Source organism: Apus apus, chromosome Z (genome assembly GCF_020740795.1).
Source record: "Apus apus isolate bApuApu2 chromosome Z, bApuApu2.pri.cur, whole genome shotgun sequence".
NCBI classification, from domain to species: domain Eukaryota; kingdom Metazoa; phylum Chordata; class Aves; order Apodiformes; family Apodidae; genus Apus; species Apus apus.
In genome coordinates, this window is record NC_067312.1 from 40,734,741 (window position 1) to 40,806,829 (window position 72,089).

At 39.8% G+C, this 72,089-nt stretch overlaps 1 protein-coding gene across 1 annotated transcript; it reads left to right on the forward strand.

Moving 5' to 3' along the window:
* The first annotated feature begins 4,822 nt into the window (after positions 1–4,822).
* On the forward strand, positions 4,823–45,838 carry SLC28A3 (solute carrier family 28 member 3). Its single transcript, XM_051642834.1, has 18 exons — positions 4,823–4,879; positions 12,691–12,792; positions 16,311–16,393; positions 19,987–20,078; positions 21,508–21,697; positions 23,637–23,781; positions 25,440–25,553; positions 27,009–27,086; positions 33,300–33,380; positions 34,199–34,279; positions 35,305–35,430; positions 36,551–36,681; positions 37,455–37,623; positions 39,277–39,474; positions 41,938–42,019; positions 42,848–42,946; positions 44,618–44,741; positions 45,736–45,838. The coding sequence occupies exons 1-18, from the start codon at positions 4,823–4,825 to the stop codon at positions 45,836–45,838; spliced, it is 2,055 nt and encodes a 684-aa protein (XP_051498794.1).
* The last annotated feature ends 26,251 nt before the right edge of the window (positions 45,839–72,089 follow it).

The window sequence follows — 72,089 nt, forward strand, 5'->3', positions numbered from 1 at the left end:
ATAGGCGATATTCATGTCCTAGGCAATAACCGGCAGTGCTGTTGCAAAGATTTCCAACCATACCAAAGGTAAAATTTAGCAAGCAGAATTAAACAACCAAACAACCAACCAATCAAAACCCCCCAAACAAACAAATAGAAACTAACACAAAACCAAAAACAACAAACCACAAAGCAACCAAGTGACAAAACATAAACTCACTGAGCAAAGGAAACATGGTATGCTAACATTTCAGCTCATTTTCACATGTGGTGACTTCTACAGATTGATGCCAGTAACATTTCTGTGCAGAAAGAGTTAGAAGAAACAGTCCACGTGACAACTAACAAATAAGGTTTTTTTCCTCAGTTAGATTAAGTGAATTATATCCAAATACCATCTATTCATGAAGATATTTTAGATTAATAAAGCAATTTTTAATTAAGAAGAAATTAGAGGACTGTCTTGCAAGTCTAACTGCATTTCTCTTCCGGTTTATGTTCACACAGAAGTTCCCACCTGCAGATGGCAAAGTCCTTCTGAAGCATAATCATTGAACCTAGATAAGATTTCTACCCTAATTAAGAAATTTTCCTAACAGTATTGTTTGAAATAATTCTTCCTATTAACTTTAATGTATAATTTTCTTCTTTTATTTTGATTGTTTGCTTATTTGCTCTCATTCTGTATTCACATAAATGTGCTACAGAAGCATCTATGTAATGTTTTTTTTCTTTTTTACTTAGCCTCTGTCACATTATTAAGATACCAAATTTTTTTCTGTTTCTCGCAATGCCTACTCCCTTTGGCATGGTCTCTTTGAACTCTCCTGTCTCATGTCTGAGAATCAACAGCTGTAGGATTCCTGCTCTTTAGCCTTACATGAGTATTTGTCACAAAGTAAAGCATAATAGCCCTCAAAGGCCCTTGACTTTCCTCCAAGCAGTCTTTCCTCCTTAAATAATTTAATTTGCTAAACGTGAGCAACTTTAGTACAATGGGAACCATGAAAAAGTTACATTTCTATTGTCACAGAAAACCAAGGAAGCAAATGACTGTCTCAGCAGTCAGTCTGCACAAATATTCAGACAGACTTCAAAAGTATCTCAGAGGGAGAACTGGGAGCCAGGGTAGCAGCTGCAGATTTACTGGGCAAGAGGCTGTGACTAGTATAGACCAAAGATTGAACTCACAGCAGAACGTGGGGGAGAAGGCAGCAGCACTGGCCTACTCAGCCACCTCGTAAGTATGGGACTAATATATTTTCATAAAGTCTATCTGCCAACAAGTTAAAATTATTCTGAAAATGCTGATGATTTTCCTCCACCATTTATATATATAGCAAACAAGTTCTCCAACATAGTTACGTAACAGATAGACTGGATACCATGCCTCAGATGTTAGATGCTATTAATGCTCCAGTCTTTGTTATACCAAATACCCCTCTCCCACCATTAGCTTAATTAATTTTCTAAGAATGAAAGACCAGTTGCTGAGAATTTTTTTTGGGGAAAAAAAAAGTTTTCCTTGGGTAAAAATTAGTCCCAGTCAGATTTTTTTTTTAAAGTGCATGTTGAGGGATAATTTTAGACACATAAATTGGTGTTTCTTTCCCAGAAGACAGTAATTTCTTCCCTTTGTTGTTTTTTCTAATGATATTGTGGAGTTCTAGTGTTTATCTTTTACATTGGTAACCTAACAAAAACATTTCTAAAAGTTTAACGGGCCATAGTGCAAACACGTGCAGCTTGGAGATGACAGTTTTTACAAATAAAGTCTTTTTGGTCCAAGTTTTTTCAAAGCTGGAAAGGATGACCCTTCTCACTCAGATAAATCAGTACAGGAGTAAGAAGGACTGGATAAATAAATGTTAAGTTCTATAGCAAAAAGTAAAGCAACTAATCTTCTACTTGCCAACCAGTTCTGAAATATAACCAGTTTTCTGTCACGCAGTAATATGGAGTAGTCATAAAAACACAAGTCTGTCTACAGTTTGACTCTTCCTACAACTATTATGTTTGGCTTTTTTCCTCATTTTTTTGCCATGGAGAATTAGTCAGCTTTGGCAAAAGTTTGCGTAAAAGCCCATGATTGCCAAAGTAGCAGCATCTCTGGAAAATCTACCTGCATTAGGTTGGAATTGAAGTTGCACTCTAAACTGCTTACCTCATGGGCTAACCTCTCTTTGTTTGGAATCACAATTTACCCAGGGCACATAAGAGACATTTTTCAAGTTTTTATTATCTCAAAGTTTTTTAAATTTTTACCCAAATATTCTAGAAACCACAAATAAGTAGAATTAGCAGAATTATAAATACTGAACATGATCAATTAAGTATGCAAAAAACTGAAATTTTGAATACTTGTATAAGTCCTAACTATGTTGCTGCAACCTGCAGTTTAGCAATGAAAAAAACAGAATTACATTACTATATTTAGATACCTCTTTAGATATTCTTGCTTATCTTCTCTATGTGTTCTTAAGAATCATATTGCTATGTATTTGACTCCTGTGTATACAATAAGCAGTACTATTAGTCTTTTTATAGCACCTGAATACTTCTTTCTGGCCTAGCCAGACTGCAAGACCATTTCAGAGCAGATTGAGTATTTCTGTATTGTTAATTGAAGCGCAAAAATGCTCTGCATGCTCTTCCTCATGCCTAGGATTTAATGGCAAAGTTACCTAGCACTGATGTGGGAAGGATTTATTTTGCTAACCTCCTCACAACTTATCTTGGTTATAGCCTTGAGCGCTAGGTAGAAAACACTGACTAATTAGACTCACTATATTAACATTTAATCAGCATACTAGTGTATTGTTATCATACTAAAACACCCACCCATAGGCTAGAGGGACCCCTACAAACAAAAAGCCCCCTACTCTTTCAGCACATGTAGTTAAATTTTCAAGCACTGTCACTTTAAATGGAAGAGAAGAACTAGTTAACCAATCATGTGTGCAAGTGATAGAACACAAACAAAGTAATGTTACATGTTTCTGTGTATAAAAGTAGCATCTGGCATTTTGGGAAGCCGAGCTAGCTTTGTGGAATACCACCCTGCTCCCTTTCCTGTGCAGATCTGCCTGTAAGACACACATTTATATGAACCCATATTATTTTATGCTACATTTTTTGATATGAACAAGCATAAAGCTAGGCAGGCAGGCGGGAAGGAAGGAAGGAAGGAAGGAAGGAAGGAAGGAAGGAAGGAAGGAAGGAAGGAAGGAAGGAAGGAAGGAAGGAAGGAAGGAAGGAAGGAAGGAAGGAAGGAAGGAAGGAAGGAAGGAAGGAAGGACATAATATTTTGCTTTTCCACAGCATGAGACAAAATGCATGACATTTTTAACCCGTGTATAAAATTAGGAATTTAGGCAACTAATAAGTACAGAAATACACATTACTTTTTTCAAAGAAACAGAATACTCTCTCATTTTTTTTTGTCCTTAAAGACAAAAATAACATTGTGAGATGTGCTCACCTGATTTGTGTTAAAATGGAAAATGTGTTCACCTGATTCGTGTTAAAATGGAAAATCACAGGGTGAAGAATAATCTTTTATGAAACAATGTCAGAGTCATAGAATGAAGAATAATCCTTTGTATAGAGTATCTTTGCTTGTGCTGCCTGCTTTTGTATAGTGTAACAAAACTTGTATCTTCTGCTTGCATTGCATATTGCTCTTGTATTGTGTATCTTCTGCTTGCATTGCATGAGATTTTTGTATTATGTAGCAGACATTGGGCAAACATCTTAAAGTTATTTTTTAGGATAGACCGGCTTTGTTGTAAAACAATGAGAATAGTATAAAACAGATTCGTGGAAATAATTAACATAAGACAACCCTTTTCTTGAAATAGTAATGCATATGTATTAGTCAAAAAGGATAAAAACTGAGATGAAACTGTTTGGGGCAAGTCTTGGTGGAGCGGAGACTCCCGGTGCGCCCAGCGCTGTTTGCTTGCTTCCGTTCGCTTAATAAATTACTAATTTGGATAAAGATCCCACTTGGGAACAAGTCATTTATCACAACATTAATTCAAATCCTATTTGACATTAGTGTCTGTAATAGTGTAATATTTTCAGTGAACTTACAGAGAAAAAACTGTAAATACCAAGTCCATAGGCAACCAAAAACATTGGTAAGAGACCCAACTGATAGTTCTAAGAATAAACTTTGCCAGACTGTCAATAACAAGCCAGAAAACCTGCATCAGAGAACTCTTCAGTTAAAGGTGAATTATGTGAGGACAGTTATTAAAATGAACCTATGCCATAAGATTTGGTGTGCCAACTGAATATGCATACCCAGTATTTGCCTAGGTTTGGGAGCTGTTCCTTTCCCTAGTTTTCTCTTGCTAGATGATGCCGTTAACCACTATGAAAATAGAGCCATGCTATCATTGCAGAAACAATTACTTGAGAATAGCTGTAAAAAAGACAAAAGGTATGTTAACCTCTCAAAGATTTGGGTGGGGAAGACTCTCCCCCAGGCAAATGAGGAAAGCAGGAAGTCACAGAAGTGCGCACATTTTTCTTTGGGATCACCCAGAGATATGTGGGCCTCTTGGGGCCCGCAGCAATCCTTCCTCCTGTCTAGCCTCCAGAAACAGTGGATGCAGTTTCCCACGCTAGCCAAAAGGGGCTGTGCTAGGGGAGTGCGAAGGTGGAGCTATGTGTGAGCAAGAGTAACTTGAGAGTGCCTCCAGAAGCTCCAGACTTCAAGTGACTAGACTACTGGCAGGCCTTGTGGATGGATTGACCAGGTGCTGGCTGCTGTTGCTCTGTGCTGCAAGTAGCTTTCAATGTTCACCCAAAACTTTCCTGCGCACGATAGGCACATGGAGCTAAAGGAGACCACCCGTGATCACTCAGGAGTGCACAATATGGCCTTTCAGGTAAGCGTCGTTTCCTTTGCTTTGCGGGGAAGAGGCAGGGCTTAAAAGCAATGAACAATGCTTACTTCATTCCCTGAACAAAGACAAAAGCAGTTTCTGCACTCTGCCTTCAGATATTTTACAACACCCCATGTGCTTTGCATTGATATCCTGCCAAAGTACAAGGCCCTTGTACAAAAAGCTGGAGGACAATCGCCACATTCAGGACAAGGCTCTGCCTGTTGCTTGGTATACTGATCTATTTGAAAACTCGCCTGACTCAGTAATTTCTGTTAAGCTGATGGATCTTTCACATACCTCATCCACCTCTCCCATAGGCTGTGTCAGTTGCTGCTTTTTCCTGGGGATAAGTAATTCACTGTTTTGTTGAAGTCAACATTATGTAGCAGACATATATATCTTGTTGGAGCAATGAATATTAACATTATCAGAAAAATAATAATGTAATCACAGTAGGGTATATCTTCTGTCTTCCACGCTTAAAATAAGTGCAATTGTCTTGTTCTGCTCCCAAAAAGAGCACAGAGAGGAGGTAGGGAGCCAACCCAGGAGGTTCTGCAGGTTATCGACATCATGTCAACAGCAATTAAAAAAAACAAATGCAGATTTCAAAAGCGAAAATACCAGAAAACCTGTTAACCAGTTAGTTCATGTTTTTCAGCATCCAGCTTCCCTACACTTTCATAGAAATTAGAGCAGGAACAAACAGAAATTTGAAAACCGACAGCCAAGCCCATTCACTGTACTAGTGATAGAAGGTAGAACTGGCTGGGGAGAGAAGTGTTCCTTGTTGTTCTCTGCTGTGTTAGCTCCTTACACTGCCCCTGAGCTCAGCTAGCAGGAAAGGTAGCAGATACTGGGTGTGAATATCAGCCAGCAATAATTCAGATAGCACAGAACGGTCATTGTAGGTGCTAAACACGTGGAGTAACAGCAATGACATCCAGCCGTTCTGTATATTTATTCACTGGGCTGTAGAAACAGAGAAACAATAGACTGGTAATCTGCGGGTCAGAGAGTATTTGTGGAATGAAGGGTCAAGTCCCAATTTAAGTCAGTAATTCACAGTAAGTGGGACAGCTCCAAGAGGAGATAGAGAGATAACTCTTTCAAAGCATGATAGCCCACTGGTTAGGGCATTCTCTTGGGTAATCAGCACACCCTCAACACATCTGTGCTTCAGAACAGATCATCAAGCAGTTTGAACTTGGGTCTCAGTTCAAGTGAATGAGATAAGAGAGGGCTTCATCCTGGGTAGATTTTTCACACATAGTATGTGCCGAAGACAGTGCAATCAGATTCCAAAGTCTGTGCCCACAAATTCATTAAGGAGAAAAGTCCCTTCCTAGCTGCAGTAGATTGATGGCCAGTGCTCTTGACTGAATTGAGCTGAAAAATAATTTCTCATGAACTGTCTTTGTGAAGCACAGTACAGTAACTCGGCATAATCTGCTTTAGGCAGCTAATTCACCTGGACTGTGTGCAGGGAACCCAGATGCTTCTTTTCCATTGCAGACATCTGGAAGAGCCTGCAAGTCCTCTCTGATTTAAATTATTCAAATGCCAAATCACAGAGACTGTCCAACAATGAAACTGAAGTCTGAGTCAAGTTTTCTGGTTACTTTTATTTCCTGGACTGTTCACATTTACATTTACACTGTCAATTTTCTATTTACATAGAAAAATGAATCACGTCACACTAGAAACCACTGAGAATAAAACAATCTCGTATTTGTTCCTGTTTTCTTGTATTTGAGCTTTTCTTGCACAAAGAGTGAATGCTTTTCTTTCTCCAAGATACAGTGTATTCTAGTATTAAGCAATGAGCATCATCCCTAAACCACAAAATATAAAAGGGTTCTGGAAAGGGATGAATTTAACCCATTTTCAGTATCAGTGTGGGATTGCACTCCGTAGGTACCTTCAGACGTACCAGAGCCATGTAATGGTTAATACACAAAGGGTTTAAAAAAAACAAGACAGGGACAAAGTAAACATGGGTTAGGTAGTTCGTTTTGTAAAGTAAATAAATTAAGAAAGCAAGTCTCATGTACTACAAAGCAGTTCAAGGCTAACAAGTGATGGATGAAGGATCAAATCAGAGCTTTATTATGTCAAGAATGAGAGGTATTGTGCCTTCTGTTGTGAAGGGACTGTAATGGGATGAAGAGGTAATACAGAGTAATCTGCCAGTGGTCAAAGGGGGATAACTATTTGAGCTCTTCTTAATATCACATTGACTGTTGATACACACACATCCTTCTGTACTATTATAGCATTTTCATTGCATCACAGAAGCTTTAGTAAACCCTCAGAAATCAGTTAACCAGTGTTAACTTTCAGAGAGGGCTTGCATCTACACAGCATGAAGTTCTATTAACACCATCAATGGCAATAAAAAAATCCACGATCCTGCAAAATATCACCTACTTCTTTTGTTTACTGCACAGATTCCACTTCAGCTGTTTATAGGCATAGTGTCAAAAACTGCAGGTCCTACTATGATAATGGCAGTACCTTGGAAAAATAAGCAACTTTTAAACCACATTAACAGCTAAAAAGAGTCTTAAAACAGAAAACAAACCCCGAATGTAGAACTCTATCTGTATCTCTAATTCTCTCTCTCTAGTATTAGAGGCATCTCAGTTACTGAGAGCTGTTTGGGTGTATCTCAAGGAGCAAGCTTCTTGTGTTGGGTTTTAGAAATATAGCTCTATCCACACTCCCACTCTTCCCAGTCATGCTCGTACCTTTCAGTGCAACATAACCTTAATAAAACCCCAGTACAGTTGTTAAGATCTACATACTGAAGTTACCTGCTTTGGGTGCTACCTCATAGCTAGAATCAACAGACTGCTGCACTGTTTATGCCAAGACATTCATGTTTTTAATATTTCTTCCTGCTTAAATATGTTTTGCAATTTCAGGAACCTAAATAATTGTCCTCATAGTCTCATTCAGAAGATTGTCCATGCAAAATATCTACATGCCAATCTAATAAATTCTGTATCTACCATTATGTTATCCAGAATGTGTAGAAACACTACTCTGTTTCTTGCATTCAGTATTGTTCAGTTCACTTCTCTCTGATGGCACCAGCTGGAGGATCACCAGTCGCCCACAGCATTTCTTGCTCAAAAAGCCTGCAAAACTAGCAGTAACCCTAAAACTGAGATTGGATTTACCTACCTTGTGCTTATCCCTCATTTAAGAAGCAAAGGTTTTAACTGATCAATTCTGATTATTCGGATCTGTGCTAATGATGACGTTAAACAAGTCACACTTATTCCTCAAGGAATGGAATTATATAAGCTGGCTTATATAATGGAATGGTAGATGGGACTAAGTAACTCCCTGGATTTTAAAAGGAACTCAGAGATAAACATAAAATAAATACTATGCAGAGGAAAATAACATCTAATAAATATTTATTCCTCACTGGCCTTCTATTGACAGTGTTATGACACAGTAAGTAGGCAGTACCTGTTTCTGTGGCAGAGCACATGCGCAAAGCAAGCAAGCAAGCTTATAACAAATCCTAAAAAGTACCATTTAGTCCTGTGTTTATCGCCATTCTCCACAGTTTCCTACTCTTTCCTGGTTTGCTAATTAAGACTATAGAGATTATGAGTTTACATTTCATGGGCATCTTTTAATTTCCCATGTAAATCATGAAGGCATTGCACTGCATAACTCCATCAGATCCAGGGAGAAAATTATGCAGTCCTTTTCCAACTTTGAAAACTTGCTTTCCGAAGATATACTGTTAAAAAAAAAGAAGAAGAAAAAAAAAAAAAAAAGAAAAAGTTAACTGCGACTCTATCTCTTACAGGAAATGGTGAAAGCTAGCTCTACCTTTAGGCTCCTTCCTTATAAATACTGAGTATTCTTGTCCTTGTCATCCTCATTGTATTCCTGCTTGCTATCAACAGATGTTTTGAATGCCATCATTCCAAGGGTCATTTGCATCTTCTTATCTTCTTAGGACTGTGAAGATCTTTTTTTCCTGCTTTTTCTGGAATTTGCTTTCTACCTCTGATATATTTTACTTGCTCTGAGAGCAAATGGATTTCCTCTTTCTTTCTTTGTGGTCACCTTGTGCCAGTCTATCATTTGAACTTCTTTATCCTGCATTTCAGGATAGGATCCAGCTATCCTACCCAAGACTGACCACTTAAGCTTTTAAAGAAAATACTAATGTACTCAAGAGGTGGGTGAGCCTATTTTACAAGCCGTTTCAAAACACCTCATGAAGATTTAGCCAGGTTAATTTAAATCTCACAGTACATGTTTCTTATCTGCTGTGTCCACAACACTTTTACTGTAGTTTAACACATGGGTAATGAACATTCCTCCCTTCTGCCCAATACACTGAATTTTACAATTTTACAGGAATTTATGAATTAGAGAAAAAAATCTTACTTAATATTTAAAATGCATTTTAACTTCTTCAGAATGATGACACTGGCTAGCAAAAGGTAGTGCACTGGGGAAGTCTTAGATGAATGGTCTTTAATTACTTTAATTAAATCTGATGGCTGCACTTCAGCTGACTGAATGCAATCCAAAATCCAATGCAATCCAACTTGGTAATTTAAAACGTTTGCTTTTGAGGCATGTGTTTTTCACTGAATTCCTTAAGTACCCAGATTCTAATCTCGAAACTGAACCGCTGAACTGACCCACCCTTAAACCATGAACAGTTTAAACAACTGCCTGAATGGTCTCATAGCAAGTCTGTTTTCATCACTAACTGGAAGAGGGCGAGACAGGAAGGGGGACGAGTGAAGTAATTTAGTCTAGAATGTGTACTGTTCTTAACAGTACAACCCTCCCTTGAAAGGCAGTCAGGAGATAGGAGGGAAAGTCAAATAATAGTTATGAAACTGCCTAACACTTCTCATACTGTTGTAGTGCAATAGGGGGATCTGTTGCCTGGTGTTCAAAAGGCAGTCCTGACAGACACAAGAGAGAGAAAATATGCATGTATAAGGCTACATCATCATGTTAAGTCATGCTTTTGGCTATGGTTCCATACTCGGTGTGCCTGTGCCAGTTCTTCCAGTGGTCTCTGATGGTCTTGTGAGGGTCTTCTGGGGAGTATCCCCTGCCCCTGATTATGAGGTATTGGTTCAACTCAGCACATGACCATGCACTTGTCTTATAGCCAAGTGCACAGTCCATTAGCCAAGGACAATGTAAATCTTAATACAATGCAAAGCACAAACCTTTCTTAACTCCTTTTGGCTACACCTGAAATATTGTCTATTGTTCAGCATTTGTTACTGTTTAACCCAGAATTAACTATAGCTCGTACTAGAGAAAGAACTACTTATATCCTTGTCAACATTTAAAGTAGATGAATCAATTCAAGTGTGACCTAATGGGAAGACAGTTTGACCATCCAAGCTTCTCTAAATTGTTTTTAACTTCCTCCTTCCTTATGTCACTACAGACTGAGTAGTGGAAGTGACTTGGCATATTGCTGGATCTGGCCTGTGTTCATAGCAAGGCTGTCCTGACTATAGTCCCTAAGTCTTGAAATCCTGATTTCTGTCACAATGTTTTAAGCTGCAGACATTTCCAGAGGCTTTTCTGCCATGATGGCAGTTTTTGTAAAAATCTGCAACAGCAGATAATAAGCACTGATAGATTGCCGTTTTGTTGGAGCTCCTTTAGCAAACTTAGAAAGACTGTAAGGAATAGGTAGCTTTGCCACTTAACTATTACTAGTGTTATGACAAATTATTTTTTTTTCTTGAAGAAAATAACATGCATAGTCACCAAACAAAATTTAGAGGAGGATGAGGAGATTGTACTTGAATCAGCTTGTGAAATACAAGAAAATTCCTTAGCTTCATTCGCCTCATTCAAAGACAGTTTTAGACAAAAGAAGTAACCTCTTACTGAAGTAAGCTTGTTATCAGTAGCAATTAACCAGTTTATACTGAAATTGGAATATGCCAGAAATGTGGTATGATCAGGTGAAACCAGTGTGTTTTATGCTTGCAGAAAATAACACAAATCCATCATCTTGTGGCTTGGGCTGTTTAGAACCCCAGGAATTATGTGATGCTCTTATTAGTTTTCAGTTACATTACTCATACATTAATATATTTTAATTACTCTATAAATAAAACTCTTATGTAATCATTTCTGTTGAGCACTCGGTTGGACCAAGTCAGTTCTAGAGGTTTCTTCCAACACAAATTATTTTGTACTTCTGTTGCTTTTAGACAAGAACTTGTATGCTTACTGTTTTTCATGCTTGCTGGCAAAAGTCATAAGAAATCTAGTTTTTCTTGCTCAGCAACAAGTATAGAAATCTTCACAGAGACTAACCCCAGAGTAGTGTGTGTATATGCCAATTACAGAACTTTGCTGCTTCAACTTCACTATGCTGTTCTGTATGGTATTTTCAATGTATTGTATCTCAGTGCTACTATTAAGCACTGCTTCATGTGATAATTCTTTTTGTGCTGTATGGAGTGTGCAGTAGAGGCTTTCATTGTCGACTGCAGGGGCAGCCATGGCAAACTCCCAGCACAGCATAGTCAGAAGGCAAATGAATAACAGAGGTGCTTTTTGAAAAAAGAAATACCTCCCTCTTGAGGGAATGCAAAGGTACTCTGCATAGGAAGTATCTTTTAAGGATGCATCTGGTTCTTTCAAGCGAATCAGCAGCTTCTTGCAACTCCTTCCTCTTCCCTCAGACACTCAGAATTCCAGAAACACTTTTCCTGAAAGAGAGCATTTGTCAAGTGTAGAGGCAGAGTATCTTTAAGGAAAATATGTTACTGAAATGTGTTCTGCTTGCTTCTGAGGATAGGTTTCCACTAAAAGGCAAAATTTAACTTCTGTCTAGTAGTACTGCTTATTCCTGCCTTTATAATAATTTACTATGATTAAGCTTGTATTTTTTTGTTTGTTTTGAAATAATGGTTTTCTTAGAAGGCTAAATGTAGATACTAACTTACGGGGTTTATTACCATGTCAATAATGAGCTACTTCATGCAATAAAATACAGCAAAAGACCATACTGTAATTGTTGCTGTAAGAAACCACTGGAATAGAAAACATTTATATCAATTGCGGTTATAAGTTATCTGATAATTTGCATAAGCAGCTTTCTTATGAAACCAAAATAAGAACCAGCCCTTCAAGGATCATTAAAAAGAAATAATGTACCCTTCAAAACATTTTAAAACAAGAAAACTTAGCTGCAGAATTAACAACAAAAAAAAGAGAAATAAGGCAGCTATCTTCAGCTCTCAGTATACTCTGATAAAAGGTATGCTCCAGAGTCTAGCTAGTAATGGTAGCTAACTGTTCTCTTTAAAGTTACTCCTGTTTTATTCCAAGAACAATAAAAGTGTGTGGTTTGGTTTTGTTTTGTTTTAAACACATTTATTGCATATGCATGAGGAGCATACATACTGGATCAAGGCACTAACAGCCCCTGGTAGGCTGAAATAGGCCATTTTGCCCTTGGTAAGAAAAAGCTCAGGAGCTCTGTAAATTTGTTGAACCAGTCTGGAGGCAAAGGGCAGCACCAGGTGGATGTGTATGTTTGGATCAAGAAAACAGCAGATTCACATTAGTCTAGCACCATTCATGACAAACGCAGCTTTGTGTAATAGTGCAGGGACTTCAACACCAAGCTCTGTGCACTGAGTTTCAGGGTTCCTCTACTAGTAAAGTAAAACATGGAAGCACAGTAATCAGAGTATAAATCAGTTCTTTCAACACATAAGAAGAGCTTTCAGCTTTTGATTTGAACTGATAAAATTTCTGGTCTTGTCATGTCCCAGAATGACAGCGAAGGTGTGGATGTTCTAAATCTGAAGGGTCTTGCAGACAATTCACAGAGAACCAAGAATTTACAAAATAAGAAAACTGTACATACTAATCAGGTATGTTTTCTTTTTCTTTTTCTTTTTGTTTCCTTTTGAAAGCCTTATGTAAATTCATAAACTTCAAATTGTCATTAATTGGCTGTGATAATACATCCAACACAGATAGTGTAATAAAACCTGATTTTGATTTTAAATTCATAAACTGACAGGGAAATGAGTTGTGTTCTAAAAAATATACTATGCCAAAAACACTGAAAGTTGAAAGTATGTGTAAGATTCAGAAAAATGTTTTCTAATGCCATAATGTCTTCATACAAGATACAAAAGAGGCATCAGAAATGGTGATCAGAGGGAATACAATGGACAGTGAGTTGATATTGAAGCCTTTTCTCTTGAGAATTAAGAAAAAGAGGAACTGGAAACATTTGGTTTAGTGAGAATATATTTCAGGCAGAGCATACACATTATTAAATTCCTACTCAACCAAAACGGGAAATTTCAGACAAATGCAAACCAGAGGCAACCAAAGAAAGAAGAGAATACATAAAAATTACTTCATAATAAATACATCCCTTTTAACTTCTTTTGACTGTAAATTCATTTTAGCTGAAGTAGTCAGTAGCTCACTATGAAGACGAGATAGTCAGGTTAAAAAAAAAAAAAAACAAACCACAGTTATTTTACTAGTGTCATGTATTCATACTTTCACATCGACACTCCAGAAATAATCTGCTACTCTAAAAGTTCCACAAAAAACTTCTAGTATTTTTTCATGTTGTAATTATATCTACTTGCCAGCTTTGGAGATGGCACTTGAAGCAGCACATAAGAAACAGAAGTTTCCTAATGCTGTTGGTAGTATTTTTTGTCTTCCAATAGCCTTTGGGTACGATCAAAAGCAGAAAGGGCATGCTGCCAAAGACATGCCTCTGCTCTCAAAGTTGAAGTGGTTCCAGATTTACAGTGATGGAAAGGATCACTTAGACTGTTCTGATATGAACTCCTGGGAGTTAGACCAGGATCTGAGATCCTAGGAGAGGAAGGTGATAGCCAGTGCCTATACCTTTCTCTTCAAAAAAAGCCATAAAAAAGGAAAATGTTAAAACAAAAACAATAAAAGGACTTTCAGAACTGATTGAAGTGCTGAAAAATGGAGAAAAGTAGTGGCAGCCAAGTACACCTTGATTTTATACAAATAAACCAATTTCCCTCTGAAAAAAGTTCAGGTGGAACCATTCATCCACTACTTTGTGCAAGTGTAGTAGAGATGCTGTACCCACACTGACACCTTCTCAGGCATACTGTGATTGAGGCAGAGGAACTTATATTGAGGCTCTGCAGAGTATGGACTTAGCTGTGGCCCCTGCTGGCAGAAATCCACCTGCTCCATGCAGCCAACACTCCCCAAGAACCAGATCTGCTACCAGGTTCAGCCATGAAAAAAGAAGAAAAGTGGTTTGTATGCATTCTCCCATTGCCTTGTGTATCTGCACAGAGTTATACACAAAGTGATCTTTGTGTTCAGATTTTCTTAACACCTTTTGATTTTAATGAAGGAAAGCATTTGTGACAGCAAAATAGCAACATGACAATTTCCATAATAATTTAAATACATTGTAAACTATGTGAAAAGATGTGGGTTTATATTTCTTACATTAAAACACTCAAAATTAAAAACATGTTGTTTTCTAGACAAACAATGTATTTCACAAATTCGAAGAGGGGAGTGCAGTCTTGCCTGGGCAGCTGGGGACACTGAGCACATTGTGGTTGATGGAAGCTTGGAGGTGGGACATGGGCTTCAAGCTGTGACCAGGAGAAAGGACATGGTGTCACAGTGCAGCCATCTGTAAATGTGAAAGCATGGCTCTTTGACCCAGAGGGCAGGACTCTCCTTTATAATGCAGGTTCAAAAATTTGTGAGAGGCACTGGCACGCAAGTTTAAGCTCAGGAGTAAATGATAGTTCAATACTATCAGCACTCAGTGTCCCTCAGGTGAAGAGCTCACCTCTCACAGCTGCTGAGAAGAGTGCTCCCAGTTACCAGAAATAATAGCAACTTAGTAGGTGGCAGCATGTGCATTTTTCAGGTTTGCTTTATTTCAGAGTCAAGACTAAAGAGAGAAAGAAGTTGAGTTTAGCAAAAATGAGGCCATAAGTTACAGTGCAGCTCCACCAAGCCACGCAAACTCCCATGACCGTCACCCCGCCAAAAACTGCAGCTGAGAGGACTGAGACTTCTGTCCATGTCACAATGAGCTTTCTCCAAGGGCAAGGAATAGCAGCTTCTACATACACACTCCTCTGCACCATTTTAGTTCCTGGTGGTGTGTTAATTTTGCCTTTGGGCTGGTTCAAGTGTCTCACTAGGAACTAACTCAGGGCTTTCCAGTCTGCTTTTCCTGCAGCAGGCAAACCAGACAGAAAGCTGGGGCCAGGGCAAAGGCAGTGGAGTGCCTTTCTTCACACAGCAGTTTGGGGAATGCAGTTGTGCCACTCCAGGTGGCTGGGTACAGATGGCTGACTCCTCTTGAGAGGGTAAGACACAACCACCAACCCAGGAAAACATGGCCTGCCTTCACTGTGGTTCTTGCTGGATCCCAGGGGCAGGCACACCGCCCTGACATGGCATCCACATGAGGAGGCGTGTGTTGAAAGGGCCATGGGCAATTAAGCTGCTGCAGGTGAATGTGAGTTGCCTGGCCCATGCTGCGAGCCCTCCTGCAGGCCCTGAACGCAAAGGTACATACTCTTGGGACAGGTGCTTTCCCTCTGCCCTTCTGGGCCAGGCCAGGAGACATGGCAGGGGGTGGGCATGGCAGCCCCTCTCAGTGTGCCAAGCAGCTTTGGGGAGCTATGGGTTTCCCAGCCACCACAAGGACAGTCCTTGGTAGAGGTCATGGTTGTTCAAAGCTTTAATTCAGTCAGGCCATCTGAATCCCCTGATGTAGCAAAAAGCTGCATTCCCAGGGCAAATATGCTATTTGCCCATATTTCAAGTTTCTGCTACAAAGACCATGGAGGCCAGCTCACTTTAAGAGATTGCTACCTTTTATGTTTTCTCAGCAGCTTTACTTAAGAATAAATTTATTGGCTTTGTCAATTTTATTTCACAATAATCTCCCCTGCAATTTAACCATTCTCCATAGGTAAAATTTCCACCTTACTAAAGTTCTGCAAAGAGAGAAGCAACAAAAACAGATGGTTGTCAACAGGAGGTGATGGGCAAGCTGGCTAATTAGTAGCTCTACCATCTCTACCTGCAGCTCTCATTTTTTTACTTGTATGCAGTGGTACTCTGGGGCCTTCTTCAGCTCTGAATAACACTGGTATATTTCTTTCCCCTTTATTTCCCCTTTGAAAATTTTGTGGGTGGCTTGGGAAAGCTCACAGCACTGGGTTTGCTTGCTACTGATCAGTGTTGGTGGCAGACAGGAGAGCTGGAGCTGGGCACTCACTGCAGATGGGAAAGTCTTGAGACTGCATCAGCTATCTGCCAGTGGGGATCTCGGTTTTTCACATTAATTAAAAATCATGCAGCCCTCTCTCAGCCTTGGCAATGATCTATTTTCCAGGAAGATGAATACATCAATATTGAGAGTGATCTGCATGAAAACAAATGTGACTCGGTAGATGATGAGCAGCTACGCTTGAAAGGGTAATGTCTTTTGAATGAGTAAGTTTTCCACTCACTTCATCCTGGCCTAAGCAATAAACTGTGTTTCTGCTCCTGGAGCGACAGCTCTAAATTTCATTGCCATATCCCTAAGCTACACAGAACTTTGTATCGACTAGCAATTTGTGTAATACAGAAACACATTGTATTTAAAGTTATTATATCTTTTAAATTATATACATGACCATGGAACTGACTTCCTAAAGCCTTATAAATTAAAGGAGCAATATATTTTTTTTTCTTTTTTGTACATTAACAGATTTTTATAGTATTTCCATAAGAGCCTTTTTTGCAGTAAGGTCTTAAATAGTGATCTGTTTCAGGAAGTTAAAGATTCATTATTGTCCTTCCATTTCCATAGCTACATGCCCCAGTGCAAAATGAGAACAGAATAGCTTTAAAAAGCTATTTTGGTGGAGCAGAATTTTTACACTTCGTTAAGACTGGTGCCAAGTTACCACAAAGTGAAAGCAAACATCTACATTTTACTTGAGGATTATTTTTTTCTGGCAAAAATTACAAACCCTGTATAATACATTAAAAAATAATAACTAGAAATTATATTTTAATGCCTTAGTATTTTTCTGTCGTATTGAATCTTTATATAAAACTTCATAGAAATAATACTGTACTTTCCCCCTAATTTCTATGACTGCATTCTGTTTTCAGCACATCATTTTAGCTTTGAACTTGTCTGTCAGCAGATTCTATCATCTCACTGTATACCTCATATAGGAGTTTGTTTCACTCAATCTGGACTACTTGGAAAGATCTCATTCCTGTACAAGTGATACTTACATACAGAAGTGTTTGTGAAGATTTTTATTATACTTTCAAGTTGTACAGCCAGAAGTTGAAGACTTGTTAATATGATAAGGTTTGTTGATGCTACCACATTAAAATACTGCTTCAAAAATCTGGCAGCAGTCTTTAGAAATCACTTATATTCTCTTGTTTCTCCTCTCAATTCTTTGCATATTTGTAATTCCTTTAACAGTACATAACATGCAATAACAAATATTTAGCCTTGGCTAGCAGAAACAAAATCTGAGATTTGATAGACCAAGCATCCAGGTTTCACAAGCCACTGCAGTGACAGTTACCCAGCATCTCCCCAGGAGTAAGCTAATTGCAAAGACGTGTTGGCACACAAATGGTTGTGCAAGATTAGTAGGGTCTCTCCCCCTCAAACCTGGGCCTCTGCACAGAGATGGGTTGAGCTGGGGCAGAGATGAAGCCTGTATGGGATAAATAGGGATAAATAGTGTTTAATTCACAGCATTTCCCATTGTTCTTCCATTATCAGAAGGTACATAACCTCGCATAGCAAAAGCTTCTCATAGGCTGAAAGCTGAAGAGCACTTTGTTCTGATGACCTTCAGGCTACAACTTGTTCTGTTCTCTCTGGTTTTGTACTTAGTTTTCTACTTTGTCTAGGTTTATTTTTATGCTGAGCACCTGACAAGGGCAATGGTATCCCTAGCAAGTTGGTTTTGGTAACATAGCTCCTGAAAGCAGGATCTAATATCTTTCTTGTATCTTATCAAAAGGGGCATTCACAAAGCGTGCCTTAATTTGGAATGTGTCATACATTTCTTTCAACAGTTATTTCTGAATAGTCTTTGGTATGAGACTCAACCTCTTTGTAAGATAAGTCTGTTGATAACATGGGTTCACTACATGTGCAAGGTGCTAACATTCACCTATAGCTTACATGCAGACCAGAAAAATTATTTCTGAGTTGCAAAATGCAAGCAAGAATAGTTTTTACATATACAAATATTTCTCACTAAAGTTCTTCTTTAAATGTTCTTAAGTTATATCTGCTTGTTCAACACCTCTGGTTAACGAAAAGATGTCAGCAACGTGCTGCACTTTAAGACTATAGGACAAGCTTTTAGGAAACTATGTTTCTTTCGAGAATTGACCAGATCTTGTGAGGAAGGCCTTTTTCTGCCACCTTTCAGAACAGAGCTGCATGTCTATGACATACATGCCTAAACATTTAAGGTATCTTGGTACCAGGGTGATAATCACCCAAATTAATAAAATAACAGTGGAGAGAGAGGCATTGGAACAAAGAAGAGGGTACAAGGAATTGTAATCTTAAAATAACAATTTTAAGTTCCAAAGGACTCATAAGTGACAATAACAAGTAGTAGATAGTATTTTTTCTTTTCAGTTGTTGCATGAACTCTGGACTATTCATTCATCTGTCTGCCATTTTTCCTTTTTTTTCCTGTCCTATCTAATCTCTCTGCTAAGATTGGGTGGATAATGTAATGTTCTTACAAGTTAAAAAAAAAAAAAAGAAAAAACAGCTGTGATATGTGAAGCAACAGGGATTCCCAGAACTTAAACTGATATATCAAAAGCAATTAAGATTTCTCAGAGAACCTGTTACTCTTCATAGTGGTGAAGGAATATGTTCCTGCTCTGCTGGTGTGATACATATACAAAAAACAATACTGGTATGTATTGCCTCCAATTACCTCCAATTTTTAAAAATTGTTTATCATTATTTTTTATTTTTCCTGCAGAAAATAAGGGTATTCATGCTTAATTTTGGTGTGCATCTGACTTCAGATGCATCTAGTTTCTGAACAAGTACAGTCTGTATAATTAGCATCTCTAAATGTAATGTTGCCTTTATAGACTGTAGGGTATGAGGCACTGCTTTAAAGAGACAGAGCTATGATTTCTTTTTCAGCTTGCACAATACAAGGGTGTTTATTTAGCCAGAGTTTTTGTAGCTGAAATACATCCATGTTGCGAGCATACTTAACGCTGGTAATCCGTGTTGAATTAACTCCCTTAACTGCCGTTTCCCTAAATTTCAACCTCCCTCATGAAATCACTCTGTGCAACCTTCAGCAAGATGAAAAAAGAATTAAAGTGAAGTATGTACTAATTGTAAGAACAGATACTAGGACAGAACAGGCAAATATAACAAAACATTTTTGCTTGCATGAACAGATGAGTCTTAGATGAAAAGTTGATGTAATTAACCACCAAATATCTAGAAACATCTAGTAGTAAGGAAACACTGTAGTAAGGTTTTAGATGGATATTCATTATTTTGCACATACAAATGCAGCCTCAGGCTTTCACAGCTATAGCAATGCTGGGCTGGCTGTATTAACAATCTTTGTGGATCTAGCAATGGGCACTGGATCTTTTAACTACCTACCCAGTTTGCACTAAACTTGTTGCAGACAAACAAAAGACCAGTAATTCAGAGGCTAGCAGAACTGGCCTGCTAACTTTGGCCTGTTAGACAGTAGAAGGACAGGCCCATTATATATCTGCCAGATTTTTTTATTTTTACTTTTCCAATATGAAACCAAAGAAGTACCCCCAAAAGCTCTGCAGATGTTGGCACAATTTTATTTGGCACTTGGGGATCCAAATTTAACCCTTACCCTTGACCTTACAGTGCAGCATTATCCAGTGGAGATATTTTTATCAATTTAATCATATCTTTCTGTGAAAATTACTAATCTTTTTTATCTACAGCTGAAGTTTATGTTCTGGTTTTTGTTTGATTGGTTTGTTTTGTTTATTCATTTTCTTAGGCATTTAGAAGATAAATATGATAAAGCCTGTGAATTTTTCAAGAAGCATAAAACCAGAATTCACCATGTGATCTATGGAATTTTAATAACAGGTACAGTATATAATACCCAGCATTGTTGAAGCAGTATTTATTTACCTATATATGATTATAGACTGTGCCTGTCTTCTAGTTGACACAAAAATTCTTGACTGCCTTGAAATTAAATTACGCATTTGAAAGGAGGTAAAAATGAATTTAGTCCCAGAGGAAACTCCAAATTGCAAATCCTCCACTCATTCTCAAACTTAACAAAAGCACTGATCTTTCTATGCTGCCTCTCCAGCACGTTTCCACTCTGACTAGCAATTAGCTTTGGGATAAAAGGTTGTTCAGTCTTTGTGTCTACTCCATTAGCAGCCCCCTCCAAGAGATTCATTAAATTGCAGTTTTAGGAACTTGCCCCAAACCATGAGATCACAATAAAAACAGTCATTCACCAGCCTGGGTGGAACTTAAATCAACAGGCTAGAAATGAAAGTTTTTTCTTCTGATCAATATCGCTTGATATCCAAAGCAAATGTTGGCTAGAGGACATGTGTTTTATTTACCACAAATGACAGCAAAGTCATTCTGATATTTTTCTTTGTCCCTTTCCTAATTAGCCAGTAGGTTACTTTGTTTCCTTTCACTTCAACAAGTTTCATTTCAACAGCCTCCTACTCGAACACTGGGAAAATGTAGACCTAAAATATGTCTGTATGATAGTCATCCGCATACCGTAAAGTAGTTGTGGAATAGCCATTTGCATGCTAAATATCCTGCCCTTCTGGCATCAGTTCCTCTTGCTTTTTCATAATAAGATACATCCTGGCTCAAGAAGGCAAGTTAGTTGTAACTGTATGTCAGGATTTCGTATGTTAATTCCATAAAAAACAGCTTGCCTCACAAAAATCAGCATTTCTCCCATATTTGTCATAAGCAAAAACAGGTTATTATTTACAAGAAAAGGATATATGATTTGCCACCACATTTTAACAATGAACCTGCCAAATGACAAATCATTTCATGGCCACTTCACAAAATAAACTACTTCTAAGCTTCCCAATTACTAGAGAGAACCATCAAATCAGGCAATTGACTAATGTGTTTAAGTGTTTCTTCTCATTTTATTGGGCAAACTCATCCTTCTGTGAAAGAAAGAAAGAACAAGACCCTTTATTTTTAATTCATACTTTTTACAGAGGAAAAAGCAGTCATGTAGACATGTTTAATTTTCCCAAGTGATTAACGTTTGATACTATCTTGGCTTGGCCAAAGCATATAACCTGCTTTGACAGGGAGAAAGCCACCTTTCAAGGAGCATATTGTAAGTAACAACATTATCTGTGAAAATTTTTTTTTCAGTATTTAGGCTCAGTCAGAAAAGCACTTAAAAGATAAACACAGGCCTGACTTTAACCACACCCTTTAAATTTAAGATTTGATTCTGTTTTTAAAAAGACCAGCCTAACTGACATGTATATTCTTGTTTCTGTGACAGCATACTTGGCAGTAGTTATTGCAGCCTGCAGCTTGAATTTTCAGAGAGCCTTGCCACTCTTTATCATCACTGTCCTAGTCATCTTCTTCATCTGCTGGGATTTTTTAATAGCTAAGTATGAAGACAGAATTGCTGCATTCTTTTCCCCTGGACAAAGATATCTGGAGAAACAGTGGTTTTGGCTGAAATGGTAACTATTAATTATTTCCTGATAACAGCACAAAGCAATAGTCAGTTTACCCCTACAGTTTTATTTCAGCTTACACCCTCATGATCACAGAGAGATGGATCAATTATACAAGATTATATACAAAAAAACTAAATATTTTCTGGTTTATTGATATCAGGCACAACTTAAAGGCTACAATACAGTAGCTAGGTATCAAAAATCTTGACAGAAAGTGTAAAAAAATTACTCAAATTGATAGGATAAATAGATAGAGGTAGGATAAATTTGTGATTGCAAGAGAACCTGTTCCCTGAAGTTTAGGTGTATTGTAGCCTTCTGCATTCATTCTGCAAGCCAGAAAGTGCTTTGCTGTCACTTGTTTAGAGGGTTGCAAGATTAGTGAGAACCCAAACTGTAACATACACAAACTGCTGAAGACTGAAGTGTGATTTCCAGACACTACTTGTTCACATATCCCCATAGCAATTTTTACTTGACCTTTAGGAATCAAGAGATGCCAATCACATTCAGTGTCATAATAAAACCGTACAACCTTGTTTGGGATGGTAGGCATTCATCTGGTGGATAAGCAGTAGATACTTAATCTGGTAGATACTTATTCCAAATATTTCTGAGCAATTATCAGGAACATGTAAGTTTTTCCTGGGACAATAGAAAGCCAAAGAGGCTTATAGATCAAAAAAAGGACCATATAAAATCTCATTAAAAAGAAAAATATAATTGACCAGCTCCCCTCTATCTCAGCTAGATCACTTTCTGAGAGAGAGAATGTCGCGACTTATTATGACGATTTTGAAATGGTTTTGCCACAGGAATAGGAATTTTTAAGAAAATTACTATAAAGACTGTGGTCTGTCTGCTCAGGATCCTCCTTAGAGAGCAGTCACACAAACGCAGCTCCATTAGAGGATTTGGCATCCTTTTTCGGGGAAGGAGCAAACATAACAGGACAGTCCTGATGAGCAGATTAAGTGTTGTATCACCTAGGCTGCAATTTTTTAACTGTACGTATCACAGAATAAGTGCTTAACTGTAATCACAGATTCCACCAAGAAAGAGAAAGTTTCTCAGGTGTAGAAAGTGTTATTCAGCATTTCAATGATAAAGCCATGTTGTGTGGTTGGCTTGCAATATTTTTGAGCCAGGTATAAAAATGGAACTTGGGTATCTATGTACCATTGAAAACAGTGGAAGCTAAAAAACTATTAGACTCAAATAACATTAAGCAACTGGGACTATGTTCAGTTTGCCCCTCTGTAAATGGGATTATGTATTTCCTGGCCTCTCAGCCTATTGTTGTGATAATTACTTCAATATGCAAGCTGAATATGGTTCTTTGATAGTGAGGACCATAGAAACACTGACCACAGATGTATACATGGCTCTTGTCATTGTTTCTGAGATAGCTAAAATTGTTGTGATTTAAAGTTATTTTTCTAAACAAAAGAAAACCTGTTGCAAAGAAGGAAACAAAGAAGTTTATAACCTGCTTCTCAAGAGCGTGTATTTCATAGGAATACCAGTTAAACAGCACAGTTCCATTGATAAAAAATGCTGTCTTGCCCAGAGCTAAGAAAAGATTCCATAGAGAAGATAGGAAAGGAAAAGGAGGATGGAGTCAGAAATGAAGGTATCTTCTCACACTTCATTTAATAGAAGTAACACCCAGACAAGAGTCACTCACCCTATATTGGGGTGCACTCCCACTCTGACTTTGGGACAAAGTTGGAGGACATTTCTTCTAGATGCCACCGAGGGATGTTTTTGTGAGAGCTGCATCAGTAAAAGCAGGTTCCTGCTTGTGTAGAGCTACGTGTTTCAGCTCAACACATTGCTCAGAAAGTTCATTTATAGACAGAGACATACATTTTGTGAGTAGGGGGAGGAATATCTGGTCTTCTTTAGGATGCCATTCCTGACAATTTTTTTTTCCCCTTAGGGTGTTGTGTGCAGGTCTTACTTTAACTGTCATATGCTGGTACATCTTCGACACAGCAAGACAGGGATCTCGCCAGCTCATCTCCTTTGGTGGGCTTGTGATGTATGTTCTCTTGATGGTTATATTTTCCAAATATCCAACCAGAGTGAGTATTTAGTCCATTTTGGATCTTTCAGGATTTTTTTGTTGTTCGATGTCTCAAATACTATTCCCTTACCCTAGCACAAATTTCAGTAAAAGTAACAGAAAACCCTTCAAAATTTAAGCTTGTCAAAACCCAGTAATGCATTTAATTTCTGAGGAAAGTAATTTTCCTCTGATGTCTTGGGGAGCATGTGTGGGATTGTACCAGCATCTGGATGTCACTATTCTGGGAGGCTGCTGCCTATACTTTGTTCCAGCCCTGATGCAGATTAGAGCACATTTACTCCTGGAGCATCACTGCAAGCTGAGGCAGGCCTGCTCCATGCTTTCCACCCACAGGGGGCTCATTGCAGTCCTCAAATGTCACAAGCACTTATTTGAGGACACTGTCATCACATCAATGCGAATTGTAGGGAATTGGAGGCATGCTTCCCTCATGTAGCTCTTAATCCCTCAGAACTTTGATCCCCACTGCAAATGCAGCAGCTGAGGAGGAGCTGAGGTCATTGTTTTTCACTAATCCACTCCCATAGGCTTGTCAATGCTATTTTTTTTATTTTTTTTTCCCTGCTGAGATGTCCACTCTGTGCTGCTGTGATATTATAAAGGGGTTACTTCAGCCACCACAACTCCCACCTCTGCTTTTTCCCCCTGTGTGTACACCTAGCATACAGAGCATGCTGTCACTTGTCATATACTAATCCATTGTCTGGGTCACCAAGTCTCATAAACATTTTTCAGTACTCTTGTATCAGTGCTGAGGCTTTCTTAAGAGAAAAAGTGCGCTTAACAGGGAGTAATGAACTTACCACTCCCCATCCTTTGCAACTGCTGCTGTCTCCAGCTGAGGTGAAAACTCAAGTACTCCAAATGCTCTGTTCTCTCCCATGGGTCCTTATTACACCTAATTGGCTTGTGTTATTCAAATATAATCTGAATAAATTGAAGAGTACCATCTCTGCTCTCTGCCCTGTAATTAATCACACTCAATTTTCACAAAACAAAGATGTTTTCTGAGGCAGCAGAGCAGAAATATGCAATGTGGTGTAAAAGAACTAGTTACAGGCAGCCACAGTTTTTCCTACAACTGTCTTTGTGTCATACAAATGACAATATCTTACTGTCAGTAGTTCTGAAGTGTCAAAGCTCTTTAAAGTTGGGGAATGGAAACAGAGCTGAAATTACCCAAGTACACAAAATAACCTGTAACAAAATCTCCTTACTCTCAGTTCACGTATGTGAAGAGTCCACAGTCTTGGTTCTATTTTTTCTTTTTGTTTCCACTCCAGTTAAAAAAATTAATAAAAATCTTGTCTGCTGCCCTCACGTATGTCTGTTTCACCTATAAACTGTAGCACAGGAAGAACTGTCTTTCCTTTTCCTACTACGTGATTATTTTTAGTGTTGGATGGTGAAATGGGCTTGTCTATACTTAATTAGCCAGGCTTTCAGCACTTAGCTCAGATGAAGGCATCCACATGGCAGAACTCTCATTAGGAGTGGTTATTCACAATTCAATTCCACTGCAACCTGTTTTGGCAGCTGCTTTTATCCTACACTATAGTCAGACAATCCCCCTGCATTATTTTAACAAACGTATCAAGTAAATTATTATTTATTTAAATAATAAGTGGCTTCTTCATTTTTCTGTACATCTAGGTTGCTTGGAGACCAGTATTTTCAGGAATAGGAATGCAGTTTATTCTTGGGCTTCTTATTCTGAGGACCAAAGTGGGGTTTGATCTGTTTAACTGGCTAGGCATTCAAATCCAGGTAAGTTACTGGGCAAAAAAAAAATATTTTTAATATAATTTTCTGACTGGAGACTCTTACATAACAGTGAGGCAGTTCAAGGGTCCATTTTCCCCTGGATGTTTGCTCCTCTTGAGAAAAACTGGGTCTCAGAAAGGTAATTGACTGCCTGAACTCAACCTTATAATTTCTTTTTTGTCCAGTTAATATAAGACCATGTGGGACAGGCTGATGAGTAATGGTCAGAGTGACCCTGTTTCTTAATGGCTTTACCATCCTTGGGCTGAAATTGTAACTTGCACCCTCCAAATACAAAACTGCCATTGTGTCTGGGAACTCATGGAAACTCTTAGACCTGGCCCAACTCCAAAAGTATCCTTGCAATATATATGATACGGCAGAACCACCATTGAATTCAGAGTACCCACAGTCCTGGTCCTATAGGCATTTCATAGTTCTTATGACATATAAGAAAATGCATTCAATTACAGGTGGCAAAATGCACAGCTGCAACCAGCAAAGGATCTCTAGAGAGGGGACAGGATCTGTCCATAGGTGCTCCTGCAGGCAATCTGCAGGCTCCAAGATTTTTTTTAAAAGTCCATTACTCTAAAGTAATAAATACGAGAAATAAAAATGTAGATCAGAGAGTACCCACTGAAGGACATTCAGTTTTTTCACCCCAGGAATACTATTCACACAGCTGTTCTTCCCAGTACAGATAATTAAGTGCATCTAAAACAAGACAGTGCAGAACGTACTGTCCCTGCACAGGAGAGAAGGCACAGGTCTGACTTCTGGCTGGCTGCTTATCTGCAAGCAGTGGGAGACGTCAGGGTTTTCTCACTAGGTTCTCGGTCTGCCTTTTCAGTCTGACTGAAGCAGATCTGGTGCCCCCTTTCGCTAGCCCCATATGGCTTGTGGTCACTCTGTACTCTAGCTATTATGTCTCCATTTTAAACTGTGTAATGAATTGCTTATGTTGGCATCAGGAGTATAAAAATGCACTGCCGTACCAGAATTTAAAAGTAGTTTTTTTAGACTAGCTTATGCCTTCTCGTTTCAAAACTCATTATTTCAGCCATTAAATCTGTTTTAAACTGTAACATTTACTCCAATTAATTTGAGAGGAAATGCAGAAATACACCACAGTATCAGGATTAAAAAAAAAAACAAAACAAAAAAACCCAAAATTATTCTTTTAATACAACATATGGCTTTTGTTGGATACAGCAGGAAAATGTGTTTTGTGTCCTTGCTGTCTATCTATATACTTTGAGGCAGCCTGCACTCTTGGCAGAGCAGAGCAGAAACCCTGGATTCAGTCAGACACAGTCAGTGCAGCCTGGATCCATACAGAGCAGAGCACAAGCTCCTTGGATCTCACCAGATGTCTGCAAGACAACTAGCAGTATATGCTTAGTTTTTGGCAGGGACCCAGAGCTTCTGCCTAACTTTCTTGTTTTCTGTTCCTAGACTTTTCTGGAGTACTCTGATGTAGGTGCTAAGTTTGTATTCGGTGAGAAATACACGGACCATTTCTTTGCTTTTAAGGTAAGACAGGGGTTTTGTGTACTCTATGAGACAGGTAGACAACAGAAAAAGGAAGAGCATGGCCAGGAAATAAGTTAATTGTATATCTTGAGAAATTAATTTTATGTCTTGGTGCAGTCACCAGAGAAATCAGCTATGAGGTAAACTACTCCTCACCATGTGACACTCTGAATAGAAAATTTGGGAACCCCACGTAAAGCCCTTCATTTATTGCCATACACTGAATCAGGTTACACTCCCTTTGTTTCATTATAACAACTATGTTATAAGTAGACAGAACTATGGGTTATGTTTCTAAAAGGAATAAGTTTAAAGGCTCCTACCTGGTCACTGAATGAAATATTGCCTGCAACCTCTCTTCTCCACCACTTCTCAAGTAAAGGTTCTATACTGTGCCATGTTGTTCTGTCCTGAAGTGCTGTGCAGACCTTACAGACATTGCCCCTTTAGAAGCTGAAAGTCTAAATGTATCCTTATACCAGGTAGAAGAGGTAGAAGCTGCCCGTACATAAACAGGAAAAACCACATTACATTACATTATTAATAGATTAATAATATACCAGGGAGATTTCCCAGCTTTCTCTTAGGAGACCTTGTTGGAAAACTGCTGGAATACAGTCTATATGCTCTGTGCTCTAATCCACACCAGCATCCTGTCTGGTCTTGCTGCCACACGTAGCCCATGCCATAATACCTGCTTACACTGGAATCAAGAACATATAAAGCAAAAAAAGACCCCAAAACCAGCCAAAATAAACAAACAAACAAAAAAAAAACAAAAAAAAAAGGCAAAAAACAACCATTAGAACAGTATCAGGGCTTTCTCAGAGACCATTCTTTTATTTGGTATTTCAGGCACCTGACTGTGGCCTTACCCACCTTTTCTCTTATTTTTTACCTGGAGGTGCTATTCCAAATTGGATGTGCTTCACACTTAGTTCATTCACCACTAAAGAAAGAAGGTGCTACCTGTAAAATACACTGCTACCAAGAAAAATCACAACATCTTAGAGGGATTTCAGCAAGAAATATAAATTATATTTTAATTGCAGTGTTTTTGTAGTTTTGTTTCACTCTCCAGTCTCCTTTCATCTTTACTCTACTGAGCACTCAAATGACAATTTGCATTCACAATTACATATTTGGGGGGGGTTAAATGGTTTAATTCCCTCTTCCACTGCTGTTTTTCCTGTGTTTTTCTACATTCCCTTGTGAATATTATTTTTCTTAGGGTGATGTTTTTTAAATGTGTCAGTAGTGACGCAAAATACTTTGCTGACTAAAGCCATAAGTAGGTGTCAGAGAGTCAAAAGTTTGCTTTATGTATGCCCACATCCATCAGTCTTATTCTATGGGATAAGCCAGCAAAAGACATGTAGTTTCTAGAAGAGGGTAACAGGAACAACTAGGGTATTTTCACACTGAAAAACAAGAAAGCAAACACATTTTATTTTCATACCTGCGTATGTCTTGGTATAGAAATATATATATTGAACAGAGTGGCTGACAAGTGCACAGCAACACTAAAACATGTCCCATCTGTTCCTTCTGTAGGTAGAGCTTTCTCTCTTCCAAGATCAGGGAGTGACAGCCAGCCTAATATCTTTTGAAACACTTGTCATTTATTTAGAGATTAACATGGTCAAATGTGATTTTTTGTGTCTTTCAGGTATTTTATCAGGTTTTCATGTAGGGCTGAGCTGTCCAGATCTTGCCCCATTATATTTCAAAGCACCCTTCAAAAGAGAAACTTTGCAGTCTCATTTTAGCTCTTGAGAGAGAGTAGGCAAGTAAGGGTATGTTTTTACAGAAAACCATTAGAACCCAGATGTGTCCATACTGCATCCTTAGCAATATTCAGGGCCACCTCAGTTTTCTGCTTACTTAGATCGGCACAGCTACAAGAGCAGAAATGTCACCTGTGTGGACCCACTGGGCGTTCTACCAGTCCCATTACAGCCTTTGAGCACATAGTCTTCGAGGCACTGGTTAGTCACAAATATATGCATTTGCCTGCATAAACTGGGTTATTTTTAATTGCATATTTATGTATGATGCAGTACTTCAGAGTTGTGAAAAAACACTTTCGCACATAAACAAGCACACCAAGAACTTAAAGTAATCAGGAAAAAGCCAACAATCCATCCTGATGACTATGAAAGGCAAAGTTTGCTTTGAGCAAGTAGGGAATTGAAGTTCTTTTATATCAGTAGCTTCACTTCTATGCCAGGCGGACTGTGGCTCCCTGTGAACGGCTTTGCTCTGAAGGTCAGGCTTTAAGAGTATCTGAAACCAGATTGTTCCTTAAACAGCAACTTCTGCTTTAAAGGCAGATAAGGAAAAACATGAACATCAAGCCACAAATGGGAGCCACAGTTTCAACACCCTGTCCTGCATGTAGCATAGGCAGTAATCATGATCTGGAAAGTAACTCTTTTGTAAGGTCAAACCATATTGCAGAATTGACAATAAATAGGAAATAATGACATTTATTTTAAAAAATCAATTACAAATAATTTTCTTAGAGGTTGTATTATGGGAAGCATCAACTGCAACATTTGTAGGCTACATAAATATAATTCTAGAGAGCACTTTGATATCAATTCTTCACTGAAATGCTGTGGGATTTTTCAGACTGCTCGTTAAATGTATTGATCATTTAAAACTTGACTGTTCAAAGGTATGTAGTGGGTATCAAGAGCTACGCATATTGGAGACCAGACTTTCACACAAGTTTGTTTACAAAGAGAAATATCATTCTAACCGTTTAATCATACAGGTATAATTATATTGCAGGACCCCTACACTACTCCCTTATGGAAACACTCTAGCCCTTTTGAGAAGCAGGCTTCTGCTGCAGCTGATTTCCAGCTAACTTGTCGTATTTCTTTTTGCGGGTCACTACCCATTTTTCTCAGAGTTGACAACTGTCGCCACCTTCAGGCTGTAATGGCATGTGTGTTTCCAAAATAAACCGGTCCATCTTTTTAATGGTAGAAGCAAGATGGACACCACCGCTTTGTCACCTCCTGTTCAGAGTACCCACATATTTGAGACAGACTCTCACACTCAGAGAACACGGGTGCTACAGCAGAAAGGGAACCTGGAATTTTATGAGCCAGAATAATGAATTTTAAGAGCTTTTTGTTTCCCTGAATGTTATTTCATATGATCATTGTGTGGTTTTTGAACAAAACAGAGAGGACTCTTGAGCTTTTATTTCCAAATACATTAAACATTTCACAACAACAGGGACACTGCCAGTTAAGGCTGATGTTCCACTATGACCTCTCCCTGCTGTGCAAATATTTCTACATGCACAGGGTGTGCAACAGACTCATAGTTACAGAAGGAAACTATTCCCTGAGTCCTTGGATCATCCCTGTTCCTCTTCTTTTCCTGACATTTCTTCGTCCACCTACATATGCTTGTGTCCCCAGTCCTCTAGCCTTCTAGACCCCTCCTCAAATACAAAGGTTTGCATGGTCTATTCCCCTCATTGCTTCCCGAGAGCCTTGACCTGCAGCTCCAAGGCTGGGCTCCTTCCACACTTCCCAGACGTTCTCCCAGCCTGGACTCCCTTAGCCCTCTGGGTGCCTCACAAGGTGCCTGATCCTGGAGGACCACCAGAGATTTTCCCTCCCTCTCCCATGCCCCTGCACAGCTCTTTGCCTTCTAGATACTGCCCAGACATGCATGCCTTGCTAACCAAGCCCTGAGGCCCTCAGAGGGAGCTGTCCAACATTACTGACCCCATGACAACTACTGCCCTGGTTTTGGCACCCCAAAGAGGGGCAAGGAGACAACCAGAAGCAGAAGACCCTCCTGCTGTATCAGTTTTTCCACTCTTGTCTCATCCTCAACATGCCATCACATGTGGGCCCAGCATAAAGGCAAAGCTCCTCTCAGGGCTTGTGGAGAGGAGGTGGCCACTCCACATAGACATGGGACAGATGGAGTTTTACTGAAGCTGTTCCTTTCTCTCCCAAGATTCAAAACCACTGACTTAACAGTTCAGTGTATTGACACCACAGGGAGCCTTTCTGCAAAAGTGTTGGGTTTTTTTCAGTTGAACTAGTTGTTTCATGTTAAGTGCTCTTGATTATGTTTATCTCTGCAGACAAGGCAATTGAAAACCTGCTGTAATGCAGTGTGTTGCAAATAGCTTAGTTACATTCTGCTTATTTAAGAGTAATAATTTGCCAGTGTTTTCCACATTATTTTGTTATGCCTTAGATGGCTAGCCTGGACATGAAAAAACATTACAATTACTTACTTATTAAATGGTTCCAATGCTTTTCTGATGGAGAAATAACATAGTAGGTACCACAGGAAGTCACTGAGCACTTAGGCAGGAGAGCTTAGTTATAAAACAGGTCCCAGTTTCTTCACACAGCCCAGACACAAATGATCACAATTGGAAAACAAACTCCCTGTTTGAAAATATGAATGATTCATCCAGAAATGTGTCCAAATGCATAAATGGAAAAGCATTTTTTAAAGTTATCTAAGGTATTTTCAGAGGAATGGGCACCAGAAACAGGCCAAAGGGTGGCAGCTGTCACTCAGCATAGGCAGAAAATTTTATTCTCGCTCTTTCAGCTAAAACCAAATTATAGTAATATCTGAGAGCTCTTCTCATCCATTTGGAATGAAAGATGGGAGGATGCTCACCTGTATTTTTTACTGCCCAGTATAGACAGTTGACATTTACTTGGCTGCCCCCTGCCTCTCCAGACCCATTTCCCTGCAAGGAATCACAGCAACCCCTGCCTGTGACAGGGTATGGAGTCAGCTGGGACCCAGATGCTTCTCTGGCTAGGTCACACTTAGGAAGAGGGGGGAATGGCAGGACATTAAAGGCAAGGGACAAAGGGGTTACTTTTACTGAAAGTAAATCCTGAGAAGATAGCTAAGAGGACCAAAGAATCAAAATAGAGAAAGCAGCCTTATGTTAACTTGTTGAAAAGCACAATGATATCTGTGAATTGCACTCTTTCCTTTCAGTGAGAGGTTCCTCATTATCTAAATTGAGTTTCCAAACCTTTTATCAAATTGCTGGTAATACTAACTCTCCCCTAGAATGTCACAGCTTGTATTTACTGAAAGGGTCTGAACTAACAAAGTGTTTTGTTCCTTTTAATTCTGTTCCTTACTTCTATTTATAATGCATTATGCCTTCAGTTGAACACACATGAAAGTTTTCTAGTGTTAGTGGTACTGTTTTAGCTGTAACTAATCTGTCTGCCAAATTTTGGACCTTTTTGGGGGGATTTTTCTTTGTGTTGTATACTAGCATAAGATGCTGGGATCCTGTGTATTTAACATACTTGAGAATCAAGTGATATTAGTTTTAATCAGGATGAAAACCCAACACATTTGATAACTCATCAGACAGTGGGTTAGGCATTCACACACTTCTTTTAAATTATGTGTTTAAGGAAGACATTTTTCCATCAGTCTTTACTAAAAGATACTTACATTCACTTCTTGTGTTTAATAAGTATACACCTGTGAATTTGTTTTTAACAGATGCTGTCTCCGTGTACAGTTACGGAGCTCTTGAATACTCCACACTAGTTTTGTAATCAATGCTAGAAAATATGGCTAGTAAATAGAGCAGAATAAAAAAGGATTCTTCTATCCTGTGTTAAAGGCAGCTACACAGTACGGGCTTTTGAAGGAAGCTACCCTTGATTCTGTGAAATCAAGTCAGCTACAATCCCAACCAAAATCTCTTCAGCTTCTGCTTATTTAGCAGTCTAAACTGTGTTTTTAACACAGACATATGCAAGCTGAGCTCTGAATTCTACACCACAGTTCCATTGTGTATATTTCTGTTCTTGGATTTTGAAGTCTAGATATGTACATATCCAAGTCCATGTAGATGACATTGCCCCCTGGTAAATGTTTGAGCTGACTTAAACATGGTTGTACTCTAATGCATATCGTGTTAAACCAGACAGTTGCTAAACTACTGCAGTCCTGTTAGAAAACTATGTAGATACATGAAAAATAGTAAATATCAGCACAAACACAAACAAGTCTAGAAAGTTAAAAATTTTACAGTGTAAGGATAAACTTAATTATGAGTTCTCAATACCTTAAAGAGTATCTCCAAAAACATGAGCCTCCTTTTCAAAAATTAAATGGCCTGCAGAATCAAGGAAAGGACACTCTGTAAGTCTTAATGTCTTTTTGTCTCCAAATCAGGTCCTGCCAATTGTGGTTTTCTTCAGCACAGTAATGTCTATGCTTTACCATGTTGGATTCATGCAGTGGCTTGTTGGAAAGGTATGAATTTTTGCCAATAGGTACTCATTTGCCTAGTACAGAACACTTCTCAAACACATGCAGCTAAACTGTAGCATTGGCCCTGACCAAGCTGCTAAAGGGTAGACTTCTGAAAGGTAGTTGTTTGTTTTTAACTGGAAATAGTTCCAAATGCTACCACTGAAAAATCCTAATTGACGTCACAAGGCACACTTTCGTCCCCTCAACCTCGTTTTATTGCTAATGTTATAGTAATTGTTAGACTTGCTTGGCTAGCTTTAGTATTCTTCAGGTGCCAGAGTTGCTTAAATCTTCCTTTCTGCCTGCCACTCTTCCAGCCCCCAAAATGCAGGATGAAGGTTACATCACAGACAGTAGCAATTGCATATACCTTCCTCTCACAGATCCCCAGAATAACATCAGAGTCTGGTTCCTCACCTCATGCTTCTGTCAGATCCTAGGTCCTGTGGCCACTAAGATAAATCCGCAGAAAGCCCAACTCCTGCCCTTTCTACCCAATAAACTTCCCTTTGAACAGGTACATAACTAATAAGAGCACATCAAAAGATCTTCTTTTATTAATTTAATTTAACAATTTAGTGCCCAGGAAGAGCCTTGTGCACTCTCTTTTAAATTATTCCTCCTTTGGCTTATTCCAACATGCTGCTAATATCTGAATGTCCCATACCTTCCCATACCTTGAAGCTGAAGTCATTAAATCAGGAAGTATCATAAGATGTCTCTGAACTCTTACATTGGCATGATTAATTGAAAAAGTACCTGGAATAGCCAGACCAATGTGTTGTTTCTTTTTCTTGTTTTCTTTTTAATTATTTTAGGTGGGTTGGATAATGCAAATTTTCCTAGGAACAACTCCCGTTGAGTCTCTGGTAGCTGCGGGTAACATATTTGTGGGACAGGTGAGTTGGAGCATAGAAAAACCTGCTAGCACAGGAGTACTGAATATTGTGCAATATTGCTGCTCAGTGAGCATCTGTGTATAAAAAAAATTGTTCTAAAAAAAAATAATTTCATATGAAGCTAGAAGTGCAGTACAGCACTGTTTTTTTTCCAGAATTCCAGTAAGTTCATATGTCAGCAGTGATGGACAATGGGAAGGGTTTTGGGAACCTTATGTTTTCCCAATGGAATGTTAAGCATAAATGTAGGAGACAGATTGCTCTTAAAACAATTGTTAGATTACTCCAAGTCTATGAGAGAATACCAATGTCAGGGTCTTTTCAATTGAAACAGAAAATGGAATGAAAAGAGGGCAGGAGAGACAGACAATGCACAAAACCAAGATGCAGGGCTGGCTGACAAAGGCCTTAGCCAAAAAAAAAAAAAAAAGATAGGATGGAGTCAAACAGTTCACTTTAATGGAAAATCTATTAAACTTGTGCTACAGAATTGTCTGTCCCAGACTTCAAAACAATGTGGAAAGATCACCAAGTAGCATCCAAGCCCCAAAGTGACATTAGCATATCAGTTATTTAGCAGTGGTGCATCACTGCATCACATTGCTTTGAGATTTAAACTAGTGCCTCTGCCTGACAGTGCCTCCTGGGTGCACTCACACACATGCCAGAGGGGCTGCCCACAGAGGCTGATATGCATGTTTCACTTGACACACAGGTTTACCTGCAGCTCAGACCCGTGGATGTCCTTAATTCACTCAGAATTAGATTAGGACTTATTGGCAATTTCACTGTGCCTTCTGGGGAGATGGTAAACCAGCAAGAATTGTCTTGACACTTTTTCTTCTTGGGGTAAAAAACCCCCAACCAATTAATATTCAGAGGTCAATATTCATTAACAACATTAACTAGTCAAAAACATCTAAGAAAGTGTGATGCAGCCACTCTTTCTTCTGCCCTGTTAATAAAATAACCCGCTGAGGGTTTACTAGGAAGTTCTTAATTTGGAAGTTGTTTTTCACTTCCAGACAGAGTCTCCTCTTCTGATACGGCCTTACTTACCCTACATCACCAAATCGGAACTCCATGCAGTCATGACAGCTGGATTCTCAACTATTGCTGGAAGTGTCTTAGGAGCATATATTTCTTTTGGGGTAAGATGGAGAAAGAGGACTAGAAAATACACTGTTTTTCTGAAATCACATCAGTATGGAAGGCCAGATAAAATGCTTTGAAAGTATATCCGAGTAATTCTTATGTTTATATCTATCTATCTATTTATTTATTAATTTTCTTAAGGAATTAACCACAAAAATACCCTGACTTCTGACAGTAAAAAGGATACCAAGATCTGCTCTTGAGGATACTGTTAAGTAGCACAAATGTCTGCCTAAATAATACAGAGAGGCTTCCTGCCATAGCTGCAAGGAAATGGCTGATTTATATACCTTCCTACCATCTAGATGAACTGACATGTGGAATATATTAATTGATCAGCCCTCCCACTTCTGTGGCAGTGATACAGATAAAGTCCTGGAGGAACAGTTGCTAGCCATAGGAGCATAAAGAGTTGACTTGCCACTGACGTTCTAGTAATGCAGTATAGACACAGGTAGTAGATGTTTTGTCTGCTAAGGAACCAGCAGCACAAAGCCAGAGTATCACGGCTGAAGATGTGATTCTGATAAATATATTAGTTGAATATCTGTATAAAATACAGTGGAGCAGCAGAGGCAAGAAAAGAAGATTGACCAAAAAGACTGAGAGATAAAGAGAAGAAAAGGAGAGATAGAAATATCGCTGAAGTTAGGAAAGAAGTTGTTTTGTGTAGAAATTTGTGGAAGAAGGCATGTAATGGAACAGAAGAATTTATTTCCGGCCATGTAATCTATTTTTTTCAACACAATGTTAAAACAATTTTCTTCCACTTCAGGGTGTACAGGGGAAGGCTGCACCTGCTCTGCTATTGCTAGATCTGACTGCACTCAATGGATCTGGCTTTTTTGCTTGTTGATTTATTTCTCCTTCTGGGTTGTCACAAGGAGGGCTGAAGCAGTTTGCCTCTTGGAAAGACTACTCCATACTTTCACTACTTAGACTTTTCCTGTCTCTAGTGGGCTTTCTCTGTATTGCTGTTCCTTATGAGCAATGTGAACTTTTAGATGACACCCCGTAAAAATATAATCCAAACATCTAATAATTTTAATCGCTTTCCTCCATGTTTGTGAATGATGTGGTGTATCACAGCATGATTTCTGTCACCTGGAATTCTAGGTTTCAGCCTCTCACCTACTGACTGCTTCTGTCATGTCAGCACCAGCATCATTAGCCACCTCCAAACTATTCTGGCCTGAAACTGAGAAGCCTACAATAACTCTGAAAAGTGGCCTACAAATGGCAAAAAGGTAAGCTGATCTAGGCTCTACTTAATAGTTGTACTCATGGGATTTGGGAAAACAACTCCTCACACATAAGCTTTAGGGTTAGTACGTGGTAGATGTGCAGGCAGTAAATTAATTACACACCAATATATCCCAAATAAGTAGTTTGTGAATTCAGGTACAGTGTGCCCTATTACCACATCTGGAGATATCACTACCCATTGGGACAAGCACAGAGATGCCAAGGACCTAGGCCTGAAAATAAACACTCCAAAGAAGAGGGAAATGCCTACCTGAGTTGAACCACCAAGAGGTTTTCCCATTTGCTCTGTTGCCATCTTTTGCATTGAAACAAATCTGTAAACGCAAACATGCAAAAGGAGAGGTGGAGCAATAATGTCAACAATGACGCCAGTGAACCTGTTGCCCATCTGCAAGGAGACTCACTTGCCTTAAGAATGGCAGGCAAAGCAAAAAAGCTTGTAAGTTGTAAGTAATTGCCCACTCCCCCATGCCAGTGGTTCCACAGGCAGTTGCAGTACTGAGACCTTATCCAGAGCTTCTATAACTACAAATGTGCCAAAATTCATCTTCAGGGCACCAAAACCTACCCTCCCAGTGGTTCACATGGGGACTGAGAACAAAAACCTACTCCACCTCATCATTATTTTTTCTATAATAGGCAACTGGCAACTTTTCTAGTAGATTTCTAATTGGGTCCTTATAACTTTTAATTCTATGATTTGTTCTTGAACTAAAAAAAAAAAAAAAAAATCACTTTTTTTTCATTAATAAAGTGAAACAAAGAACCTGCTGGAAGCAGCCAGTCAAGGGGCCTCCACCTCCATCATGCTGGTGGCAAACATCACGGTGAATCTGATTGCCTTCCTTGCCCTGCTGGCTTTCCTTGACTCAGCCCTCTCATGGCTGGGCAATCTGTTTGACTATCCACAGCTGAACTTTGAGGTATGATCTTTAGGTCCTTCATGCAGCTTATATATATGCAAAATGTGTCTTTCTCAAATTAACTGCCTGTGTGGTTCTGTTGTTTTGTTTTTAATTTTTAATATGACCTAAAAAATGTGTATTTTTATGTGCATGTTCTTGAAAAATGTCTTTACAGCCAAAGGAAAATTGTTGCCATGTAAATATTTCTACATCCATTAGTCCATGTATAGCTTCCCTCTGTGGTGCTTTTGCTAAACAGGAGAGTATGTTTACAGACTATTGTGTAGTAATACCTGCCTCCTTTGACTTGGCCATGCAGATCAGTTGGTTAAACACTTGCCAAGGCATTAACATTGCCTTCCTCACAAACTCCAAAGTGGCTTGAGCTTCAGAGAGCTCCATCAGGTCCTTAATGCTCTCTAGGTTTGCTTAGGTGACACTGGGGGAGAGTGGCCTTGACTTAAGGTTCAGACTTAAGTCTGAACTCACACTTACTCAATACCACTTAGTTCTCAACACAAGTTACTTGTAAGCCTGCATCCAAAGCACTCAGCAGAGCAAATAGGTTTTAAAAAGGACTTCTTTTTTAACCTATGTCAGTACGCCATTTTTGACCTGTGCAGCAGGCTTGGTTCAGTGGTTTTAGGCTTCTTGTTTTGCAAGCTCCTAACAAAAGTACTGTATGAAACACAGATAGAACAGTGTGATACAGGTGCTGCAAAACTGAATAGGCACACATAGCAGATGTGAATAAAGCTATATTGTGATGTTATCCTGCACAGCTTCCACAGATTATCCATTGCACAGCCATCCACAACAGAGGAAAGGCACAAGTACGCATACCTCAGCCACACTCATGCAAGGCTGGTGTTTTAATAACTGCTGGATGGAGAAAGATTTTTACAGATAAATAACCCACAAAGAGCTAAGACACACACACACATTGCATCTAGCCAGGCATCCCTTTTGAGAGACACTAACCTCTAGACTTTTGTGGGCAGAGAAACTAAGCAGGAGTAACAGCTGCTCAAACACCTCAGTTACACTCACTAAAGACAATCTGACCAAACTCTCTCACAGCTGGAACTGTTTTCACTCTTATATATAAAACTAAGCTATACTGTGATACGGGATTTTTCAAAAATTTGCATTAAACTTCTAGTGCTAGGAAAAAAGGTACAGCTTTAATTATGTCAGATGCACACCTTTTATGCAGACACAAGATTTCTGTTTACACCAGTTAGAGTCCAGTAACCTGGTGATTAAGCATGTTCATTAGACATACTTGATTTAATCAACGGAAAAACTAGACTCTCAATTATATTATCAGCTCTTTTAATGGAACACTTCCTCTTTGTTTCGAACACTATGGTCAGTCTCAAGCCATTATAAGTGAAAAAAGGCACAAAGACTTCTGTTTTACTTTAGGTGCAAAATTAGGGGCATACCTAGTTACTTTATTATATCTGGATTTTGTGTTAGTCTTTTAAAAATTACTCAAGCATACATTACTATCAAAAAACCTCAGCTTCCCAGACATTTTGGCAGGAAGAATTCAAAGCCAATCTTTCTCTGCTGAAATAAAATAGTACAGTTTAGAGAATTTACTGCATGCCATTGTTCTTTGACCAGCTATGTCTTTTGACCTGCTTTGTCTTACATATTTTGCAGAACATTTGTGCATATGTCTTCATGCCATTCTCTTTCATGATGGGGGTAGACTGGGAAGACAGTTTTATTGTTGGTGGACTACTAGGTTACAAAACTTTCTTCAATGAGTTTGTGGCTTATGATCGCCTCTCGAAACTGATTCACAACCGAGAAAAGGGTGGGAGCATGTACATTAATGGTGTGAAACAGTATATGACTGTAAGTAACACATTCTATTCTACAGATTTATTTGATCTAATACTTTTCTGCTGAAACTCAACTTATTTTCTAATGTAGGCACAAAGGGGTATTGGTGGCATATTACTCTAAAGTGTGTTTTCCAGTGACAGTTTGGTTATGAAAATGCAACATTACTTTGTGAGGCTCCTGTGACTGTCATCATACCTCAAATAAGAGGAAGGAATGATTTTGGGAAACATGCAGTGTCCCAGAGGACACTGTGTGTAAGACCAAGGTGGTCTTCAAGATGAGTTTCTCCTTACCGCTTTCTTAGCTAGAATTTCCCTATGCAACACTCTCCCAGGAAAATCCTGAGCAAGAGCTGGAGGATCCTCCTGCCCACAGAGGTTTAGCCAAGCATTAAGCTTCAAGAACAGCCTCAGGAAGCTTTAGCTGATGGCATTTAAGGTATTACTGACACACCTCTGGTGGAGGTGGTTGTCCCTGGTGCAGAGGGCAGTAATATAAGACATGACACCTCCTTTGCTGCACTGAGTCCAACTGGTTTGTTTCAATTGCCAATGGAAGTTTGTAAGTGGATTTCCAGCCAAAGCTTGGATACACCTGTCATTCAAGGGCATGTGTGTGTGCAGAGGGGCAAAGAGCATGCCATGATCAAAGCTGACCTTTGCAGCAATGACTGTTCCCCTGCCTGACATCCACATGCAGAGCCTGTGCTAAATTTGTCCTTATTCTAAGCACGGGCAACAAAACCCGTGATATCTGTCTTTATGCCTGCACTGGCCTTTCTTCCTCAAATAAAGACAAATTGTCGTTTTAGAGCATCCTTAGTTAGGAAGCTTCCTTTTGTACAACTTTTAATCTTCATTTAATCCGGTGTGATGCTGTGGGTACCTGCCTTATATACAAAACCAAAAATATGTTCCCTACCACTTGCATTCCTTCTTTCCAAGCCAGGTGTTCAGATCAAGTACACACACACTCTACTGAGCATCTGTTAGTGGTGTTCCTGGAATTCCAGGAAATAGACTTCTGGGCTAGGTGGACCTTTGATCTGCCCAGCTATATTCATGCTATATTCTACAAGAGGGATATGGCCCTCAATTCCTGACTGAGTGAATATTTTTTGTAAACTGGAAGTCAGCCTTAAAGTTCAGATCCCATCAATCATATTTTACCCTTTTCTTCTCTCTCTCTCTTTTTTTTTTTTTTAAGTAAGAATTAAAATGTACAGAACTTCCATGTTAATTTATAATACCTGAACAGAACTGTATAAGTTTCCACAGTAAAAAACTCCAAGATATAAAAATCTTTATTCGTAACAATAGTAAAGTTTCCTAGTAACCATTTTAATTATGGTGAGAGTGCACTTGACTTCCACTTTTAATTCCTGTTCAGCTTCAGAACTGTCTAATACATCCAGGCACAGATACTCAGAGGACGCAAACAAGCAGTCTTCTGAACTCCCATCACTTGAGTCAGGAATAACAAGGCTTCCTGTTGTCAGAGCTACGAAAGTGCTCGTGAAAATGGGGAAATCAAAGCACACAAAGCTATTTCTGGGAAAAGCAGGTGCAGTGGGTACTTGAAAAGCATTTTCCTGCCTATGTGCAAAGTGATTGAAAACATCTATAAATTGGTTTTCATAAAACAGGAATGGAAACAGAGGAACTTCTAATAAAGAGGAAACCTACTAGAACACTCAGGCATCTTCAGCTTCGTTTGCTGAGATTTCCCAATATGTTTGAACTATATTTGTCTTGATGTTTCCAAGGTTTGTAGCCTGATTTCATCCAAAGTAATTTTGTGTCCTGTGAGGGGTTCCTCCATCAGGGCTAAGGTCAAACCAACCTTGCCTCTGCTCTCAGGTCCAGACTGAGCTGGTGTTGCCCAAGTGAAGGAAGGTGGCTGAAGTCAGGAAGGAAATAAGCCACTAATAGGGATTCCAAAATCTGCCTGTTACCAAATCAAAGCACCTACTCTCTTCCCTTTCCTTCCTCTAGCACAGAGCAGCTTTGCGCCTGGAGCCCTCTGCTTTTTCAGGGGCAAAGAAGTAAGGGATGCATACCAAAACTTGATTTTTCAAGTGTTCTAGAGGCAGTCCAGCCATGAACAGCAAGCTGAGTTAAAACTCTCTGACTCATACCTTCAGAAAGAGCAGATAAACTGCCATGAGTAGGATAAGAATTAATTTTTTGTCTTTAATTACTAGTACTCAGTTCAACAAGGCACAGCAATATACACAAAAAATAAAACCATCACATGGTTTATGAGTCTTCACAGAGCCAGTGGGTATGAAAGCCTGCATTTTCAGCAAGAAAAAGACTACCTTGCTGAAAACCACACAGCAGGGCAGAAACCAAGCAAAACAGAGTGATTTCAGTACTCAAAAGCACTGAACCACAATGCCATGTTTTTCAGACCTCTAAACCAGCACAAGCTGTCTCAAATCACTCAACAGGGTGTGTGTTTGCCTTCCAGGTTCGCTCTGAAGTCATTGCCACCTATGCCCTTTGTGGATTTGCCAACTTCGGCTCACTGGGACTGGTAATAGGAGGCCTGAGTAAGATCCCTTTTCGTGGACAATTTATTTGGCAAAGCAAATCCCAAATAAAACCTGCCCAAATGAACAGACTGTGGGTGAAGCTTAGTAGCATTAAAGGCTGAACAGCTGCTCTGTCAAGCCCCAGCACCCACATGTATATGGAAGGGCTCTCAGGGCGTCACAGGCTTCAGCATGGAGTTAGTGGGAGTAGGTAAGGGGAGGGGACCAAGCCCTGCTCATAGTCCTCCTCGTCCAGTCCTCACACCATAAGCCAGAGCTACTACAGTCATTGGGCTTCAGGAGGAGCAAACTATATCTAGCCTCCTGGTTGAATGAAAATTTACTGTTTTCTGTAAAAATGTTACATATATGCAGTAAGTATGTAAGGAAAGGGAAAATAAAAAGCTTGTCAGATTTTGAGGGAAAAGGAAAATTAAAGAACCACCTGTGTTCCTCATCAGGTGGCCAGAATTGCTGGCTGTTGTCTTCATCCTGGAGCCCAAGTGGGCTCCGTGGTGCCAGCAGTGGGGCAGCACAGGTGAGCAGGACCCAGACACAGGGCCAAACCCTGGTGCTGTGCCCGGGCCTTGCTTCTGAAAGATGTCGGTGGCCAACTTTGTGCAAACTGCCAAGATAAATAGAAATTGCCATTTTATACACAAGGTACCTTCTTAACAGCAAGAGCCAATATTGGCGGTAGGGCTTCAGCTGGCCCACTAAATATGTCCTTTTCCCTCCTATTTCTGCTCATTCAAACTGCAGGATGGGCATTTCCTCTTGTGGTGAGAGAGCTGGCAGTTACACTCTTCGTATTTATGCTTGACACACACTTTAATTTTCTTCTAGCAAGCCTTGCTCCCTCAAAAAAAAAGGAAATAGCTGGTGGTGCTTTCAGAGCAATGATTGCAGGGACTGTTGCCTGCTTCATGACGGCCTGTGTTGCAGGTATGGTGCCAAAGTTCAGTGTCTCTTAACAGATGGTTATCACAGGAGAGCAGTCCATTGGTACAATAGACATAGCTGGGGAACTCCTGTCACTGAAACGCTAGTATTTTTACGTTTGGCAGAATTAAAAGTCAATATGAAACAAAAGGGTCCTGAAAACTGGAATTTGAAAATATTTATTTAATCTGTTGTGTCTTTTTTTGTTTTTTTACAATCCTTCTTCTGCTGGCTACAGAAATACAGAAGCAACTGTGGAGCAGAAATAGAGGAAGTGCAGTAACAGGGGCTGTAACAGACAAAGAGTGAGGGGGAAGCTGAACAACTTTTTGGCTTAATGTTAAATTGGTTTTTTTGGCTGGTAGTTTTCCCACAGAGCAATAAAACTAACATGGGACTCAATAGTAGATCCTTATTTTCAAAGTCTTACCTTCAAACTGAGTAAAGAGTCACAATCTAACAGCATATTTTTTGGGAGGAAATAAAAAAACCCCAACACAACATAATATGAATTATTCAAATGATTAATTAATTTACAAGATATGATTTAGCTGGTACAAGCTATCCCCAGTGTTTTACAATCCCTTTCCCAACTTACTTTTCTGAGCATATGGTACATAAAAGTGCATGATGAAGATTAAAGCACTTGTATTCCTCTAGTGAAGATCTTTATACTTGTGTAGCTGAAAATAGCATGTCTGTTTCTACTACAGCTTCCCTATCCCTTTGTGTTCACTGCAGCAACAGAAATATGTTTTAAGGATAAGCCCACACTATTTTCTGAAAGTTATAGAACTGGTACACCTGAAATGTCATTAGTATCATAGCCCTCCATTATATTTTAATACATTACACTACCCTGTATAACTGAGGAATCAGGAAGTCTTACTAAAGCATGTCATTTCACAGTCCTGGCCTTAAGAGTAGCATGGTGAACAGCCAGTGGAACATCTTTCCGGAACAGTAAAATCTGTTTTGGAAATAAAATTACATTCCATCCACTCTTATCATGGCAAATGCTTTCCTTGTGCCCAGAAGGAGGTAAAAGAGCCAAAAATTTCAACTACCCCGGTTATGATAAGAACAGGTTACAAATGTGTCCAGGTTCCACAACACTATGTACAATAGGGAGCTGTCAGTTTCCTATTTTTGTGACTCCATTAATGCAATGAATGCAGACATTACTGTTTATAAGAGATTTTGGAGAACATCTAACAAAGCAAAGATAAATAAACCATAATTGTCTCCATTTAAAGCAAAAGAAAATGTCCTGTATTTACTTGCCCTACTACAAATTAAGCATAGCTGCATTTCAGTTATTGGGAGCACCCTGGCCCAGCAATGAGAAAGCCATTAGCGCATCTTTTTAGTAGCATTAAAAGGGGCAGAAAAACAAGGTGTTTGGAGTGCAACAAAGTTACCACAGTTTAATTTATAGATATTAACAAAAAACAGTAACAATTCCAGTTCTGTAAAATTCTTCAGATTTTTTCCAAATCCCACAGTCTTGAGGGCTTTAATCTTGCACCGTTACAAACTGTCTGGGGGGGTGATTGCATATAAGCCAGAATGTTTCATCTGACCATGCCCCAGTGACTGACTTCTGTAAGTCTTAAGTTCATTATTCATTCATTCATTACTTCATTACTCAGTAAGAAAATTGTTACTTCACAGGAATGCTGACTGTCCCTGGTCTGGAAGTTCCTTGCCACATCTTATTAGGAAATGCCTTCAACTCCACGGATTTCCCTGCCAACACCACAGAACTAGCTGAATGCTGCCAGCAACTCTTCACCAGGTATGGAAGAACTCTTTATCCTTCTGTCAGCATAATTTATGGAGCTCACACATAAGCTAAAAGCTTGATTTTATTTTTTTGTATTTGGCTTTTTTTTCTTAGCCACTTGCTTTCCATGAACTTGTATCTATTAAATAAATTAATATATTAATGCTGGTGAATTTGTTTTCTTGGACATTTCTCTATATTATTATGTTCACATATATTTCATCCTTTTGAGCCCTCACAAAAAAAGTGTAGCTTTGAATATGGACATATAAAATATGAAAAATGGCCTTATTTTTATGGTAACATTTTTATATTCAACCATGAAAAGTGGCATTCTTAGTAATGTACTTTAGTAACATTTTTAGATTCCAACTATTAACAAAAATGTAATTGAAAAAAATTATTTATATTGGTATCAAGATCACCAGCTTCTGCCTAAATATCAGCACTTGCATATCACTGCAAGGAATTTCTGTTCCTGCAACTTGATGTTCTAAATGAGTTTATAGTAACATTGAACCAGTGTCAAAATTTTTTTGCATGATAAAAATAATCTGTGATGTGGGGTACATTCCTTCGTTCATATTTCTTCATCTCCAACTTTTCCTCATCACACTAATTTTATCAAGTTGCTACAAAGACAGGAATATGTTCTGTTTTCACCAGAATCAGTGTTGAGCAAATGCTTTGAAGATGCAACAACATTGAGAGTGAAGTGAAATCCTCAATCATTTCAGTTACCTAGGAAGTTATACTTGAGGCATGAGGACTTTATACAGAAAATCAATATCATCAGAGTCTCTCACATGGCTAGTGTTTAGAAAGTCTTCCCTCTGTTTTATTTCTCATGAAAATTTTAACACATTTGAAGTTGCTTTGGAGAATGTGTGTGTATGTGCATGTGAGTGTGCATATACATGTATTACAGATGGATAGATAGATAAGATATGTATTCCCATAAGAGAAAAGGACTATATCTGATTTCTGGTTTTATATCCTTCTACAGCGTGAATCATTCACAGGAGATCTTCTCTGGAGGAAACTACAGCCTGAGTTCCTGGAAAGGATGTTGCCAAATACTGGATCAACCTGGTTTCAATTGCACTTGAATTAAGCTTTAATTTTTGTTTGGGGAACAGGTCCTAACTAAGAGTTCTATTCCTTGGCAGAAAGGCAACAAAAATTTTCCTTTTCCACAACAAATGCAAAACAGCCTTTATTTTCCATCTCTTACTCAGTTCCTCTGACTTGCTTGTAATTACTCATAAATTAAAGTGGGATAAATGCAAGACACCTCTTGTTGCAGATCTCTTCTTCCATTACAGAGCAAAAATGAAGGAGAACATTTCTGAGCTTCATTCTTCAGATTTCATTTCTACCCTGAAACTGAAAAATCTGTAGAATTAAACTGCTGTAGGGAAAAGAAAATCAAGGTGATTTGACTTGCCACCTACAGAAAGTTGTGAACAAGAAATAATAATTAGAATTTCTATCCATTCCAACAGTATTTCTCCTCTTTTTGATACCAAAGAAGTGTTTTCACTGCATGAAGATAAAACAGACTGTTCTCAGAAATCCCTGCACATTTCTTCTGTTAACAACGGCTGCACGTGAGCAGAGCTGCTGTTATGTGGTGCACCACACCAGCTTGGTCACTGAAACACCCAAATCAGGGACTAGCCACAGTATGCCCCAGTCCCTCTCTTGCTCACAGAGGTATTCAGGTCACGTCTTGACCCAGAAGGCTGATTAGAGGTACTCTGTTTAGAGGTAACTAATATCAATTGACATGTCCAAACTGCAAGGAAAACCTCATGTATCAATTCTACTCAATCTTTGCTATTAACAATTGTGAAAATTGATCCTGGAGTCACCAATCAGGAACTCAGAGCAGTAGTCATTCCAGAACCAACAGAGCTGTGCTGGAAATCAAGTGTAAGTAAAATGAGGTCACAATCTGATTACCTGTGAGAGCAACGTTAATAAATCTTGAAGACCTCTAAAAGATCTTCCTGAGGAGGAAAGTCTGTTATGTTTTTGGCTTCAGACCTCTTATGGACTGCAAAATGGAAAAGTTGTTTCAGAAAAGATTTCAATATATGTATTCCTATCCTGTGACATGGCTAATGCCAGAAAAATACATGGAAAAAAAAAGGTAAGAACTGAAGTACGGGAACATCAGAATGTCATGACATACCCTCCAAATAAAACTTGCTGTGTGGTTTGGGTCCGACACAACCACAAAGAACTGGCCCCGTGGCCGCTCACTCAACCCTCCCACCCCCTCCCCCCAGCACACACTGGGATGAGGAGGACAAAGTTCATGGGTCGAGACAAAGGACAAGGAGGGTTCTTCACCGATTAAGGTCCCAGACAAAACAGACTCAACTTGGGGAAAAATAATTTAATTTCACACTAATCAAACGTACACAGGACACAGAAACACACAGAGCAGGGCTTGCATATGTTAAGTCACCCCCCCTTCTTCCCAAGCCCAAATCATTTTGTTCCCGGTTTCTCTCCCTCCCCCCCAGCAGCACAGGGGGACAGGGGATGGGGTTTAGAGTCAGTTCACAGGCTGGTGGTTCCTGCTGCTCCTTCCTCCTCAGGAAGAAGGATTCCTTACAGTCCTCTGCTTCCCCACTGGGTCCCTCCCATGGGAGAGAGTCCTCCATGAACCTCTCCTTCATGAGTCCTTCCCACGAGGTCCAGAGCTGCTCCAGCCTGGGCTTCCCACAGAGTCACGGGCTGCTTCAGGAACAGCCACCTTCCCTGGCGCCTTGGTCTTCCACAGCTGCACAGAGTCCGCTGGCAGCAAATGCAAGTCCACTGGCCAAGTTCATCCCTCCTGGCCACTTCAGGGAATGTTCCAACACGTTCCTTCATGAGTACAGGGGAACAGCTGCCATCTTGCCATGGGTTGCAGGGAAACTTTTGCTCGGGCACCTTCTTCCCCTTCTTCCTCATCAACCACCAGCACTGCTCTGCTTCCCCAGCACAGCTCTTCTCCCCCAGGTGCTCCTCTGCTCAGGTGTTATATCAGTTATTTCATATGTTAATTGCAGAGGAGCATCTCTTGTCCCTCTAGTGGCTCCTTGGCTGATTTGGAGCAGGGGGAGCTTCTCAGCTCCTTAACAGAGCCACTTCTGGGGCCCTTCCCCTGCTACCAAAAAACCCACCAAACCAGCACACTTGCACAGATGGAAATTAACAGATCTATTCTGATAAGAGGTAACTTTTCAATATTCTATTAATTATCACAGCATCCGTTCTGGGAAATCCGGATTCATAAACTTAGCTGCCAGTATAGCTGTTTTCAAGGGGCATTTATTTGGGCTTTTTGTAAAAGATGCTAGCTTTACTGTAAAACTGAGTTTATTAACTTATTCTTCTGAAAAATTCTGATACTGACATTGTGATTTTTATTACTTTCACATTGTTAGGTGTTTTTCTTTGGCCCCTGTTCTGGTTTGTTTTGGTGGGTTTTTAAAGTAGAAAAACATTTCATTTCAAGGTAAATTAATCAGAAACTTTAACTCTCACTGTCAAGCAGAACACTTCACACATCCCACATTTTAAGTCATCACTGGCCCTCCCCTTCTTGTTGCTCCCTAGTGTGCTCTGCTTGATATTAGCCTTTTGAAATTGCTGCCCTTACCATTCCAGCAATTGTAAATTGGTCAAAAGGGCTATTCTGGCTAATAAAGGCAACCACGCACGAACTTCTGAAAAAGCCTCTGATATAGCTCAAGGCACCAGCTTTCCTCCCACCCAGATATGGTGTATTTATTTTCTTTTTTAGGACTCCTCTGTAACAAGATTACATGGAAGGCAATTTTAGCAGAGGTTATGTGACATTGCTTTACCTACAGCAGGCCAAAGAGAATGCCCGCCTGCTTTGTGGATAGCTTGGTCAAAGGTGATATACATGGAAGATGCCTCCTAAGTGTTGCAGAAAAAAAGCAGCAAGAGCAGGAAGGGATTGCTAACAAGTACCATCATGCTTTCAGGTGACTATTTTCGCTCTGTCTTTGTGATGGTGCTAGGAGTTCAGTGTGGAGGTCTTCGTTGTCTCTCTCAACACAAAAAAAGGGAACTGTGCATTTCATCTTCTCCAGGTTAACCTGGCAGGTTGTGCTCTGAACTGTCAGAGCCTAGAAACATGTTCCCAACAACATGATTGCCAGCAACAATGAACCTGCAACACAGACCTGAGAAGAAAGTGCTTGCTAGCATTCTATACTTGTATAGATTCAAAGATGTGCATGAACATTTTGGAAATAAAGGACTAAATAATTATTGAAGTCTGTGTGGAAGTTTCAAAAATATTGTAGAAAAGGGCAAGCTTAACCTGCTTTGCAGTTACTAGCATGGCAGTGCACAATAGGTTGTAAGTAATGTAGATGACAAGTTAATGAAGCACAGGTGGCATGACTCAATCTTGTCACCCTCAGAAACTATCCAGTGGATGTCAGTGCATATCTAATAGCCTTTTGGAGCTTTGTATTGTAGCACTCACAGAGTGTTTTGTTAGTCACTAAAAATCACCAGTAATAATTCTGGGAAATGTTTTACACAGTGTAGTGTACAACAGTTCCAGTAAACATACCGTGCAGGCTTTATCATGCTCAGAGCATATACAATCAAAGAAAACTATGCTTAATGTAGGACAAATTCTCACTCCAATCCAGAAAAACACGAAAATATGTAAATGAGCCAAGACTGGTAGGTAGCAGGAATATTTCTACTCTAATTGGCTGAAAGGCAGTTGGAGAAAACAATCACACTTTCAGAAACAAACTCTTCTTCCCATGCTACATACCACAGCAGCATTTGCAACCTACATACCATTGTGAACTAGTGAATAATTGACTATGTGCAAGAGGAAAGTCATATACAACAAGTTATGGAGGCAACTAAATGTTCTCCAAATCAGGTATCAGATATTTCTCAAAAAGAAAGGCAGGAAAAGAGAGAGGCAAGATGCTAAATGAACAGAACATGAATACCAATAGTTTTCTTCTGCAAACTGGAATGTTTTTTGCTACATAGTGGTCAGACTGCTTCCCACTATGCAGTGTCATAAATCCATGGTTCCCAAACTTTGTGAGTAGGTGGATCACTAACAGAACTCCACATTTCAACTAGATACAGATAGCTTTGAAGTCACTTAAGCATGTTGCTTAGCAGCAGCACTTGCTGATGAGACTCAACCTCAACCCATCAGCAGTGCTAGAAGACAGATCTGTGTCTTGGTGCAGGACAAGGGGAGCTCTCTACCCTGGTAAGGTACCTGACACATGGGGAACACAATGCCCTGCTTGGCAGCTGGTGGCACAAGCAGATATGCTATGAGGGCAGATGGTGGGAGAACCCAAGTTTGGAGTTTGTGGGCAGAGTTCATCCATGTGACACAATCCCAACTGCGCAAGTAGGCCCACAGAGTAAGTAGACCTGCTGCTGTCCTCAGCTGTTACCTGATATCAAACATAAAAACAAGTGGCAGGTTACAAAACTTTCATATTTTAATTAAATCCTCCTCTCATTTATATTGATCTAAACTTTGGGGAATCTTACTGAAGCTGAAGTTACCTTACAGCTATAGTAATGTAAATCAGATGACATTTTTTTCCATGGATTTGGTTCAGACTTCAAGCTAGTTTAAAAGTCTACCAGTCCATAGGAGCCAACAGAAGTACTTCAACTAATATAATATTGTGTAAAGATCAGTGCAGCCATACTCATGCTTCTGCTTTGCCTCATAGACCTCTGAATCTGAAACCTGAGGATATTCAGAAAAACAAACCAGTGAAAACTAGTGTACCTTTTAGCTGAGAACCACTTCATGATGATTTTGCAGAGGCAAAAAAACCACAATAACAAAGTGTTCCCTTGTTATTACGGTGTTCTGCAGCATAGGTATTGCTATAGCAACCAATGCACTACCTCAAAAGGCATTGATCAGAATGAATGGGTTGCCATGGTAACCACAGTGAAAATGCATATTTTCTTTTTGCTATATTGATTGGTGCCTTCTATGTCAAGAGGCCTGAAATGTCAGGGAGATGAGAGCACCATACATGAGATTGCTGCATGTTCCCTTGTTGCAAGTATAGATGGCAGTTCAGGACCACTTTTCTCTAGGTGAAATGAGAAAATACTGAGGTTGTAAATGCAAAATCTTGCATGTTACCAGGATTAAAATTTTTAGAAAATATTATACCTTTATCTTGTTGCTTACTTGTTATCTACATGCAAGAGACAGTGAGGAGGCATTCACAATTTCTCTGGCCAACCTGTTCCAGTGCCTCACCACCCTCACACTAAAGAGTTTCTTCCTAATATCTGACCTAAATCTCCCCTCTTCCAGTTTAAAGCCATTTCCCCTTGTCCTATTGTTACAAGCCTTTGTAAAAAGCCCCTCTCCAGTTTACATAAAGGTCCCTTCAGGTACTGGAAGGCCACTGTAAGGTCTCCCTGGAGCCTTCTCTTCTCTGGGCTGAACAGTCCCAACTCTCTCAGCCTGTTTTCATAGCAGAGGTGCTCCAGCCCTTGGATCATCTTGATGGCCCTTCTCTGGACTCATTCCAACATCTCCATGCCCTTCTTATGTTGGGGGCTCTAGAACTGGACACAGAAAGGAAGAAGCCTGTGGATAGGTTAGCAACAATGTTGTTTCTCAAGAAACGCTATTGCTGTAGCATCTGAGCCCTGATAACAGCAAGGACACACAAAAAAATTTGTTGCCCATACCGAATGACTGCTGTCACTTTACACCATGCCTGCTACCTTCCAGAGCTGCTTTATTGTCTCTATGATCCCAAATATTTCAAGTATCCTTAATTGTTGACTGAACTTGTCATACAAAACTATCACTTGCCTTTAGTTGGCTATTTGGCCATATTCCACCTAATATTACTCCAAAGTCTCTTATCTGTTTATCTGGAATAATTTCTGTGTTCAGGTACTTCCCAAAGAAGCCACTATTTATTTTCAATTCACAAATACTATATAAAAGACACCCAACCCACACAGCTTTTGAATAATCTTGACCAGGCACTTAAAAAAAAAAAAAAAAAAAAAAAAAAAAAAGGAATTTATCCTTGATTTATCCTTGCAGTTACAAACTGTTCTTGCAAACAACTGGGGTATTATTTGTACTTTACACTTACATTGCATGAGCAAATGCAGTATCTAGCTTGACCAGAAACCACCTAGGAAAACTTGCAGAACTCGCTTAGTTCTTTCCTTTTGCTACCTTGACTGCAATAAAAAACCATGGCAAAGGCCAGACTGAGACTTCAGGTCAGTCTTCATTTACCAGGTAACTGTTGTATTACCAAGCCTCTTGCTTTCTTTATTTCATCCTTTGTTCTTCGGGCCACTCCGCGGCTTTACAGTAGCACTCTTCACATCTTGCTTTCTTTTACTGCTACTTTTCCTCTTGATTTCACACACCACCTTAGGGGTGCTGGAGTTTTTCCTTTCTCGGCTCGCTAGGTGGCAGAACACAATCGGTAAATGTTCTTCCCAAGAATCCACGTAGGGATAAAAGTAGCTAACCTTTTTATTTGTATATATAGGCTACTTGGGGTTTTTGTTGCTCCAAATTTCGGGTTAAATTATTTAATTACCTCTCATTTTCAGGTAATATTTTTAAATATAGTATTTTTAAAAATATTACATGTTTTGGCCAAGGTGGGTTGGTGTTAAGGGACTACTTTGGGCACTTGGAATAGGTCCACTTTTCAGAGTGCTACACAGCCATCCCTGAAAATACTATTTTCCTAAAATTCTGGCTGCTGATTCCCCAGATTTCTAATTAGCTTTGTAGATTGTGGAGAAAGACATTAATGCCTTTCACCTCAGTAGAATGAATTATGGAATAAATAAAGGCTTAGACACTGTAAAAAACTTGCAACAGATGGTGATGTGGGGATGATGGTTGTGCTCCCTGCTACAATATCCCAGTTCTACTTAGCTGCACATAATATGGGGCTTAAGGTTTCTAAAACCCAGGCATGTCCCAGAATAACACCAATGACAGTACCAAAGTCCATTTTACTGTAAACTCCATCACCTGTCCAGCTTTCAGCATGTTCTTTGCCTTGGGGTTTGCTGAACACAATGAGGCTTTTCATACAGTGGTGCAGTTCTTCTTAGTTGCCTTGTAGAGGGGAAGCAGGAGGAATCAGCTCACTATGGTAAAGAAGTCGAAAAAAAAAACATATTAATGATGACATATCCTGTAAGTAGCAGCCCTAGAAAACAGTACCTTTGGAAAGGAGAGGAATATGGTGTATTGTGGAGAAAGCAAGGACAAGACATCTTTAGGAGATGTGACTCAACTAATAAGCTTCTTTCTTGAATAATAATTGTCTTGGTGCCTGGCAAATGCTTTACTGGCATGGAAGAAGGAAGAACAAAGAGCCTCCCTTTTTTTCCAGAGATACTAGAACCAGTGCTCAAGAGTTTAAATACTTACTGCAAAATATGGCACAGCAATCCATTTCACAGAATAGTAACCTGCTCACAGTGAGTTGCAAGAGCTTGTAGAGAATTTAGAAGTCTCTTTAAAAGAGACTGGACAGGTACAGTATTCTCAAAACATAAACAAGGAGGTTCTCTCCATTACTTTCACTCTAATTGAAAAACATTTCATCAAATAATATGAGACAGCAGAGCACTTGATACCTACTTTGGGCTGTTCTTCATCTCTCAGATCTACGATTGTGTTAATGACAACATTCAGAAAAGGCATACACAAAGGCAAGTGGCTGTGAGCACCCATCCTTCAGAAACCTGAACTGGAGCTATCCAGAGAACACTCTCAAAAAACCTGAAGCACTTGAAGCTGGAGGCAGTGTGCTGAGAAGACAGGGTCAGATAGATTTGGTTTTCTTACATCAGCTTGTCTTTTTATTTTCTAATGTCTTTCTCTAAAGGTTATTGTGTGCTCTCATTACTGGAGTTAACTCAAGCCCTTGTGGGCAGTAGGTGGGTGAGTGGTGGTGTTGCTCCTAGCATTGATGCCCAGCTTTGAAAAGAGTCTCTATTCTGGAACATTGCTTATTGATACATTTTTGCTTGGACTTGTAAAGGAATATATTTGCCAAAGATATTTTCAGCTAGTTCCAAAATACACATTTCTGTCCTGCTGATTTTAACTTGTCTGTTTGCAATGAAGAATTGGCCAAATAATGGACAAAATTAAAAGATTAAAATGTTGGTCTAATTCACGGGAATTTGTCCCAGGGAAATGTAAGATTTTTAAACAGTGATAACTTTCCATTTCATTAAGCTTGCTGCCTAAATTTCCTTCAAAATACTGGTGCCAACTGGAAGGACTTTCTAGTCCATGTCTGGGTATATTCCAATAACTAAAAAATATAATATTCTATCTAATCATTGCTATTCTGATCTATAGATACGTTGTTTTTTGCAGTTCCCTGAGGATTCAGTAGGATGCTAAAATAGTACAGAACTAATTCGTGCACTAAAGTCACTCTAGCTGCCTTCTTACTCTTTAGACTGTCCCTAAAATAACAATGGAAATGTGATTTCAGCTGCATCTAGGTTTATTTCTTCTCTGAGACAAGGCTTTTTGTCAGTGCAAACATGTTCCAAATTCCTACAACACAGATATGAGGCAAAAACCACTTCTACACTATATGTATTTTCACTTGCACGTGCTTAGTTATATGGCAAAAAAATATTTTTCAATGTACTTGACTCCCACTAAAACTGTATGAGGTTCTGGCAAATAGTGAACAGGATTCCTTTGGGGCTTTACTCTTCTCAGATACAGCTGTTAGAGTTACTTCTGTGCAAATCCAGTCAGGTAGTTACTCATCAGCCATCAAAGAGAGGAAGTTGCCTGATTGCTGAGAACTGTTTGGCTGTGCAGCACTGGTACTCAAGAAAAAAATTCTTATCTGACAAGTTCATTAGGAAACGGAGGGAGTGTGGGCTAGATGAGTGGACAGTGAGGTGGATGGAGAGCTGGCTGTGTGACAGAACTCTGAGGGTTGCAATCAATGAAGGAGGGTCGAGTTGGAGGCCTGTAACCAGTGGTATCCCCCAGGGGTCAATACTCAATCTGGTCTTGTTCAACATATTCATCAATGACCTGGACAAGGGGACAGAGTGTAACCTCAGCAAGTTCACTGATGATACTAAACTGGGAGGGGTGGTGACACTCCAGAGGGCTGTGCTGCCATCTAGTGTGACCTGGAAAGTCTGAAGAGCTGGACAGAGAAGAACCTAATGAGGTTCAACAAGGGCAGGTGTAGAGAGTCCTGCACCTGGGGAAAAAGAACCCCATGCACCAATACAGGTTAGGGGTGGAGCTGCTGAAAAGCAGATCCGAGGAGAAGGATCTGGGAGTCCTGGTAGATAGTAAATGATCCATGAGCCATCAATGTGCCCTTACTGCCATGAAGGCAAATGGAATCCTGGGGTGCATAAAGAAGAGTGTCCAGAAGGTCAAGAGTGATCATCCTCCCCCTCTACTCTGCCCTGGTGAGGCCACATCTGGAATACTGCATCCAGTTCTGGGCTCCCCAGTTCAAGAGAAACAGATAAATACTAGAAAGAGTCCAGCAGAGAGCAACGAAGATGACTGGGGGATTGGAGCATCTCCCTTATGAGGAAAGGATGAGAGAGTTGGGGCTGTTTAGCCTGAAGAAGAGAAGGCTGAGCGGAGACCTTATTAATGCCTGTAAGTATCTGAAGGGTGGGTGCAAAGAGGATGGAGCCAGATTCTTCAGTGGTTCCCAGTGACAGGACAAGGGGCAAAGGGCACAAGCTGGAATGTGAGAAGTTCCATTTAAATATGAGGAAAAACTTTATGGTGAGGGTGACAGAGCACTGGAACAGGCTGCCCAGGGAGGTCATGGAGTCTCCTTCTCTGGAGATATTCAAGACCTGTCTGGGTGCAGTCCTGTGTCATGTGCTCTAGGCAATGCTACTTTAGCAGTGGAGTTGGACTAGGAGATCTCTAGAGGTCCCTTCCAACTCTGACAATTCCTTGATTCAGTGATTCCATGAAGCTTGAAGCACCCATTCAGCAAGATCTAGACAGACTGGAAAGCTGGGCAAAGATGAACCTAATGAGGTTCAACAAGAGTAAGTGTGGAGTCCTGCACCTGGGGAGAAAATACACCATGCATCAATATAGATTAGGGGTTGACCTGCTAGAAAGCATCCCCATTGGGGTCCTGGTGGACAGTAAGTTATCCACAGGACAGCAATGTGTCCTTGTGGCCAAGAGAACCAATAGTATCTTTGAATGCATTAAGAACAGTGTGGTCAAGGGAAGTTCTCATCCCCCTCCACTCTGCCCTGGTGAGACCACATCACTTCTGGGCTCCCCAGTTTGATAGGGATTTGCTGGAAAGAGTTCAAGGGAGGGTTACAAGGATGATTAAGGACTGGAACATCTGTCATATGAGGAAAGACTGAGAGACCTGGGGCTGTTTAGTCTTGAGAAAAGAAGACTGAGAGGGGACTTTATTAATGTCTACAAGTATCTGAAGGGTGGATATCAGGAATTGGCCAATCTCTTTTCAGTGGTGCCCTGTGATAGCATGAGGGGAAACAGCACTAAGCTGCAACACAGGAAGTTCCACCTCAACATGAGGAAAAACTTCTTTACTGTGAGGGTTACAGAGCACTGGAACAGGCTGCCCAGAGAGGCTGTGGATTCTCCGTCTCTGGAGACTTTCAAGGCCCATCTGGAGGCATTCCTGTGTGATCTGCCCTAAGTGTTCCTGCTGCATCAGGGGAGCTTGACTCAATGATCTTCAGAGATCCCTTCCAACCCCTATGATTCTATCTGAAGAACCAAATGTGTATGGTCTGAGCAGCTTCATTAAGCTGCCAGATAAATAGATGAATGGAGTGAGGGATGAATTCCAGCTCCTTGGGGCCCAGGAGGGTGCAATGACACTGGACAGACCCCTTTGGTCACCCCTGGGCAAGAAGGACCATGAGCTGGTCATGGGCTCCAGGGTGTGCCTGGGACCAGCAGCTGGGCTGGGCATTGGGCTGGTGTGCAGCACATGGTCAAAGGGTGGACAGACACTGGGGCAGGCAGCTTTCCTTGCATTTGGCCTTGTTGAACTTTATGCAGTTTCCATGAGACCACTTCTTAAGCCAACTGTCAGTGTCTGTCTGGATGGCATTCTCCCTTTCACGGAGGGATAAACTAAAATAATTTTAAAGAACAAAAAACACACCAGTAAGGGTGGCATGGGGCATGCAGGATCCAATGAGGGACATTCCCTGGGGTGAAAGGTCCGTGTGACTCTTTTCTGCCTCTCATTCATCAGTAATGGAGACTCTCCAAAAGAGTATTGCCTACTCCTCTGCATTTCAGATCTAGGCAAGGAAAGAGCAGCAATTCACAAGATTTCTGATGGGAATGTAGAGCTTTCATATGTAAAAGAATTTATTGTTACAAGATACTTTCTAGCGACAACTGCTACAAGTGAAAATAAAAAAGGTGTGAAAATTCCAGTATGATAAATTCTAACTAGTAACACCTCATATGTGTGCTTTTAGGCTGTTTTTAGCAATTTACTACAAAGATCTGAAAAATCCTCCCCATGCTGTTTGCACTGTGACATCATATTGATCCATATGGCACTGGTAACATCCTGACATATGTTGTGGCATATGTTGTGAAAACACAGGGGCTGCAGTCCTCCTCTAGAGGAGTAACTGGATAGGGAGGCGCAGAAAAGAAGTGTACATCTCCAGCCATGACAGACATCTTCTCCCAGTCAAGTGCTTGTGTCTTCTGAGAGATGTTTCTCTGAGTCTGTGATACCTTTTTCAGATTTTCAAACCTATTTCAAACACCCATGAGTCCTCCCCTAGAGGAGAGGAGGTTTCACTTGAAAACACTCAACTTCAATGTCACAACTAGTCATTCCAACTTTTGCCTAGACTTCTGCAGCACATGCTTGCTGGTTACCTCAGAATCTTTGGCTGATTAAAAACCCATCTCCACTCTCCTCACTCTCTGAAAATAATGGGAAATCCATATATTTTAGAACCTTCAGCCACCTTCTCAAACTTCCTCTTTTTTGCTTACTGCCTCCTCACTCCTCTCCCCAGTTTCTAAGCTGTTATTGTTCCAGTCACGTCCTACTAATTCAGCTGTGGACTGTTTCTATGGTTCTCTGCTTTTAAAATAGCTTTTCTGAGCTCATCAGCTCTACTGTCTTCTATTTGCTAGTCCCTTCACAGAAACCAGTTTGACAATTCAGCCTTTTGGACAATTAAGCGCATGGTCAGGGCAACCTAGCCATATTAATCCCTTGGTTCTTGGTTTTCCTCAGCTCACTGCTAAATTTCCTCCTTCTTCTGTTTTTCTAGTCTTAAATCCAGAGTGCATTTAAACAGGTAGTATCTGCAAATATATTATTAAATGTCCTAGTACGGGTCAACAAAAGGAGGAACTGATAGAGCTAAGCATTAAGAAATTTTCCAGTCTACTGCCCTGTCACAGAGGAATCACAGCAGTGTAGGGCCTGATTGAAAAACAAGCAGAGGCAGAGAACACCACACCAATTTCAGAGAGCCTTTGGGTTAGGTGGTACCTGAGGTACAATCTATCATTTTCAGATGATAAAGTAATAGATCTGTATATCTAAAACACTGATTAAGTTTCATAACTTTGCAAGCACATAATGGAAAAATCTTAATGTATGTGGGTTCTTGAGATGTCTCTGTCAAGGAGAACTGGAAGGAACAGGTTTACATATAGTAGGTACAGTGTAGGCTTAGATGTTTGACAGAGTCTTTCCAAAGTTACTGTGAGATGGATTTAAATACCAGCAGTAAATACGCTTTTACGCAGAACTAAGCAACTAACATATTATGTTATTTGAGCTATATCTAAATTAATGGATAAAACTTGGTTTTTACTCTTTTTCCCTGGAGAAACTCAGATAATTATGTCAATATCAAAAGAACAAACCTTTTAGGGCTTAATTAAGGAACCCTCTCTCTTAATTTTTTTACATGTAACTTTTCAGGGGCTGATTGTATTTTATTGAAAGAGAAAAATCATTACTGGGAGCTGCAGCAGTGCAAAAGCATATTGAGGAGCTGATGACATAGTAAACACATGAGGGACTCCCAAGTGGCTCGCCACACTGAGAAATCCTGGGAGACTAAACACATGTTGCTACCCTTGTTGGCAGTGCATTTCATGGTTTGGTGGCTTTTGTCATGCTTTAAGAAGAAATACTCATCCCTTTTCCCTCTAATGTAAGCTGTAGATGCAATTCTCACAGGTCAACTCAGTCTTGTTACTCCGGGCAAATTGCTTTTGCTGTTTCTGCTTTTATTTTTAATTTCCTTTGCCAGGGAACCTGACTTACCTGCTCTGATTTAAGCAAGTATCAGGAACCTACAGAATGTAATATCTCTGGTGCTTTGATTAGAAAAATCATGTCCACTGAATGTTCCTTCCAGAATTACTGGTTAAAAGGAAGTTAATAATATTGATACAAGGAGTTTCCTTAAGGCATCAGACCTCTCAAATGCAGTGTCACATGTAGTATCTGTTTAGCGTTATCTGCTGGTACAGGTTGACCTCATTGCACTGGTCATATTCAGTAGGTATCTGCAAGGCTTTCTTCATAATCACAAGTATTATATAAGTCTTCTGCAAGCTCTGGGTTAAGTTGCCATCTATCAGACAACAAATATTGCAAATATTTAGAAAGGTAGGAAACAACTATGGGTGATATTAGAAGTAAAAAGGTATGAGAAGTGTGTGAAACATACAGATACTTGTCACTTGGACAGTTTAATTACGTTCCTCTTGTGATACACTGATTACTTGGGGGAGGAGTGGGGGGGGAGGGAGAGAAAAAAGAAAATGGCAAAAAATAAGGTGGCTGCCATTCAGTTTTATATCTTACGAAGAGAAAAGGTTATGGCAGGGTGCAGGGAGAAGGGAGACCCTTTTGAGCTGAAGCATAAGGAAAGCAGTAAAAACAAAACTGAAGGATGTAGAAAGAAATATAAACAGAAAAGAGAGGTGAGGGTTCAAGAAAGATAAAATGGTGAGAGGGAAAAACAAGAGGAGATAAAAAAAATGAAGGAAGAGACAGTAAGTGGGGAGTGGGAATGGAAAATGAAAGAGGTGAGTAGAAGAAACAAAGTGGTTGAAGTGAGCAAGATAAAGAATGAAGAAAAGGACTAAATTGATATGGCCAGGATGATGAAGTGTAAATAAAATCTGAAAAAACCTGTAAGGACATTAAATAATTCAAATCCCCAGGAAAATAAATGGAAGCTCGAATTACATAAGTGGATTTTTTTTCCTATGCATTAATCCTCTTGTTGTGATTATATTTTCTTATGAGTGAAAAAAAAACATTACAAAAGAATGATTCAGATTAAGAAAATCTTGGGCCAATCTTAGCCTACATGAAGTGGGAGAAAAATTTTCAGTTTCTTGTTATGGACAATCCATCTTGAATTTAAGTGGAACTTATTTTATTACTGTTGTTTCATTGTCTAAGGGTACATTCCAGACATTTTTTTATTCTCCATTTTCCAGTGCTGTTCCCTTAAATGTTAAGCTACAGCATACTCTGTACTGGAGCTGGAGATCATTTTTATCTGTAAAAGCTGCAAAATTGAAGATTCATCCCTCAACCTCAATAATGTGTTCTGAGGTTTGGTTTTTCACAAATCAAAATTTGAGATGGATCAATAATAGCTGGCATCTCTACAACAACTTGAAATTCAATAAATAAAAGCACTTTAGAAAACAAAACAAAACATTACCAGAGCCTGAGAATACCTTCCAAAGTTTTAGCAATTCAATTTCTCCCACTCACTGGGCTAGACAAATATGATGCTTTGTAACAGAAAGCACCGCTGACAGCTCCTCATACTTCAGCTGTGATATTACAACTCAAGTTGAAGAGGCTGATATGGCTGTCCAAAGTCCATAGACAACACCTAAGAATGAGACTGAAGAGGTTCATTGATGAGACTTAAGGGGATAAGGTTGCCAAGAGCAGATGCAGGAGCTGAGAATTTCAGAGCAAGGTTATTGTACAAAAGTAACACAGCAAGGGAAAGCAGCCGGTGAAAAAAAAAGCCTGCCATTTGTTAGAATTATATTATTTCAGCAAAATCCTTTAATTAAACCTTCCTCATTACGTCTGTAATATGCCAATTCAATATCTATGTTGTTTTCTGATGCCCAGCTACTTTTGCTTATTTTCTTTAACTGGAACTTTAAGTTACTTGATAGTTCTAATCAGCTACTTGATCTACAAACATTATTTTGACTTACCGTATCATGTGTCATTGCAAAAGATTGTATTGAAAGCTTCCAAATGAGAGCTGGTACACTTCTCTGATAAAAAATGGCATGGTTAAAAAAACAAAAATAAAAACAAAAATAAAAACAAAAACAAAAACAACACAGCATGTAGGAGGTCAAAATACACATTTTTTTCTGACTCAAAAAAACAAAAGTGCTTCACCCTAACACAAACTATTCATTAATTTCTGTATCTGAGGTTTCTTGGGCAATAATTTTTGCAGTCCTTGTATTGAACTAATTTTTTTTGTGCGTGTGAGCTTACTTGCTTTTACTACTCTTGTACTGTCACAGCAAGGCTTCAGGATGCCCCCCACTCAAAGAGCAAATATTTCCTGAGTGTCCAGTATATTATACTGGACATATACATATACAAATACACATACATATATATAGATATATAATATTATACACTTGCTCATCTTCTGCTCTTCCATGTACTTCACTAAACAGTTTCCAGTACCGACACTAATACTGTTCATGCTGCATTAAGAGAACTGTTAAGATTGATAACTTGCTTTTGTGTATGTGTTAATTTGTCAAGCAGGGGGAGCATTCTGGCTGAAGTATAAGTATTATGAAGCCATCATGGTTTAGGGGCAGCTCTATTTAATAAACTAGCAAACTGAGGTAGGACTGAGAAATACAAGGACCTTGAAACAAATAGCATTCTCTCCCAAACAAAGGGGAAGTTACTTCTTTAAAATACTCAACTGCCCAGGAAAATTCTAGCTTCTGATCAATCTTTGTTCAGTGAAATCCATTTAATAACAAGCTGGGCAAGTGTCTATTTGCATGTTGTGACTGTCTATCCCAAATGGCAAACTGCCAGCAGTTTTGCTGAGAGTGAGAGTCATCTGATATTCCAGCATAGAGAGAGTGAAAGCATCAGCAGGACACAGGGGATCAAAGAACCAAACAGTATTTAGAGCACAGCCTTTATTTTCTGTGCAGTTTGAGAGACAGTACAAGGTGTATTAACACTTTATTTAGTTGGCAACTACATTTATCCAGTGAGCTCTAAAAATGAAAAAAACATTTACAATAGTTAAATAAGAGGTTGAACCACTCCAATATGAGTCAAACTGTCCTTCAAGAGAGAAGTGAAAAGAGAAGGATCTTACAGATCTTCCTGGTGAGGCACCACAACATGCAGGAATACTTCATGCTCTGTGTTAGCTCCATGTTTGTACTTTCCCTGGTACCAGATTTCAAGACAATGTGCTCACAAATCTTCACATTTATTGACCTTGGTGTACTTTCCTAGTTACTTCTCTTCTCCCAAACAGTAGTAAAACTTCCCTCCAGGCAGTATACCTGCTCATACCTTTTTTGTAGAGTTTAATGGGTCACTTAGGACAGTGTTTGGCATAAATCCTCTTCCTTCCAGAATTACTGGTTAAAAGGAAGTTAACAATATTGATACAAGTAGTTTCCTTCAGACATCAGACCTCGTCAGCAAAGAGCTTGTCCAGCAACACTGTAGCTTGCAAGCTGTCCTAGTTTGCTATCTAGACCAAAGGATAAACGCCTACCTAGGTTTTGGCCTGAGGTTCATGGGTTGTCCCCTTTGCAGTGAGGTTGCAGCCAGTGTCTCTCAGCTGTGGGTAGGTCTCCGGTGCCTCCTGTTTCATGCCCAAAGGAGAAACATGCTGTTTTATGAGTCAACATAAAGGAAACACAGAACCTCTGAGTTTATCAAGGCATCAGGACTTGTTTGCCTCTAAGAAAAGGTGACAAACACCAGCTACCACTGTGCCAGTGAGAGTTTGCTCTTCACACCTGGGTTAGGCTGATCTGCATGGTCAAATTGAAGTAGATAAAAATCTGTCCTGACTCTGCAGTGAGGACACTCCACTTGACATTGAAATCTGGAGTTCACAAGTCTGTTTTCCAGTTAGGACCCTTCAAATCACTCTGTGTAGCTGTAGAAGAAGAAGGAGGCAAAGCAAACAAGTAATGTAAAAGCAATCACTGACAACCTCCCATGGGTAGACTGATACTGAGCTGGTTCCTGAGTAAAACATAGCTAACCTCCCTAAACTCTCTCCTCTCTGTTTCAGTGCTGTGAATGATATTATATGATGCAGAATAACTCTTTGGTTAGCTCAGCTCATCTGCCTGATTGTGTCTCCTCCCAACCATTTGCCCACTCCCAGCCTCCTCACTAGGGTGGCAGAGAGATAAACTGGTGTATTATCAGCATTGTTTTGGCCACAAATCTAAACCACAGCACCCTACAAGTTGCTACAAAGAAAATTAATTCCATCTCAGCCAGGGTCAGTACTGTTGGTTTTGTCTATAATCTCCAGTATGCATTTTCATAACTCAATTTCCATGGCCACCATCCATATTTTAAAAAGCAAACACCATCACCTTTTCTATGACTAAGGGGAATGGATAGCAGTATAAACCTGTTTTGGTCCCTCCAGAAGTCATGGCACAAGTTCTACTTCAGTAGCCAAAAGACCAAGCCCTTGGACAGTAAAATCTTGCATTCTTGCTTTGGGCTAGTAACAGTGCCATAGAGGATGAGGGACAGTACTGCACTGAATTAAAACCTCAGCTTGTCCTGCTCTGCCAGGTAGGTGTCTGTAGACAGTTTTTGGGTTTGGTTTCTGTTCTTGAATAATGAACAAGCAGGTTAAAGGCGGAAGGGAAAGAATAATTTCAATGTTTCTGTTGATTTAAAGAGTTAACAATGGTTGACAGAGGAAAAAAGAGGAGCCTTGATTTCTTGAGGACACCTAAATGAACATAAAGTTCAGGCCATCAAATACCATATAACATATTCATGGCATTTATGACCATCATTGGTTCTTAGTATGATAAAAGGCTTGTTTTCCAAAAGCAATTTTTAGGGTATTAAGCGTGCTCAATTTTGCAAAACAAATTGCTAACATTAATCATGTCAATGAGCAAGTGGTTTCAGGTGTTGGAAATTACAGTGGGATTTAAGGCTTCAAAATGTGAAAGGGATTTAGCCACATACTTCCATTAATTTCAAAGATAGCCAACTGGCTAGATGCCTTGGGTAACTTTGTGAGACTTTTTGTCTGTTTAAGTCAAAGCCTAATACTAACTGTGTCCTAGTTTGAGTCAGGATTAAGTCAATTATACTTTTACTGATTTTTTTTTCCTCAGCAAGCTTTCTTTTAACTAATCACAGTGTGTTCTAACTAAGGCTGATAAGAAGAGGATGTTTTTGTAACTGTTGGGTCTTCAAGGTCACATCTTCACTCTGCCAGCTCAGACACTATGACCCCCCCATAGGAGGCTGAATTAGACAGACAGCAAAACTGGCCAGAGATGTTCCATTCCATATATCTACATAAGATCAGAGGAAGGTCAGAGATCACAGAAGACAACTTCCTTCCTGCTTCTTCTTCCCTTCTCTTCCATCCATGGCCAGCATCTGGGGAGGAGTCCATCCATCACTGTCAACCCCCAAGCTCGAGCTCATCACTCTCCACTTTCTCCAGCAGCTCCGGGTTTTTTTTCAGGACTATTCACAGCTCAGGAGATGCTTTGGGAGTTGCTGGGGGTGGTGGGAGGTGAGAGGCTTTTGCACATATCTGAATATATTTGTATATTATTGTATATATTTTCTTATATCATTAGTGTTTAATTAAAGCTGTGCAGTTTAGTTTTCAATCCAGCCAAGTCTCTCTCTTTTTCTCTCTCTCCTTCCCTGCCTGGGTGGGAGGGGGAGGGAATCGAGAGCATTGTTGTCGGACCTGAGTCAAACGGTGACAAACTAGTATTTGATCTCAGCTTAGTTTCTCTTGCAAATGTTTCAATTCAGCAAGGATAGACATTACTGCTTAACATTCTGCTCAATTATTTTATCTCTCTGCAGTTCCCTTTTCCTATTTATGCTAAGAAGCAAATTACTAGTAATATCTTTTTAAGCATTATTTTGTTCCTAAGAACCAATGTGAGGTCTATGTGAGTTAACTTAGCAAGGCCATTTTTATTTGGGAACACATGTACATGCTGCTTAATTGTGAAACACAGCTACTGAAATAAAAGTCTGGCAGCAGAACAAGTGACAGTCTGAAATGGTCTATAAACTCTTAGTCCAAATAAGCAATGTGGGCAACAATAGAGTGTTGTGTTTTCATCTTCAATTGCATATATTAACAGCTACACATGCAAAACAAATTCTTCTTTGTGGAGAATGAAATACGTAAATGTAATTATAGCATTAATTTGGACTTGTAGATTAAATACACTCAAATATAAAAAGGTTTTCGTGCCGTGAATATCCTTGAGGTAGTTTAATTTGCTTAAAATAAATATTAAACAGCTGACAGAAAAACATGCCTTTTGTATCACAAAAGCTGTTTTAAAATAACAATGTGACTAACTAATATTTACTACCCAGAGATTAAATTCCTAAGTAAATTTTATTTCTAAAATATAAATTGTGCAATCTATGCAGGTGACAGGTGTTAATGAGAATAGATTGCAAATGGGCAAGGCAAAGGCACATTACAAATGCTGCTGTTTTCAAAAACACTTGCCATGAAATGAGAGCAGTTGATACAAAAGAGAGATCGAGTTTCAGGTTTTCTGGATATGAAGTGTATTTACCACCAGCTCACAGGTTTCCTGAAAGTGAAGGTTGGATAATTAAAAAAAAAACACACCTCCTTCTGTTTTAAAGGATTTATGTTAGTCATACAACATCAAATGCTTGTTCACTGAAAGAGAAACACAGGGAGGTTCAGCCTCAAACACAGCAGTGCGGTTGCTGTGTTGTAGCTGTTGAGCTATCCTGTGCCTGTGTCGTTCTTCAACCATTAGATACTTCAGCTCTTGAGCTGACTCATACCTCAGAACCTGCTAAACTCTACCAAATGAAACTAGATTGACTCTCCTGGTGAGAGTCAATTTGACTGGGTGAAATAACTGTCCCAAATGAAAATGGTACCGATTTCTTTCCTTTGCTTTTTAGAGCAGAGAGTAGAACGAAAAACAGATCTGTGAGTTCTCTATGATTTCTCTCTCTGAAGTGCACCTTCAAATATCTGTCTCAGCGACTGCAACACACTCTTTTACAATCAGTCCTCTTGCCTTACTTCAGCCAAATCCTCCTTATCCTCAGTAATGAATTAGTTTGCACTTAGCCTACAAAAAACCCCACCCTTGTGACATTTTCCCAAGCACTATCTTTTTTAAAATATTGTGATTTGCAACTTTCTCTTAAAGAAAAGCTGGTAACTGAATAATATTAAACCTTGCTGTGTGTCCAGCCAACTGGAAGCAAGTCTGGGGAAATCAAACCTCCCATCAGACACATGAGATCCTGGCTTGATGGAATTACACAAAGCTGCTGGTGGGAGGACTTTTGTAATCTAGTGAGGGTTTTTTAAGGTTGAAGTTGGTCGGTCTGCTCATAAAGGAAATCAATTTATATGATATAAGGGTCCTAACACAACCACTAAAAAAAAGAAAAATATAAAGAACCAGAATGTTGTAGAGGTATAAGGTCTTTTAGGTGTTTGACCATTAGTGTATACTGACAGCAGGGCTTGAAGAGGCTGAAGCAATTCTTCAGAAACCCCTCCTGACCTCAAGGAGAGGTGCCTGTGGACAGTGGTGTAGCAACATCTGTTTGTTTGTATTTATTTATATGTTTGATAGTTCAAGCCAGGCTGTGGGAGGAGAGTGAGACTCACTCTGCCAAAAGAAAAGTGGGTTCCCATACTCTGAGGGTATTCATTTGCAGCCTGCCAGTCAATCACCATTAAGTAGAGAAATCTGACTAAGGCAATCAATTATTTTTATATAAATATCTAAGTAGCTACCTGTATACAATATATTCACCCAAATGCAATTTAATTTAAATTTTGGGTTACATACTCAAGTAAAGGCAAGTACACGAGGTAAGTAAACCCAGAGGTGCAATCATCCATAGGCTCTTAACTTCTCTTCCTTATAAAGAAAGAAGAAAATTATCTGCAGATGGTCACAGTACATTGGAGGCATGTTTTCAGTCATTTTCATGCACTGATTTCTGATTCCCAGAAGCACAAAGTTGCTGTTTCTCTCATGAAGTTTGGATATGTTTCTTTTTTGTTTCTTTCTTTTATTTTTTTCTCCTTTTTTCTTTTTTTTCAGGCATTAAAGGCATTTTGAGGTATTGATCTTCCAGACTGATAGATTTCAGGGCCACAAAGGAGTAGAAAAGGAGCTTGTAACGTGCATGTCATTAAGCCAGTCCATCTTTGCAGGTGAGGCTTTACCTGTGCTGCTAGCTCCTTCAGCTCTCCCTTTGGCACTCTGACCAGAAGCCTGTTGCATGTTCAGGAGCCAGTGACCACAGCACAGTTAGCCTGGGCAGGCCCTGCCCTGCCTCATATAGCAGGACGCTCCATCTCTCACTATGCCTGCCTCAGTTTCCCTCTATGATTCAGTTGCTTTCTGTCTCTCAATTTTACAGGCCCAGGCTTGGAGTGCAAAGATGCCCATGGGAAAGGAAAGGGCCTAGCAGATAGGCTCAGAGCTGATAACAACCTTGAAAGTACAAAGAGAAGCAAAGCTGATGTTCATAGCACCAGCTGCTCTCCAGTGTTGAAGAACATGCCCAGCCACAAGTAGGTCTGAAATGCAGACAAAGTAAGAATGAACAGGTAACCAGAAGAGTTTGCTTGGTGAGAAAAAGGTGTTCTTGGCTTTTTCCACTGCTTTCCTTTTATTCTCCTATGAGGGATTTTGGAGGTACGGCGAAAGAGTTTAATGACAGAAGCCAATCCACTTTATCCTATAAAAGCCTGGACACATCTTTGATCAGAGAGACTCCCATACACTTTTCCAGGAGGTGTGCTGGACCTTCTTTTCTCCAGCAGGGATGCCTGCTGGAGAGATAAATTCTCAAGAATTGAGGACTGGGACAAAGGGACACCCAGCTGTGGCTGTGCGAGGATGAGAGACAATAACTCCCTCATGGTCTTTATAAGTTACCTTGACATTAAGCAATTTTTCATTGTTAAGTTTTATATTTTAAGATTTTAGGATCCTTTAAAATAAGTAATAAAAATTCTAGATCTCGTATAAGACTTGTTAAACAGTTGTTGTTTCTCAGAAAGATCTCTGCACCAGGTCCCTTGCAAATCACCCTATCTCCCACTCCAGCACAGAATAACTCACAGTTTAACCTGCAACATCTATGGATATGGTGGCTTGTTACTTCTAAAATGGGTATTTGTTAATAGAAATCTAAATAAAACTGCCTCAGTCATCCCCTTTAGACAGTCTCCCAGAGCTTCAGCTCCAGACAGCCTGGACTGTACTCAGCACATTGACATACAGGTGAACATTTCCACATCCCATCACCAAGTGTCTAATCTCTCAATTTCTTCCACAGAGAAACATTTGTGACTGTAACCAATTACCTTGCTAACAAAGTTCCCAGGTGTGTCATATCCGCATTTTACTGGGTGGTATAAAAAGGGGGGGAAAAGGGCTAAGATAGGGAAGTCTGGTTTTTCTAAAGGTGGTTGTATTTGGGGGCAGTCTTTGACTCAGTAGATCTGTACTCTCTTCAAGTTTCAACTTTTTCATGTTTTATATTCTAGGTATTGTTAATAATGAAGAGAGCACAACCTCGGAAAAGGGGACTAGAAAGGTACTTTCCTTTCCATGTTTTCATGGGGTCTCTTTCATTCCTAGCTATTGATGAGGTAATTTTTAATTTGGGAGATGCCAGAAGAATGGGGAAAGCAATCCAGCAGTCATTACAGGTTCAGACAGCTCACATGACCATAGAATCATTTTTATTGGAAAAGACCCTGAAGGTCACTGAGTCCAATCATTAAGTTAGCTCTAAGTCCACCACTAAACTGTATCCCTAACAACAACATCTGCATATTTTTAAGTACCTCCAGGGATGATGTTTCAATCACTGCCCTGGACAGACTGTTTCAAGGCCTGGCAACACTTTCAGAGAATAATTTTTTCCTAATATTCAATCTAAACCTCAAGCAGATCCACACTCCCTCCCAACTTACTTCCATCCACAAACTTACTGAAGGTGCACTCAATCCCCCCATCCAGATTACTGAGAAAGATATTAAAGAAGACTGGCCCCAACACTGAGCCCTGAGGTGCACCCCTGTGACCGGCCGCCAACAGGATTTGACTCCTTTCACCACAACCCTTTAGGCACGGCCATCCAGCCAGTTTTATAACCAAGGAAGCATGTACCTGTCCAAGCCATGAGCAGCCAGTTTCTCCAGGAGAATGCTGAGCACAGCAATGTCAAAGGCTGTACCAAAGTCTAGTAGACAGCATCCACAGCCTTTCCCTCGTCCATTAAGTGTGTCACCTTGTCATAGAAGGAGATCAGGTTAGTCAAGCAGGACCTGCTTTTCTTAAACTCATGCTGACTGGGCCTGATCACCTGTTTGTCCCTCGTACGTTGTATAACGGCACACAAGATGAACTTCCCTGGCACCCAGGTCAGACTGACAGGCCTGTACTTCCCTGGATCCTCCTTTTGGCCATTTGTTTGGATGGAGATCGTGTTTGCCAACCTTCAGTCTTATTGGGACTTCCCCAGAAAGCCAGAACTGCTGGTAAATGATGGAAAGTGGTTTAGTGAGTACTTTCACCAGTTCCCTCAGTACCCTTGGGTGGATCTCACCTGGCTCCATAGATTTGTGTGTGTATGCCAGCCATTTCCCCTTGGATGATGGGGACTTCAGATTGTTCCCTGTCCCTGTCTTCCAGCTCAGCAGCCTGAACACCCAATGACCAACTGGTCCTGCTACTAAAGAATGAAGCAAAGAAGGTATTAAGTACCTCAGCCTTCTCCTTAACCCTGATCACTGTACTTTTGTCTTGTTTACACTAGATACATTAAATACTTTTGCTGACATGACTGTAACTCAACAATCACACCATTTCACATATAGCAGACATCTCTGATGTAAATCAGGGTTATTATTTCAGGTTTTATTTCAGGTTTTCAACCTATGCAATATATTAGGCCCCCAGAGATGAGCCTAGTGGTGAAGAGGCAAGAATGGGGATAAAATCAGTAGCCCAGCTCAAGTGCGTCTACACTAATGCACGTGCCATGGGCAACAAACAGGATCAGCTGGAATTCATTGTGCAGCAGGACAGCTATAATGCAGCTGACATCACGGAAAAGTGGTGGAGTGACTGCCATGACTAGAATGCTGCAATGAATGGATATAAGCTCTTCAGAAAGGAAGACAGGCAGGTAGGAGAGGTGGTGGTGTGGCTCTATATGTTAGGGAGCATTTTGATTGTATAGAGTTTGATTATAGTGATGATAAAGTTGAGTGTTTATGGGTAAGGATGAAGTGGAAGGTGAATAAGGCAGATATTGTACTGGGAGTATGTTAAAGGCCACCCAACCAGGAGGAGGGGGCTGGCTGAAGTGTCACAATCACCAGCCCTTGTTCTGGTGGAGGATTTCAATCTACCAGACATCTTCTGGAAATACAACAGAGCAGAGAGCAGGCAGGCTAGGAGATTCCTCCAGTGTATGGAAGATACTGTCCTGACACAGCTGGTAAGTGAGCCTACCAGGGGAGGTGCCTTACCTCCCTTATGAGGAAAGGCTGAGAGAGCTGGGTCTCTTTAGCTTGGAAAAGAGGAGACTGAGGGGCGACCTCATCAATGTTTACAAATATGTTAAGGATGAGTGTCAGGAGGACAGAGCCAGGCTTTTTTGAGTGATGTCCAGTGATAGGACAAGGGGCAATGGGTGCAAACTGGAGCATAGGAGGTTCCACGTAAACATCAGAAAAAACTTCTTTCCTGTGAGAGTGACAGAGCACTGGAACAGGCTGCCCAGAGAGGTTGTGGAATCTCCTTTGCTGGAGACATTCAAATCCCGCCTGGACACGTTCCTGTGTGATGTGCTCTAGGTGATCCTGCTCTGGCAGGGGAGTTGGACTAGATGATCCTTCAAGGTCCTTTCCAACCCCTAAGATTCTGTGATTCTGTGGCTAGTGGGAGATGTGATGGTTGGAGGTTGTCTTTGGCTTAGTGACCATTAAATAGTGAAGTTTTCAGTTCCTAATGACGTAAGGAGGGGAATTGGCAAAACCTCCACCTTGGACTTCTGGAGGCAGACTTTGGCCTGTTCAGGACTTTAGCTGAGAGAGTGCCTTGGGAGATAGTCCTGAAGAGCAAAGGGTTCCAGGAAGGCTGAACGCTCTTCAAGAGTGAAATCTTGAAGACCCAGGATCAGGCTGTCTCCATGTACCGTAAGATGAAAAGGTGAGGAAGATGGTCAGCCTGGTGGAACCAGGAGCTTCTGCTTAGACTTGGGAAAAAGGAGCGTTTACCACCTTTGGAAGAAGGGACAGGCAACACAAGTGGAATAAAAAGATCTCATTAGTCATACAGAGAGAAAATTAGGAATGTAAATGCCCAGCTAGAGCTCAACTTGGCCACTGACATAAGGGACAACAAAACCAGCTTTTATAAATAAATCAACAATAAAAAAATAACCAAGGACAATCTCCATCCCTTCTGGTTGGGGGGGCTGGGGGGGAGAACATTGCAACCAAGGATGAGGAAAAGGCTGAGATACTTAATGCCTTCTTCACATCCATCTGTAATAGTCAGACCAGCTTCCCCCAGGGCGTTCAGTAATTCTGCAGTTAATGCAGATTTCAGGAAGTGGCAGGTTTTTCTAATTATATTTTAAAGAAGGTTGTTAAGCAATGAAATTGTTATTAGTTGTATTAATGTGTTACAGGTAGTGCTGTTGTCATTAAAAAAAAAAAATATGCTGGCATTCCCAGTTCTTCTGTTTTCTCTGCGACAACTTTAGTGTCCTGCAGCAAAAGCTGTAACAGTTTTTCAGATTTTGTAATGCAGAATGAGCACAGTTATTCCTGAATCATCCCTTTATTTTAGTCTTGCTGTAACACAGAAAATAATTTGTGGCAACAGTGTCACAAGACCTCACACTTACTTGCTAAATTTTGTCCAAAGAGCAGAAAACACTTCAT

What these genes read in the sequence shown, in the direction of transcription:
- SLC28A3 (XM_051642834.1), top strand. Translation starts at nt 4,823, where the DNA reads ATGGAGCTAAAGGAGACCACCCGTGATCACTCAGGAGTGCACAATATG. An exon ending in GAGCATATATTTCTTTTGGG is followed by an intron (nt 35,431 to 36,550) that starts GTAAGATGGAGA and finishes CTGGAATTCTAG; the next exon opens with GTTTCAGCCTCTCACCTACT. An exon ending in ATCCACAGCTGAACTTTGAG is followed by an intron (nt 37,624 to 39,276) that starts GTATGATCTTTA and finishes CATATTTTGCAG; the next exon opens with AACATTTGTGCATATGTCTT.